Source organism: Anas acuta, chromosome 1 (genome assembly GCF_963932015.1).
Source record: "Anas acuta chromosome 1, bAnaAcu1.1, whole genome shotgun sequence".
Lineage (NCBI taxonomy): Eukaryota > Metazoa > Chordata > Aves > Anseriformes > Anatidae > Anas > Anas acuta.
Window position 1 is genome coordinate 25,804,859 of NC_088979.1, and position 72,089 is coordinate 25,876,947.

General features: G+C 37.9%; 1 long non-coding RNA gene across 1 annotated transcript; it reads left to right on the top strand.

Annotated features, from left to right (window-relative positions):
* The first annotated feature begins 966 nt into the window (after positions 1-966).
* On the top strand, positions 967-49,060 carry LOC137852088 (uncharacterized). The gene is made up of 3 exons (XR_011093646.1): positions 967-1,068; positions 31,014-31,087; positions 48,520-49,060. It is a non-coding gene; the product is annotated as an uncharacterized lncRNA (long non-coding RNA).
* Positions 49,061-72,089: the final 23,029 nt, after the last annotated feature.

Genomic DNA, 72,089 nt, shown 5'->3' on the forward strand with positions numbered 1-72,089 from the left:
TAAGTCTTACATTTACTATAAACTCTTTCTAACACTCATATGACTGGTGAAGATGGTCAGATCAGATGTTGAAGAACAGCAGCTTTCATCCTTCTTTCAGTGAACTTAGCTCTTTTTCCAATTAAATTGTAGATGGTAGCACATCAAATTTCTCCTTCTTGAGAATTGTCTTACTAAGTTTTCACTTCCAGGCAAAGGCCAAGGACTTGCAGGGTTTCTGGGATTGCAGATTCAAAGACACTGTTTTATAAATACAGCCTTAGTTGCTTGCAAGGTTATAGAACAATATAAGGGAAGAGGTTTCACTGGAACTTGGGACTGTCTCCAATCTCTTGCTCAGTCTGTTGATGACCATTGTCTCTTTCCTTGGAGCTACTCATGAATCTTCTCTTTGTTACTCTTTTCTGTATTCTGCCTGGCTGGAAAAAAAAAAAAAATCCCTTGTGAGTTGAACATGAAGCTTTGTTTCATCTGCAACTTTATTTTGTTGTTTTAAACTAAGCTTGTTGGATATGAGTAGACAGGAGGAGGGGGCTGGGTTTATGCTGCAATGACAGAAGAGAATTTTCTGCTTGGTGTTTAGTTTGGCCAAAGTTCTGCTGAACACTGCCAATCCCACAAGTCCTTTCTGACAATCACTCATCCCTAGATATTCCTACTGCTGTTGTAAGATAATTCCAGATTTTCAGCTGTAGACCTGGCATGTTGATCTCTTGGCTCATACTAAATGCAAGTGGCCAGATTTTCCTCTCTAAGGAAGAACTTAAGAAAGGATGGCATTTGGTCTGGCAAAATACATAGGGCTGTAAGTCTGGAATGTCTAATTCTCTTAAAGGAAGTAATAGACTTTTGAGTGTTTCAGTTAGCTGGTTAGCCAGTCAAAGGGAGCTCCTGGGTTTAGCACAGGAAGCAATCTCAGACAAAACACAACTCTAATATTTGCTTGTCTTTTTGTCATTCTCTACCAGAAATATGATTTGCTATGATGGAAGATGGAAAGGTAAACATCCATGAAGAGGTACAATGTTAGCCTGAAACTGCCCTGAAGGCATGAGTTTGGAGATCAAGGTATAGTTCATCATAAAGAGCAACCTAGTGCAAATTTCTGGTCTAGTAAGACTCAACTTCTACATTTTTGTGTGTTCAAATTTGGAATTTTGAGGCTTGATTGCTGCTGTGTTTTAAAAATCATTTGCTACTTAAATGTGTTGACTTTAAAATACAGACTGTAGTAAAAGGGAAAAAAAATCTCAAAAATATTCTCCTGAGAAAAATCTAAAATCTCCAAGATATATTGTTGCTCTTCAGATATATTGTTGCTTTCTGAGTAGTCTGCAATGGAATGGAATGGATCATCTGTTTAGGCTGCATTAACGCTAATGCTTCTCAGCTACTCTCATCCCATCCTTACTGCTGTTCCATAGTTTTCACTTTATAACATTAGTTAGAAGACATTAGAAAAATGAAGAAGGGATATAAGTGATGGGAAAAGTAATCTTAACATTAATATATTCTTCTGCTAAATGTGGAAATGATTTAGGGAACTTTCATATATTTTTGTACAAAATACCTCTGCCTCTTTTCTTGGTAAGGAATTTAAGTCATCCTCTTCATACATGCTTTAAAAGAGGTGAGGGAAAATAACACATTTTATAACTTTTTAATCAGTTCAAAAACAAGAGATTCTTGTAGGTTTCAGTGAACCAGATTGCTTTTTGTTTGCTTGTTAGTTTTTTTCCCTCTCTGTTTTTCTCTTCTCTCACTTAATTCTCAGGATTACAATAGTATTTGTTCTAGATTTTTTTTTTTTTTTTGGCATACTCAACCTAGGTATATAGAGTGCTTGTAGGCCTCTATATTTTGCATCCCCTTAGGTATGTAGGTTTTCAGGTTACTAAATGCCTTCATGAGAAAAATATCAAATTCATAAAAACGCAAAAAATGAAAGCTAATTTCAAGTTAATACAATGTTTCATCTTCCCTGGTATTCTGTCTGTTCTGGTGGCTAGCAGTAAATGCTGGGGGGGGAGGAGGGGGGAGAGAAAGAAGATGAAAGGAAAGAATGAGAGTATGTCATATCTTTCATAGTCTGAAGTTTAGAGGTTTCTTGAATCAGAAATGTGTCCAAAGTTTTCACTGTGATGATCATCTTCAAATTAATAATGTTAAATGAAAATAAATGTGTAGAGGCAAACATAGTTCATAGGTTTTATTGGACCAGTACCTCCATGAGTGGAGAACATGTTTCTTGCCAAAAGACATGGTAGCAGTGATGGAGCTGTACTATTTTCACACTAAACTGGAGTTTCATCTGGAGATGATGCTTTCATCTGGAGACAGAAATTACAGCTGAAGACATCTGGTGCCCTTGTTTTACCACAAGGAGCAAATGTCCTCAGGCTTCTTGTGGTACTTGCATGTCTTGTATTCCAACTACATTTCGATAGGAAAGTATGATTAGTAAAGAGAAAACTATTACTAATCTCAAGTAATGAAAGGATGCACTGCATACAGCAGTAGCAATCATCTATTATTCAGACCTACATTGTCCAAAAGCAGAAACCTCTGAACTTCCAAATAAGAGCAAGGATAAGACATGCAGCCCTGTATGAAATGTTGCTGCAAGTAGGAATTCTGAGGAAATTACCGCATAAATTAGACACAGACTCCACAATTCAAACATAGGTCTGCATGTTTTAGAGCTTTTTAAGGCATTGCTTTGATCATTCGATCTATTTCTCAGACATTTGAAGTTTCTCTGTAAGGCTGAATAACTCTGGCTGAAATATGTCTGTGTTTGCCACGAAGCTCATGCTGACTATGCCTGAGGTGGCTGGGATATAATTATTTGTGCTGGTTTACATAGTTCTTGTCTTGTGCAAGACAGACGTGAAACATGAGGATAGATCAGTTCTAAACTTAGAACAATGAGGTAAAGTCTTCACAGCAGATCTGCACTTTGAAAAGTAAATTTGCAGCATACATACATGTAATGAATCTAGGACCTATTGGAATGACTGTTAGCACACAGATTATGTGCATAGGCCATGGAAAGTAGGCCTGATGCATCCTGCATGTGTAGAAATCACTGCTTATTTGTAATAGAGGTTGTTTTAAGATATTTGTTGAATTCTTGACTGAGAGTTTTGGCTGCTGGATGAAAAAGAGAAATAATCAGAGAATCCAGGTTTTTGCTAGTCCCAAACTGCACACCCGTACTGCCTTTTCATCAACAACTAGTTAATTTGGAGATAACTCCACTGGCCTTACCTGCTACTGCCTGCCTTATAGAAACATACATGTGTGTCTTAGGACAAGTTTCAAGGAGAGAAGGTGCAATCTTACCCTATTAGACCTTGAGCTGTTTGATCTTATACACAACTGGCTAGCTTTCCTGGCTCTGCTAGAAGATGAAGAAGAGCTAACAAAGAGCTAACAGTTCATTTTGTTCCAGCTCATAGGAAACATTTAACATTTTTTATTTCTGTCTTATGCCTGACTGGTTACAGTAAGGAGAATTAGTATTCTGGATCCCACAGATACCTTGGGATTTTTGCTCTACAAAATACCCATGGAGCTTTTCCATCTCTCCTGCATATGCCCATCCTTCCTTTCCTCACACTCCAATTTAACACCTGTGTATTATGAGTTTGAACAGCTCACATGACCTGCTTAATTTCTGGGAAAATGAACAGAGAGCTTGGCCTTTCAACCTATTGCCTCTGTATAGCCTAGCTATATGCATTACAAACAGGATTGTAGTGCTGATGGTACTAGATAATGATCCAATACATCACTTCCAGCACCCTGGGCTGTCACTTTTGATTGTCCTACTTGGCCTTTGGCTGCCCTTGTGTAAATATTCTACACAATTTGAACTGAGTAACTATGTAACCTCATATCAAAGATGTGATGTATTTCTGACATTTGTTCACTCAGAGGGCAGTGAGGCCCAGGAACAGGTTTCCCAGAGAACCTGTGGATGCCCCATCCCTGGAAGTGTTGAAGATCAGATTGGATAAGGTCCTGGGCAACCTGATCTGATGGCCGGCACCCCTGCCCAGAGCAGGGGCGGTTGGAATTAGGTGGGCTTTAAGGTCCCTTCCAATCTAAGCCATTCTATGATTTGTAGTAAACATTACAGACTTCAAACAGACTTGATGTCTTACCTTATATAACTGCTCCTCCAAACCCATTTGTTTTTGGTAATCCTACACTGTAATTTACAATTAGCAGCATAAATGATTTTTTTTTTTTAATAGTAAATTTTATACGCATTTTTGCTTTTGCTCTCAAGAGCCTCTGCAGAGTTAAATTTGCAATGTTAAGTACGTTGTGTAAACCACCACTTGCCAATTTGCTGTCAAGGGCAGATGATTTGTTAATAATAAATTCTTTTTGTAGTATAATAAATTATTTTCATTGTGTCAATCTGAAAAAAAGTCAAGATTTTGTTTATCTGAGAAAGAAATTTTAATAATGTATTTGATTTATATGCTAATTGAACTCGAGTCTACATATCAGTGGTAATTTTTGCATTATTCTATTTCCAATAGAAAATATTAATTTTCTTCCTAAGACAAATTCTAACCCCACCCTTTCCATCTGAATAACTGGCAGAACCACTAGCTATGTGTGGAATTTTATAAGAGAGAAGGAGTTTACAATATAAACCCCTGAATATTATCACTAGTGAGAAAATGGCTGAAGGAGCCTTAATGTCTCTTAATAAGAGGCAGAAGTTAAAGGACATGTTATTACAGTTTATAGTGAAGATTTTAATTGGATATGCATTGTACATAAGTCCATCAAGGTATGAATCATATAGGACCTGTGTTGGAATACCAGTTCTGTGATGATGAATTGTTTGAAGAATTGGGATGAAAATACATATATTTATTTGATTCTTCATGCCACTGAACTGAAATAAACAGCACTCTCAGGGTCCACTAGTATAACCTTCTCTAATTTTTATAAACTATGGCTATCAATCAACACCCTACAACCCCAGAGTCTGAAGAAAGGTCAAACTGGAATCCAATTTTGCTGGTGAAAAATTAGTTGCTCAGAATTATCACAGAAGGCATATCTACACTTTCATATATTCCCCCTCTTCCTTCACCATTTTGTGGTCCAAACAGTAGAGATACTAGTCTATAGTTGGGATTCTTTCTGCAACGACGTAGATAGTTCCCTCACAAAGCTGCTATTATTCAGGAAAGGGAAAGACTGTGCAGTGTGGGACTGAACTATTTTTTCCAGGGATAAGAAGGTGATGGTGTGATGGCTGCAGATAAGAGGGGTAACCAGCAAAAGCAAATTCAGCAATAAAGCTTAGAATTTCATCTCAGCAATAGCAGATGTATTTAATAATGACCTCTGCCTAGATTTATGTAGCAACAGGATGTGTTTTCAAAAACTTTTATTGAGGGTCTAACTTTTTAATGTTATTTTCTCCAAGTTCTAATTCCTCTTTTAACTCCACCCATTGTCTTACTACAAATTGCATTGTTTTTGTTAGGAAAACTTAATTTCATTTGTAGAAAACATGATGGGCAGTTCATCCATGGTTAATATAGTATTTACTATTTCATTTGTGTGTATGGAAACCATGTAATTACAGAAAGTTGCAAATACAAACACAGACGTTTGTATCACACAAATATATTTTAACTGCTGGAAAATATTTTAACAGGACGCAGACTCTGCATGCTGTTAAAATGAATCAAGCAACATGAGAATCAGTAGAAAATACTGATGTGTTTGTTAAAAAATTAACAAACACATTTCTGGCAACAATAATTCAATCAAGCAGTTGATGAAATTCAGTGTTTGTGGGATAATATTACTTCACTAAGAAATTGAACAACTCACCATTAATCTCAGGACTGTAACATAATGTTTTTAATATAATATTATGAATGGTTTATGCATCATATAAGGAAAAAAATATGTTTTCAGACAATGATGGTTATTCATCAACTTGTCTAAGCTGTAGTCAGATCATGTGTAGAGATGTAACATATTTACTAAAAGCTCACAAATGCTGATAGAAACCATTATGTACAAAATCTGCTGAGGACATTTACAAACATATTGCCCTTGAAATAGGGCCTGAACCATTATCCAAGCCACACAGCACAGCTGGGGAGGAGCTTGCCTGAGTGTGTTTTGGGCCATTGAGTTACTGGGGCTAGTTAGGCTAGGCTGAAGGCTCTTTATTCCAGATACCAAAAGCTAGGCAGGAATGTTGGTTGTATGCAGTCTGCTTGAGCTATTTAATCTATATAATTCCCTTCATTGCAAACTTTCCAAATATTTCTGTTCTGCAAAGTGATAATAGAATTTCTTTAAATTCCTAAACCTAAAAAATCCTTACTGTTATTACTATGATTGAAAGATGTTTAGTGATTGTACAGATGTTTTTACAACAAAGTTAAGCTTACTGACAGTGAATTTGGTTTTCTCTCACACAGTTCGCAAGAGTAACCTAATAACACAAAATCTAGTGAAAAGGTATTCTGATATTAGGTATCTTGATAGACACAGGTTTGATACAGAAACTACTGTATTAAAAATTTGCAATCTATCTTCTGTAAAATTTCAAATTAAATGATTATCACAATCTTAAAAATAATGGTTTCACAAATATACATAAGTCTAGGCAGAACAGTATTGATTCTAAACCAGTTCATCATAACCGTAACCTTTCTGAAAGGTTATAATTAGATAAATACTGATTTAATGCACTTTTATTAGGCAACTAAATAAACACAGTAACTTTCTTTCTGAAGTTAGTATAGATGAACAAAAATAGTTATGTTCCTAAACCTTACTTTAGATCTTTTTCAAATCCTCTTGACTTTTTCTTTCTGTTGACCTGAGAGCCAGTTAACTAATAGAAACAGCACAATATTTAAACTACTGCTGATTAAAACACTGTTTGTATTTAACTGTGTATACATAAAATGACACTGGAAGTTTACAAGTATGTTTAGAATTCAGTTTTGGGTACATACTCTTACACAAAGCAATGGCTTCGAAAATTACAGTAGAATGTATTCTTTCTCTATCTATCCATCTATCTATCTATCTATCTATCTATCTATCTATCTATCTATCTGTCCATCCATCCATCCATCCATCCATCCATCCATCCATCCATCCATCCATCTATCTATCTATTCCCCAGCAGCTGGAGATACATACTTACTCTATATGGTCAGAGATACATTCTTAAACACAGAATGGTTTACCTAGGTCTATTTCAGGAGACCTATTTATTTTTAATGGAAAACAAACCAACAAACATGAATGCAAATGCATTTTGACGTGTACTACCTATCTGTAATTGCAAGAAATATGTCTCTTCACTATCAACATGAATCTTCAGAAAGATCAAGCTATATTATTCTTAGAATATAATAACATGATCAAAACCCTTCACAAGTGATAATATTTGCCAGCATGCATTTAATATATTATTTATATATTATTAAATATATTATATTAAATATATTTTCATATATTTTACTCACTTTATTTAAATGGACACAAGTAAAACTACCAGTCAGTTATCCAGATTCACAGCTTAAGAGTAGGAACTGTATTTTCACCACTCAGCAATGTGCAAATCAAAAGAGTTCTTTAAACAGTACTTTAAAATTAGATCTGTGGAATAGACTTCTGTATTTTTCTCTGGAAGACTCCAGTTTAATGCATGGAGAAATCTGCAAATGAGAGCTTCCTGACAGGAAACTTAAGTCACTTCTCATTTTGTTTATGTTGTAAATCAACCTGTGTTCAGAAGCTGGTGAGTCTTGCTCTTAAAAGAAAATAAAGTGACCATAAATGAAAGTAAAGTAAACTGGAAGGTCTAGGAAAGTGTGTAATAAAGGAGATACAACTTAGCAGAGACTCTGAGATCACAAAGTCCTCAGACAATTCTGATTGTTTTTTTGCTCTGGCTTTGAGTAAGGCATCTGTGCTTAGGAAAGAGTTCTAAAGAGATCTGAAAGGCTGAGGGTGAGGGATAATCTGTTAGGATTCACAGAGAAAATAAACAAGTGAGAATTATTTGGTGCCATGGAGAGTGGATATCCTTCAGAAGTGTCAGTTATCATGTTTCAAGAAAAGGAAATATGTTTCCACAGTGTAGGTAATGTTCTGGTGTTCTCCTGATGACTGACTGCTCTGGTAGCCTCTGGTTTGATACTATCAGGTATCAAACTGCCACTTACCCTGGGTGGTGCTTTTCTACTAGTCTTTGTGTCCCAGTCTGCACCCATGAGGAGGGTATGACCATGGGAGAGGCAATGTGATACAGAGTGGTATGCCTTTGGGCTTACTAAAGGAAAAGAAAAAAAGACAACAAAATAGCACAGATGACTTCTTATAGCTTCCATGAAAAAGATGTATTTTAGTACAAAGTAGCTAACTCCCTCTAATTCAAGGAGCCTGGCTGTCCATTTTTTGATACATTTTAGAGTCTAATTGCATTATGTGGTATTATTTCATAGTACAGGTATATCAAGAAGCATTCACCTTTGGGACTGCCTTTCTTAAGTGGTCATTGTTACTTATCCGTGAGGTCATAGCAGACAAGACAATATATCACACTGATATTTCCCCAGAACAACATGTGGCTTATATAATGTTATTATTTCTGTCATGAACAAACATACTCTTTTCTCTGCTGAGAAAGATATGGATTCAACTGAGGAGCTTCCTGCAGAAGGTAAGATAAAATTGTACACAGTAGAGTTCTTTGATTTATATTATACAAAAATAATCTTTTTTTTTTTTTTTTTTTCTTTTTTTTTTTTCTGATTGTTGAAGGCCTTTGTATCAAATTTCAATGTTAATTTTTGGGGTATTCTGTTCTTTTGTGTGCATCTGTGAAAACCTGAACAAGAGAGTTTCTTATGGGTAACAGCTGAGGTAAAGCTGTAAAATGAATTCAAGATCTATCCCTTTCAAATGAACATTTGGCTCTCCACTTCCTGCAAGTTAAATGACTGAAAGATATATTTAATTCTGAACATATTTAAAAAATCTTTTTATTTTAAATTCTTTTGCTTGCAAAATAAACAAACACAGCCCTCCATCTGTTTGCAATGCCTAAAGGATTTATCATAGCTGAAGGTTTTTAATGGGACTCCATCATGAGGACATTATACAGAAAAAAATGCATCAATCGGGCCAGAAAGTCTCATTCAAGAAGCTGAACAGTGTTGCTAAACATATGCTCTCTGTGTTCCCCCAGTACCTTCTCTCTTGCCTGGGTGTGTTCCTGTTCTCACAGACACCCCAGACGCCCATGTGCGATTCTCCAAGGTTGCAGCAAATTCCCTCTTGGACAAAAATCATCTTGACACACCTAGTAATTAGTGTTTCTTATCCCTCTGTACAATATGTCTCATTAACTCTCTGTCATCCTAAAAAAAAAAAAAAAGCTTATTCTGCCCTTTACCAGAGCTTTTATTTTCCTATTCAGTGCTGCTCATATACTGAGATCTAGAATGAACCACACCTCCCTCCTTCATTGATCTTCTTGAAACAGTACTTCACATTTAATTTTGCCTTTAAACTTTATACTAAACTTTAGTATAACTATTTCACTAATATTTGAATGTCACCATGGGGGAGTTGGAACTAGATGATTTTTAAGGTCTGTTCCAACCAATGATTCTATGATTCTGTTATTATATGTTTCTAGTCAATGAAGAGCTCAGATTAAGTGAAAAAAACACACATAATGATATGACTTTTACTGTACATTCCGTATTGTCCTTGGACTTATCTTAAAACAGAAGTAAATTAATAGATAATGAAATGGACCAAAATGAGGAAGATTCATCTCTATATGAGACTATCTATATGAGACTGGGTGACTCTTACTGTAATACCACAGACATGGTTCACTGAAACCAAAGTAGTGATCACATACAGCATTTTGTAGCAATTAACATCACACAATTAAAATCCTTCCACATTACCTACCAAATGCAATCAAATCCTTGAGCAAAAGTAATCTGACAAATGAATTTGCCCTTGCCCAAGGCACAAACAACCCAGACTGTCTTCCCCAGCATGTTCTTTACATACAGTACAGGGACTTTATCCTCTTCTACAATATGCAACTCTTTTGATTGGACAAGACCAGCATGACTTGGAGACCCCCTAGTGTTGTCTAGTGAGGTGGCTTTTATTTACTAAATGTGTATCTCAATGTTTGAATGTCACAGCACTCATTGCTCTCAGTGAAGTCTCTAAAGGTCCATTGTATCATTCAATTTTCCGAGGGCCTGTATATGATAGAGGATGTGATATATGTACCCAATGTCATGTTCTTTGGCCCAGGTGTCCATGAGGTTGTTATGGAAATGAGTCTCATTGTCTGATTCAGTACTTTCTGGGGTGCCTTGTTGCCATAAGTTTTGCTTTTCAAGGCCCAGGATAACGTTCCAGGTGGTGGCATGGGGCATGGGATATGTTTCCAGCCATCCAGTAGTTTCTTCCACTATTGTAAGCATGCAGTTCTTGCATTGGAGGGTTTATGGGAGTGTAATATACCTGCCAGGCCTCTCCATATTTATATTTCAGTCATCATCCTCTCTAACAGAGTTTTGAACAGCTTGGCTTTGTTGATTTCAGGTTGTGTTTCACACTCATGGATAAGGTGTGCGATGGCATCCACCCCTTGATCATGAGCCCATCTATATGTTGAATTTCTTCCTTGATGGCCTGAGGTATCATTAGCCCACCAAGCTATAAATGATTCACCTGTATGTTGCCAGTCCAGATCCAACTGGACCACTTCAGTCTTATCAGCCTGATCCACCTGCTGGTTGTTTTAATGTTCTTCAGTGGCCTGACTCTTGGATATGTGAGCATCTACAGGGTGTACATGTACAGGGTGTATCCAAAGCAACTATACCAAAAGCCCACTGGTACCCTTTTAGGTCCTTGAAATGTGCACTCCTGATCTAAGCTATGCCAAGGATTCAAGGAGCCTCTGGGCCAGCACTTTTATTCTGTATGTGGAAACTGGAGCAGCAATTTTCCTGAGAGAACCCCTCTTTGCTGTTGTTTTTCCTTGAAGCTCACATGCCTGTGCCTCTGGGTGTGATGCCACCACTACCTTATGAACTCTCTGTGGTCCTGCAGGTGGCACATGGTGTAGGTTCTGCCACAGGGTGGCACATGGTGTATACCCACCATATCCTCTCTTGAGCAGATGAACACTTAACTCTTAAAAGCTGAGATATGGGTCTGTATTGCAGGGGAGTAGGACATATCCTCTTTGAACTGCTGGAACCCCAAGACAGTTTCTCCATTGTCAGTTTTTCCACATCTGCCAAGATGCATAGGAAGGAAGTGACACTTTATATTGCTGGAGTTGGCCAGTCACCAGCAGTAATACATCAGTGTGTTATCAACATTATTCTCATCCTAAATCCAAAATATAGCACCATATTAGCTACTAGGAAGAAAATTAACTCAATCCCAGCTGAAACCAGAATGATTTTGTACTTTTTTTTTTTTTATTTTATTATTTTTTTTTAACACCTGGAGCGATAATATAGTTTTGCAGGTTCTTTATCTGTCTTTGAAAGACCTGTTTTCTAGATGATTGACCATTCCACAGCCAGTTACCACAATGAACAATTAACCTGAGAGGCCATGAATCCAGAGCTATACCTTTGTGCCAAAAGTATAAGGAAACGTCTTGTAATTTTTAGATTTCTTAAGTTTCTTGGCAAACAGATGGAAGGAATACAGAGATCAGAATGCCTGATGGGGAAGAAAAAGACAGACCAAATTAGCATATTCCTTGCTCATCATGATGCTTTCATGGATCATGTTCTTTTTGAGCACTGTGTATGGCTGGGGACTGAGAAAAATCTTTAGGGGTCTATTGATTAGCCAATAGGCAAACACCAGCATCAGAGAAGCATACAGAAGCACCGTGTATGAACTTATAGATCTGATTTCCATAAAAGCCAGGAGTTACTGGAAAATTACATTCTTAGAAAATCGCCTTGGTCAGTTCATCTAACTTGTTTCTGGACATGAAGCAGCTGTGTAACTTTAGGCACCCCATGCCAGAAGAATCTCATATGCCTGCCAGATGGGCAGGGTCTTTTGGACTTGCTTCCTGAGCTTCTGAGTCCAGACTCTCTTTAAACGGCACTTCAGGAATTTCAGTCTGTTTTTGTCTACCACCATTGCAAGATAGAGGTGGGAGATCTCTTTGTGGCAGAGTAGACAAAGCCCCTTTTACTCATATTGAAAGTACTTCATCACCTAACCTATGTGATTTGCTTACCTTCCAACACCTAATGGGAACTATTTTCAGCAAAAGCAGGATTAATCTGCTAGTTTGGCACAGCACATTGAGAGACCCTATTTCTTCAGAAAATGAGAAAAACACAAATGAGACAGTCTTCTCTGTTGACATCAAGGGACAGGATACAAACAGATTGGACAGGATGTAATGTTCCCTGATCTTGTTATGACTTATGAGCTCCAGACCCTAAAAAAGTAGCCAAGACGCTGTGTTTGCTTGCTAGACCATAGGAATACAGCAGAAAAGCATTTTATCTTATCAAGGGTTTCCCTGCTGTGTTCCTCAATATTCTGGAACGATCCATCCATTTTTTCCCTTTTATCAAGTGCTTTTCCTGAAATGCTTGCTTGCTTCTTGAAATTATTTTCCTTTGGTGCTACAGATTCTTCTGCAAAACTTATCTGATCCAGGAAGTGATCTATCTGCAGCACTGATTTCCACAGTGATACAGAGAATGAAACTGCCTATTGTCTCCTCTCCATCAGAATTTCTTTTCTTCATTTTCTTAGGAAGAAACCAGATCACTCAAGAAATATGAACCTGAAAATGAGGAAAAGAAATGGGACAAAAAATGTACATGTTATTTTTCCCCCTTAAGATCTAATATTTAAAAAAAATGTCATGCCATTTTCAAGTTATATAGATATTTTTGATAAAAAAAATATATATATTTTTTTTTAATGAAAAAACATAAAAGTAATTCATGATAAAAATGGGATCTTGTTGAGCTAAGTAGAAGCATACATATATACAAACCCACACTGCATATCCTTGGTGGTTATTTTACTTTTAAGAAATAATCTCCTTAAATCCCCTCCTTCCCCCAGTTCTGGATTTTTTTTTTTCTTTTTTTTTTTTCCCCCTTGTGTAAATCATTTTATTCTTGCCAGAATTGATTCTATGTTCACATTTATATGAGTCAGAGATTGGAAAATATACCAGTAGGTTTGTTGTGTTTCTTGGACAGTGGCCATATGTTACAAAGTGTTTTAATAGGGTAATGTAGCTTGTTTCATTTCAATTTTATTCCAGTCAAAAAACACAACAATCATTTTACAAGTACGCTTAGATAGATGTTCATTTTTCTATCAGCCCAAGTTTAAACAGTTTTCTCACTAGAAATTCTAAAAGTAATTATTTTATTGGCAAATGGTAGTGGCTTTCCTTAGGCAAATATGGACATATGCTATGGACATTCAAGTCTTTTGTCTAGCATAGAAAATAAACATGTTCATATTTAAAATTATTTGTAATTTGTGAGCTTAGTAAATTAAATGGACATTGCATAATAATTGCTCATAGCCAATTTAACACATACGTAGTTGCTCTGGCCATTTCAATATGTCTTAAAACATATCTGTTGATGAAATCATAACTTTGCCAAGAAAAAAAATGAACAGTAGATCATTTGCTTTAGACCCTTGCCTTTTTTTTTTCAGTCAAAACCTTTTCTTGGCCAGAATCAATACATAAAGCTTATAAACTCCATTTAAAATCTTGGTTTTGTGCTTTGATGGACCTAGGATACCACTTATAGTATTGGCTTTCATTTATAATTACATTCTCCTATCTTTCTGAATTTTATTTTCATTTACATTTGTAGTTCAAAGACAGCATAAGAAAAAATAGAGATTTCAAATTTTTCAAAAAAAAAAAAGGAAAAAAAAAGGGAAAAAAAAAGAAGAAACCCAGGAAACACAAAAACAATCCAAAACACCCAGCCAAAACTTGACAACCTTTTCCCTCTAAAGTTAATAACAATATTCCCATTTACTTTGAGTGCTTATTGGCTCAGCTACTAAAATGCATACAATGCCATGGCCAAGTCATTATTTCCATGCAGAGCATTATACTCTAAATGTGAAGGAGTACACTCTACACGAAATAAGCATCAGATAAAGGTTTCTAAGAGTTGAACACTGAAGCAGTGACATTCTGGAACAGTTTTAAAATCAGAGTCTGGGAAAAATACAAACCCAAACCTGACTAGTCTTAAGGTAGAGCTTGATCCACTGTTAAAGAGAAATCAAGTATGTTTCTTTCCTGCATTAGATGCACAGAACCTCATTCATATCTGACTCAGGAAACAACAAACCAAACCAACCTACACCCTCCTTCCCCTCCAAATTCAATAATTTCGGAATGGAGTTGGGACCACAAAGCATATTAAACAACTCTTTGCAGTCCATCGAAGAGACATTTACTTTTTTTTTTTTTTTTCTTTCTTTCAAATAGCAAAACAAACAAAAAACCAAAAAACATCAGAAAAAAAATTATGAGTGCCAAACATAGGACTCATAAAAAATATGGTTGCTAAATTTAGACAGAAATTGGAATTCTTGAGGCTTAGTTTCTGTTTAACTTTGGCACAATAAAATTTTGGACTGTTGCATCTAACTTTGTATTCCTGTAGTCTTCCTGGAAGAAGAATTAGAAATGCTGTCAAGATTGTGTGATCAAAATTGTTTTCATAGTCCAAATTTATAGTTAGCTAGAAACATGTGTTTTGAAATTTATATTTTCTCACAAAAAACAAACAAACAAAACTATATTTACCAAATGTAAACCTGAAAAAAAAAAAAAACAACACAAAAAAACAAACAACCCAAACCCAATTCCTAAAGCTTTTATTAAACTTAAGTAGTTCAAAATTATTAGAGTATTCACCAGTGAATTGGCATGAGCAAACACTTTCCCAGTACATCTCAAAATTCATGTTTCTTACCAGGCATTATTCATATACATATTCACATATATACACAATTTTCTTCAGAATCTGTGAGAAAACATTTGTTCTTCAAGGGAGACCGCAGTAATGACTGCAAAGCCAGTTTAGTTAGTGACTTTTCAAGCTATATGGATTCATTTTGATGCATTGTACAAGTTTTTGACTAGACCATTTATACATGTACATAGCTACTATATTAAGTTCTCTGTATTCCTATGAGGTGTAGCAAGGCAGATTCTACCAAGCACAATCAAATTACAGATTTCATTATAAAAAAATGTTTCCTGTCAAGAAAAATGCTAATGTTATTTGCATAATTACAATACCCATACAAATACTGTGACTGGTTTATATTTGGGTAAAAATATAGAGAAGAAAAATTACTGTGTGCAGCGTCAGCATAAATCACTCTTCTTAGTGTTTTGTTTTGAAACAGGGAGAGTTCCTCATCCAAATATACATATATATATATATATATTTGGTATATACATATATATATTTGGTAATTTAAAATTGCATGCAATTTCTTTCTATGTAATTTGAGAATCTCTCTTCTCAAAATGTTTTTCATGTGTTCTCTCTATCGTGGAGGGAAGAAAATAAATCAAAATTTTTTCAGGATGGAGCATTTTTAGAAGACACTCATGCCATTGGCAGCTACTTATTGATGAAGAGCCTATCTGGAACATCTGATACTAAAGATCAAGTGTGCAAACTCAAAGAAGAGATGATTACACAAGAAAAAGAAGACAGTGAAATTTGGCAACAATTAAGATTTTCTTTCTTTCTTTCTTTCTTTCTTTCTTTCTTTCTTTCTTTCTTTCTTTCTTTCTCTCTCTCTCTCTCTCTCTCTCTCTCTCTCTCTCTCTCTCTCTCTCTCTTTCTCTCTTTCTCTCTTTCTCTCTTTCTCTCTTTCTTCCTTTCTTTCTCCCCCTCCCCCTCCCCCTCCCCCTCCCCCTCCCCCTCCCCCTCCCCCTCCCCCTCCCCCTCCCCCTCCCCCTCCCCCTCCCCCTCCCCCTCCCCCTCCCCCTCCCCCTCCCCCTCCCCCTCCCCCTCCCCCTCCCCCTCCCCCTCCCTCTCCCCCTCCCTCTCCCTCTCCCTCTCCCTCTCCCTCTCCCTCTCCCTCTCCCTCTCCCTCTCCCTCTCCCTCTCCCTCTCCCTCTCCCTCTCCCTCTCCCTCTTCCTTCTCATTGACCCCAATGAAAGGGATCAATGGAAGCCAATTAATATACCTAAAATTGCAATATAAAAATTTTGATCAAATTATCTTTGAGAAAAGTGTCTCAGGGATAGCATGACATGGAAAAGTCTGACACAGAAAAACCCTTTCATTTACAGCAGCTAACCTGCATGTGGGATATACAACAAAATATTCAATTGTTATTTTATGATCTATATAAGATTTGGTAGTGAGTTCAGTCTCTTGTCAGAACCTGTTCAGTCAGTCTCAGATGTAGATGACAGTGTCTGATATCATCTTTGAGATCTTTGTGGCAGTCTGCAGGCACAGACTAGAAGTGTGCCCTAAGTATAACCTCTAGACTACATGAGGAACAGATTTTATTATCTATTATACTAATGGAAATGTGGAGGAACTGCTGAGGTCATTGGGGTGGAAGCTAGACCTGACATAGCTACATTTGTTTGCGTCCATCTACAGCCACACATAAATGTCTGTCAAAAGAAGCTGGCATTTCTGAAGCTACTAGGATGGTCCCTTGGCTTACATAAATTGGTGGCATTTTTGTGATCCAGGCCTGAGGCAATAATCAAGATCTACATTTGATGATTTGTTTTGCATTCCATCTCCAAAGCTGCTAGGAAAAGAAGAAGGTGAATTCTACAAATAGTTGAATTAAAGTGTGATTGAGAGATGTAACGATCCTGAGCATAACATTCAGTTGCTCCTTTGAAGTTTGTTTATAGACCTATCAGGCCAAAATGCAGAAGATATTTTCCAACATTCATGTCTGATCAAGTCAGAGTTTCTCATCTACTAAGCGATTTTTTTTACTTGATTTACTTTCAGCTGGATGTGCCAAATAGTCTCCACCTAGATAGCATGATTCCTCTTTATGATATCAGAAAGCTTTGTGTCTCAAAATATTGAATTTCAAAGATATGTGAGGAAGAAATCTTTTGCACATGATTTCCATTAAAAAAATACTTGGAGATTATTCAACATTCAATGAAACCATGATCATGCATCCGCATTTGCAATCTGTAACCATTCTTAGGCACAAAGGCAAACACGGGAACCATTTTATTAAAGCAAATGTTGCAGACTGTAATGGCAAAATATGGACAAAGGCAAATACATTTGCTTTTTTCTTAGAAATTATATTAATTATATTAATTCATAGCCTTGAGCTTCAGAAATTGTATGAACAAAATGTGAACAATATGAACAATTTTTTGAATTGTAGAAATTGTATGAACAATACAATGTCATGAGAACGATAATTATTAATAAATTAACTATTTATACCCCAAATAAAAACCCTAACAATCCATAATATTTGGTTTATAAAAACAGACATTGGAGTTCATTGTTTCATTAGTTTTCTACCTTACATCCTCCATTCTTTTTGTTTTCCTGCCCTGCAAAGACTTGTCCTCATGCAAAGAATTGGTCAACAGATGTAGACTGTGGAGAAACCAACAAAATGTGTTGTGTGTTGATTTCCTATGCATGATTCCTTGATGTTTTGTCTGTGGGTGATCAAAAGTGTTGGTAAACATGGTAGGACAATTTTATGACATGCAGAAGATATTATGTTAGGAAAAGGCCAACACCAGAAACCCATTTCCTTTGAAGTCTCCAGAGCTGAAAAATGTGAACAGTGTCACTTTGTCAACCTCAAGCTGACATCTGAAACTTTCAGCAGGTGGTCACCACATTGGAGGACTTATTTATTTATTTATTTTTAATGGATCGTAAGTTTGAACTACCTTACAGCTCAATGATGTTTCTAATCTGATTCTTGAATTTGTTGCCTTACCTACATTATTGCCTGTGTGTGGCTCAGAATCCCCTGGAGCCCCTGGAGGTAAGATTTTTTCATGCTTTTAAAATATCCCCAACTGTCTTATTTATTTATTTATTTATTTATTTATTTATTTATTTATTTATTTATTTATACGTAATCTTCCTCTCTTCATGTATCATGTATGAGTTCATCCTGTAGGAGCTACTTAGGCAGTTTCAGCCACTGGAATCATGTGTATTTCATCACACCTGAATCTTTATTCTTAAATCAGTATGCTCAACAAGATTTTGTCTCTGATCAACTTGTTGTACCCCATTATTCATAACAGGATGCAAATGGGGAGCATTACCAGTTGAAGGAAATTTATTGTGCACAGTGTGCACACATTTAGAAGTATGGCAAGAATGAGTAGTGATTGTTATGTCTATCAATTAGAAGATGAAGGTTATTATAATATGAGGAAACACCAAAAGAATTTTATATGCCTGCAGTAGAAGAAGAATAAGAGAAAAGGCATGATTAAAGATTTTTAGTATCTTGAAATTTGTAGTTTACATAATCTTCCTTTACTGGAAAGCTATGTCACTTTGGTCTGAGATACCAGGAAATCATACCTATTTATCCACAGGAGTCTTAGATCTCATTCATTCTATTGTACCATTCATTCAGAGAACTGTCTGAACAGCCTCAGGTGTTTTGACAGTTACTAGAATAGATATAACAAACTGTTCAGACAGTTTTTCTTTCTTTGAGCACCAGACTACTCTTCTACAGCCCTAGAATTCATGATAACGTTAATAAACCTAACTATGAAAATCACCACAGCTGTTAAGAAAATCCCTTTCTTGCCCACTAGCTAAAGCTAGACATGTTTATCTGATAATTTGAAACGCATTGACTTTCCAACCAATTAACCTTTCTTGGGCCTGTCAACGTTTTAAATAACGAGATACTACATGGAATCACAGAATGGTTGAAGTTAGCGAAGTTAGAAGGAACCTCTGGAGATCATCTAGTCCAATCTCCCAGCTCAATAAAGGTCACCTGGAGCATGTTGCACAGTATCATATCCAGGTGGTTTTTGAATGTCTCCAGAAAAGGAGACAATCTTTCTGGACAACATGTTCCAGTGCTCTATCACCCTCAGAGTAAAATTTTTCCTCATATTCAGATGGAGCTTCCTGTGTTTCAGTTTGTGTCCATTGTTATCAGGACATTGCTCTTGTCTTTTTGCTGGGCAGTAATGAGAAGAGTCTGGCCCCATCCTCTTGACACCCGCTCTTGAGATATTTGTATACATTTATAAGATTCCCTCTCAACCTTCTCTTCTCTAGGCAAAACAGACCCAGATTTCTAAGCCTTTCCTTGTGAGATGTTCCAGTCCTGTTATCATCTTCGTAGCCCTCTGCTGGACTCTATCTAGGAGCTCCATATCCCTCTTGTACTGGGGAGCCCAGAACTGGACATAATACTCCAGATGTGGCCTCACCAGGACTGAGTAGAGGGGGAGAATCACCTCCCTTGACATGTTAGCAACACTCTTCTGAATGCAACCACGGATACTATTGGCCTGTTGGCCTTCTTGGCCACAAGGGCACATTGCTGCCTCGTGGTTAACTTGTTGTCATCAGTACTCTCAAGTTCTCTGCAGAGCTGCCTTCCAGCAGGTCAGCCCTCAGCCTGTACTAGTGCATGGGGTTATTCCTGCCGAGGTGCAGGACCCTGATTTTGCCTTTGTTGAATTTGATGAAGTTCCTCTTTGCTCAACTCTCCAGCCTGTCCAGGTCTCTCTGAAGGCACAGCCTTCTGCTCTATCAGCTACTTCTTCCAATTTTGTATTATTGGCAAACTTGCTGAGGCTGTACTCTACCTCTTCATCCAGGCCACTGATGAAGTTGAATCACAGAATCACAGAATTTCTAGGTTGGAAGAGACCTCAAGATCATCGAGTCCAACCTCTGAACAAGACTAGTCTCAGTATGGACCCCTGGGAGACACTGTTAGCTACAGGCCTCCAATTAGACTCAGCACCACTGATCACAGCTCTGAGCTCTGGCATCCAACCTGTTCTCAATCCACCTCACTGTCTGCTCATCTAATCCATACTTCCTGATCTTACCTATAAGGATGCTGTGGAAGATGGTGTCAACAGCTTTGCTGAAATCAAGATAGGCAAAATCCACTGCTCTCTTCATCTACCCAGCCAGTCATTACATCATAGGAGGTTATCAGATTGTTAAGCATGGTTTCCCCTTGGTGAGTCCATGCGAACTACTCCTGATCACCTTATTTTTCCTCCACATGCTTAGAGATGACCTCCAGGATGAGATGCTCCATCAGCTTTCCAGGGGTGGAGGTGAAGTTGAAAGGGCTGTAGTTTCCTTAGTCCTTGACCTTTTGGAAGATTGGAGTGACACTGACTTTCTTTCAATCCTGAGACACCTCCCTTGTTCTCCATGATGATGGAAAGTTGCTTAGTAATAACAGCCATCTCCCTCAGCACTCGTGGGTGCATCCCATTTGGGCCCATGGATTTGTGGGTGTCAGGTTTGCTTAAACGCTTTGTAACCTGATTCTCCTCAACAAAGGGGAAGTCTTCCTTTCTCCAGACATTCTCTCTTGTCTTCAGGGTCAGGGATTCCTGAAGGCTGGCCTTAAAAGTAAAAACTGAAGCAAAGACAGCATTCAGTAGTTCTGCTTTCTCTGTATCCTTTGTCCCCAGCACATCCACCTTATTCAGCAGTAGGCCTATGTTTTCCCTAGTATTCCTCTTGCTACTGAAGTATTTGAAGAAGCCCTTCTGTCCTTGACATCCCTTTGCTTGACTTACTCATGCATATGCAACAATCTTGATTCTAGAGGAAGTGATCCTTTAATATTAGCCATCTCTTTTGGACCCCTCTTCCTTGCAGAGCCCCAATCCATGGGATTCATCCACGTAGCTTCCAATCCTACTTATTGTCCCACTTCTTCCATGCAGGATCCTGAACTTCACCATCTTATGGTCACTGAAGCCAAGGCTGGCACCAACTTGTCTCCAACCAATGATTATCTCTAATGTTATAAATACTGGAGATTATTATAAAATTCCCAAGCAGAATGTTTGTCTTAGAAATAAGATATGAGAGATATGACTGGATCTGAAAAAGGAAGGAAAATTAAATTTGGAAAAAGGTACCAAAACAACTTTTTCAGCATACATGTAATAAATGCCATGTAGAGCTGCCTCTGGAGAGAAAACTGAAGTGATACAAGCTAGGAGAGTGAGAGAAGAGCAAGGGAGAAAAAGGTATAAATTAAGTATTGCATTGGTTTAATTGAATTACATCAGGATTGGATCTATCTTCTGATTAACTCATTGGACCTATCTTCTGGTTAACTCATCAAGTAATGGAAATGCTTTCTCAAAGCCAAAGTTCTTCAAGGGCTACTACAGACACTGCTTTTCTGTGCCACACTTCTGGAGGATTGTAGCTTTTCATTTCTTCCAGATAAAAAGCAGAGCAAAAGCCTCCATCTCTTAAAGTCGTTTTTCCATTACCTTTACTCCTTATAAAGTCTGCTTTACATAACTCTTTTTTTCTTCTCTCATTTGCATGAAGTATTCTTTACTCTGTGGTGTGTGTGTAGGAATGAAAAAAGATGGGATGCAGATTTCTTTCTTTGGATTCATGGTGAGAGATTGAGGCCTCTCAACCGTCTTCATTGCACTTTTTATAAAACTTTCACTTCAACAGAAACTTTTATTTTTAGACTAAAATATACCATAGAGACCTTGTCTATAACTGAAATTGAAGTGGGATGCTGAATGCTGCCAACTTTCCAAAACATAAAGAAAAATCAGGTACATTACTGTTTGGCTAGTCCTGCTCAAATACTTCTTCTCAGTACACTTAAAAAGAATTTTCCTAGCAAAATGTTCTACAGCACTATAAATCTTAATAGATATTAAAAGCCCTACATTGATCACGGAAGTGAGATCGTGCAGACCATGGAGAATGGATTTCTGAGGGTAGGCCAGAGAATAGAATACAGTGTCTGTGATTTTACAGATTTTGTATGTTTTCCAAAGATAGTACTGAAGAATGTATTACAATGTCCTGTAATATACACTTGTTTCCAGAGTTGTTTTGTGCTCTGAAATTATGCATCAGATATATGACCATGCCTTATCTTTTTGCAAATTTTGTTTCCTGAATATTTCTCTGTCTTGCTGTGAATTTATTTCACCATTCTGTTGAAATTCTGGATTTCTGGACAAGGTCTGTTGTAGAGCAGTGTTAGTGCCATAGTTGTACATTTCTCACAAGGGTCATTAAATGTATCTGGAAGACATGCTGGAGACTACAGTCTGGTCTTTGACCCATGTAATTTTGCTTAAGCAATAAGAAGGCAGCAATGGATTACTTGTAGACTTTATAAAAACAGATAAGGTCACATTAAAATGCTTTTATTCATTGCTACAAAAAAAAAAAAAAAAAGATATGAGAGGTTCATCAATTTAAATGGAAATCAATAGAGGGTATTGGCAAGCTGAACTGAATTCAAAGGATTTCCAAATAAATTTTCATTCCAAGTCTTGGCCTGTGGCCATCTAAAATAGTGATCTTTCATGAATAAGTATACCAATAGCTTGCGATGGGCTGTTAGTCCTGATTATGGGAACTAAAATGAACACTCAAATTTTCAAGTGGAGTGAAAATAAGCACTCAAAATTTGATTTGTAAATTCCTTAACAGGTGGTTTATCTTAACCACAGTATCAATAGGACGATTTCTTCTGACATGTAAATTGGGGGTAGCAAAACAGACAATTTCCCAGATACTTGCAGATGTTTGAAGACTAGTGGGTCTCTGACTCCATTAAAGAAAAGCTTCGAAGCTTCTTGAAAAATGTGATGTTTGCATTGGGAACTTGATCTCTCAAACAAAATGGCTGGCCATTGTTTGGCATCAAAAGGAGTCTCAGCGGCAAGAGTCCTTATGATGATATCTTCAGCTGGATCAGCCATGGTCCTAAATGGCTACCTCAGAACACGCATAATTCATTCCTATCAATTAACTTAATTACATATATATGTCTCTTAAATATCCTAACCACATACAAAAGGCTTTCCTGTGTAGCAGTAGTTTCTATTGACTATTTATAAATAACTTATCTGTGCGCTATTTGATCAATTCCATGGTAGGAATTACCTGGGAAAATCTGACACTGCATCCAGGATGTCTGTCAACACATTAAACCATAAAAATCAGACTAACATAACAGGATCTACCTAAGTAATCTATAGAATTGCCCTGAGTTCCCCAAACATCCAACTATGAAGTTAATGTGGACATTAATCAATCACCTAATTTAGGATTGATCTGTTGTCTCAGACTAGGATATTGTCTCATCCATGTAACTGATAAGCTGTGGAGTTTCTGGACTACCTGAAGAATTAGTGGCTTAAGTGCATTGAGTGTATATACATATGGCTACAGTCCTAATACTCAGCTACAAGCAAGTAACAAACTTGAATTTCATACTTACAAGTCACTTGCAAGCTAAGTTCCATACCTATTGATACTTTTGCAAAGTTGGAAATGAATACTGTCAAGTTTGAACTAAATGTATTCTTACAGTCGTGCTTGTTAGGAAACAGGAAGAAAATCATATCAAAAGTTATCAGATATGATAGCATGTATCATACAAATACCCAGTAAATCTTTCTGATCATAAAGGGAAGACTTCAGATTTTAAAACAATACCATGACTGAGGTCTGCATATGTTAGATGAATTTTCCAAGCAAGTTGAAGCTATGCCATGAGTTAAAAACTGTTGGTTGCTTTAGTATTTAATTTGCTTAAGTTGCTTAGCTAAAAGAGAATTGGATGAAGTATAGCAGAAACAAACAAACAAACAAATGATCCGGAGAAGGCAACAAAGTTCCTTGCTAAGATAAGCAGGCATTCTTCCTAGCAGTATCCTAGTGGACTGCAGTAGAAGGGAGCATTGCTGTAGACATGTTGACATCTCTACCTGAAAGAAATTTGTTAATAAATTCTTGTGACAATCATGACTGAATTTATTGCTTGACCTGAAACGTATCCTTTTAGCAGACAAGAAGCTGTGCTAAGAGCAGACACCTCTACTAATCATTCCTCTGATTTGGGATCTGAAAAAGTTATGCAGAGGTTAAAAGATAAATCCTGAAAAATACATCGACAATATTATAAGAGTTTTATAATATATTAAATTCGTGCAGAACCCACAACTGGACAGTCCATGATAAATTCAATCTCACTTTAAGCTGCCTAGCTTTGAAGAAAAGACCCAGAGACAGAGACACAAAGACTAAATATACTCTTCTCCCTTTAGTAGCATACTGAAGAGCAGACAGTGAGCAGTACAGAACTTATCCTGACAATTCTCAGGTTTGAGCATGAACTTGGGATTTCTGTTAGTGCTGTGCATGAACTTATAGCACAGAGACAAATAACAATTCCTATTCTCACAGAATACCTATAATTTAGAATTGAACAAGCTTACCCTTGACTTCAGAAAATTTGAGGAAATCAGTGCACATATTGGAACACTTTCCCAGCATGAAGTTGTATTAGTAGTCTCAAGGTAACTGCAAAACTGTTTTGATATTTCTATGATAAAAATAAGCTCAGAAGACCTCGGGAAGGATCCTGAGGTAAACTGAAAAAAAAAAAAAAAGATCATGGATAGGAGATTCTTGGTCTCAAAATTTGAATCAAAGTTACCTATAAAATACCTGGCATATGAAATCGAAAATATAACTGTGGAAATCGGGCTGGAAGAGCTGTAATGGGAGAGCTGTCCATGTAAAATAAGTTTTTTCATTGTCACTGACTTGTACAAAAATTATACATTTCCTTTTGCAGTTCAGTGATGAAAAAACTCATCTTACAATCCTGATAGTAAATAAAGAAGCAACAAGAAAGCTCATTGCTAACATGTCTTGAAGAAAAGTGTCCTGGTTTCAGTTAGGACAGAGTTAATTTTCCTCCTAGTAGCTGGTAGGGTGTTATGTTTTGGACTAGGATGAGAAGAGTGCTGATAACATGCTGATGTTTTAATTGTTGCAGAGCAGTGCTTACACCAAGACAAGGACTTTTCAGCTTCTCCTCTGTCCTGCCAGCGGGCAGGCTGGAGGTGCAGCAAGAGCTGGGAGGGTACAGATGCAGGACAGCTGACCCAAACTGGCCAAAGGGGTATTCCATACCATCTGATGTCATACTAAACAATATATAGGGGTGGCTAGCTGGGGTGGAGGGGCCGGCTACTCATGGTTAGGCTGGGTATCGCTCAGCGGGTGGTGAGCATTTGCATTGTGCATCACTTGTTTTGTACACATTATTAGTAGTAGTACTATTATCATCATTATTGTTATTATTATTATTGTTATTATTATTTTCCTGTCTTAATAAACTGTCTGTATCTCAACTCACAGGTTTCACTTTCCCATTTCTCTCCCTCATCCCAGAGAAGGCAGGGGGAAGGTGAGCAATCGGCTGTGTGGTGTTTAGCTGCTGGCCGGGTTAAACCACAACAAAAAGAAAGTATGTTAATGATCTGAAAACACTTTGTATATTATGACAGTAGCTTTTTGTCCGTGGTTGGTCATATAAAACACCAGCGTATGTGTAAAAGTTTTTTTTTCTCTTTTTTTTCGCCAGTTCTACTTGTTGAAGTTTTTATTTTATTGCTTTTAAAAATTATTACTATTACTATTATTATTACTACTATTATTATTATTACGATTATTATTATTATTAATTGTTATTATTATTTAATCTTATTGCTTGTTTGTTTATTTGTTTATTTATTTATTTAGATATTTTAATTCTGGAAATTATTAGTAAATGCTGCCAAATATGTTCTATGCATATTCACAAAGATAAAATATTTTCCACCATTGCTCTCTTTAAAAATGCAAGACAAATCTGAATTTTACACACCTCTTCATCTTGGACTAAAATTGCAGATGGATGATTAAGATCCTGTAAAATGACATGTCCACCAAAAGACATTGTCCAGACCCCTCCTGCCATCAGTATGGCAGTATTCTCCATCTCTGCACCACTCCAATGGTGGGATGATCTTTGTGCTGCCACGCAGCAAAAAAACATTTAGAACAATGAGTAATAATAATATTTCATAGTCATTTTTTCAGTTCAGCAAGTTCCCTGACCCAATTCATGAACTAGCTGGAAAAAGACAAGGGCTGACACGAAGACATAAGTAACAGGCAGTTTCACTTTGATTCCTTCTGTGGCAGTACCAGATTCTTAATATATTTGTCACAATACATCTTCAGGGCACTAAACCAGATTCTCAACCAAATATATATTTCCTGAGTATGTGTTAATGGGCCTAGAAAGCCGGGAGGAAAGGATAGTAAAGAAGCAATATAGTTTTGGGAGGAAACGGAAGAAAGGAAACAACCAAATGTTGGGCCACAGATAAAAGACTGATTTGGAAAGTATTGTTAGAAATTGTACTTGCAAAGCTTTGTATGGGCTGCACTGTAAATCAGCAAGTCTGCATAAAGAGATCAGTATTTCTTTCTAACCGCAGGCAACTCTGAAACGTCCTGACATCCAACATCTTAAAAAGTAAAATATATATATATTTTTAACTTGCATTCAATATTAGGAGTTGTTTTATTCTAATCATTATACTGATTGTTTTAGTAATTCAGTGTCTAAGAATTATTAAATTGGTTTCTAATAAGTGAATTGTGAAAGAGTAATTTTCCAATGAATCTTTTTGATCACGCTAGAAACAGAAGCTCCAATTTTATTTCATAACTTCAATTAGCCTGCCTTTATATATTTTGTTTTACAGTTCATTATGGGCTCCCAAGACTGTAGATCTTGCCCAAAAGATTATTGAAATAACATAGAGACCACAAATGATATTAAGTTTTAAGTTTCTGGCACACAAACATTTGATTTCCCAAAGTGGTTATGGAATATCCATCTTGAAAATTGCCTTTTTCATTTTGATGGATGGGATTTAAGTTTTTTTCTCAGATGAATCAATTTTTTTTTTCTTTTTTTTTTACTGAAGTCTAGGCCTTTTAGTTGCATACGATATATGAGTGTGTTAATGCTAGACACAAAGCAAGAAACTGCTTTTTAGAAGATAAAATCCTTCCAGATTAAAATGACTTTTCAAACTTTCTAAGATAAGTAGTAGACCACTTGCAAGTGTGACAGACTACTAACCTATGTTAGTAGTTATGTTTTTAATGCAAGATTTTGTCATATGAAAAGTCATCTTTAGTACTATCTAAGCTACTTAGGATTCTGGCATACCCTGTCCTAATGGTGTTTAAATACAACAAATAAGTACAAAACCAGAAGGAGCTCCTTTGACAAAAAGCAAAGATATATTTCTGGGAGAAAATCCATCTCAGATCTTTGGAATTTCTTTGGTCTGTTTCTAATCTAAATTTTGGTTTGGTATACTGAATACCAAACTGTCTTACCTATATCATTAGCTTAGTTCATTAATTGAGTAGGAGTGATAGGAAAGTATTGTAAGACTGCTAACGAAGTATAGATTTATAAAATAAAATTCAGTGTCTGTTTTAATGTAAAAAATAATTGCATGTCTGGCCGAAAGCATGTGATAAGGAATGTCCCCTGACTGTTATTAATGGAAATCTCTGCTCCTGAAATGAATCTTTTGAAGTTCCACTCTATGGTGGAAGAAGCACAGTCTGCTTTTCCTTGATTCAAAGGGGTTAAAGAGACAAAAGACGTGATACTGTATAAAACAACAGATCTGATGGAGGAAACTAGACTCAGCTCCAGAGCAGACTGGTATGACTGTGTGACCAGCCTGATGGGTTGTCCACATAAAAGGTCAGGTAAGTTAGTCACGTACATACATGTCTTATTGTTTTCATTATTTTTCCCTCAGGTGTTTTTGTTCTTAATAAATAGTAATGTGCTTAAAGAGAGACATCTGGTTGCTGGATAACAACTGCTCCAAGCTGGTCCAGGAACATCAGAAATTAGGTCTGTTATTGTGACACAGAATTAATTGCTGGACTCTGTAGATGATGTAGGGTCTGTTCAGAGCATTGGCTGGGAGAGGAGGCTTCACATCACTTCAGAGTCCTCAGATCTCTGTGAAGTACCCGAGAAGAAGCCTGCAGGAGGCTGGGAGCTTAGTGGATTGGCAGACAAAAAGGTTTAGATCTATAGTTATTAGGTTTAATTAAGGTGAGAAACAGAGCAGAACAGGGCTGTGTTGTGTCAGTGGCAAAACTTGTGACCTTGATCTTAAGCTGTCTGACTTGAAGCCAGGGGAAAGTTCCCATGGAGTCAACGACTTTTTAAAAGTCCTCGCTTTATTGTATAGACACTAAGAGCCAAAGCACCGTGCCTTGTGCTGAGTCCTTGCATGCTACACTGCGGAAAATACTTTGCAAGGTCCAGCATTCATGGCTTCTATACCAGTTGTAAAAGTTTACCCTAAAGTTCTTGTTCTGTCTTTGCTCCCATAAAACTCCTACTGCTTTCAGCTGAATTGTGGGAAGGAGCTATATCTGGTTGGTCTAGAAGGAATAGCAAGTGAAAATGAATGTTTTGGGATCCAGCCACCAGTACAAATGGGAAAGAGCTCTCAGTAGCACATGATCAGGTTCAAAGATATTAAAACACGATTTGAAACTTCTGGTGAAGATATAACAACACTTTTTAAACAATATAGTCCTTCAGAAAACTAAATATGCCAGTCATCATGTTTCTGCCAAGTTTCCCTGTACTCCAAACTCACCAACTTGTCAAACATAAGTACTGCTTCTGTGACATAGTGGGTCCTCTGAGTCACAGGCATGTGGATGAACCATGTGCTTCTGGTTAAATAAATGACTTGATTTCTGCTATCCTGTTGGACCATTTTGGTTAACAAAAGCTGAAGTATGAATCCTCTGCCATAGGAGACCAAACAACGACATGTTTTCCAACTTCTCATAGCCAGTAAGGGGAAAAATAAAACACTGCAATGTTAAATCCTATCCAACTGATTCTAAGCTTATCCAACAGGGCTTCTAGCTTCCAGATTCATACATTATCCTTTCTCCTTTTAGCATCATTTGGCAGAATGCTTGTGCAATCAAGTGGAAGATTTTGGATTCTTTGTATTTCTTTAACAACAGAAATAAGCAGAAAACAAAATCCTATTACTTATGAATACAGCACACATTTAGCTAAGTCAGGAGTTTGAATTGGAATCATAGACAGTCCATATAGGAGCAGATGTTTCAGATTAGAGAAACACTCTTCCAGTGTGAGATTTATGAGTATTTTAGTTAGCGGTTAGTTGTAATGCAACTGCCTTGGAGCGGAGATCTAGCACATGACCCAAGTGCTTGTTAGAAGGCCCATGGCAAATATTGCATCCACAAGGGGATGACCATCTATGTCACCTTAGCACTGAATATCCCTGATCCTTGTGCTGACTCTGCACAAGAAGGATGAATTTCATAAGGAACAGAAATATGAACAAACAGTGCATGAAAACTGGAGGAATTGGCTGCCACTCTGTTAAAAAGTGGCTGTAACTTCTAGATATATTTTTGATTTGAATAAAGCAATGTTTTCATTTTGAGGACCAAAACTGTTTCTTTCCTGATCTCATCATGTTAACAGTTCCACTAATTTGTTATTTCTGCAAATAACTTGTCTATGATTGAAACACTGAAAGAAACCTTCCTTTCAAGAATTCTCACTAGACCTTTGAGCTCAGTAATTATATTTAACAATTTTCTTTAGAAAACCCCACTTCTTTCTTTACAGGTTTGGAAGCTTATTCCATCTTTTGAATATCTTCAGTGCCACAGAACACCTTGACTTAAATAGAGTGGAAGAAATAGAGAACTTGTATTGATTTATTTCACAAGAACTCCAAGGGATACTTGCAAATTTTGATTGAGTTTCCTGATAAATTCTATCTTTCCCTTTTCACTTATTTAATTTCTTCTTTGGTTTCCAGTGTGGGACACCCATTTAGGATCAATCATAATTTACATATTCATATTTACCTTTTGGAAATATTGAAGTTCAGGAGCTCAAGGAAATTTGCACATTTCTTAAGAAATGGAAAACTTTAAAACAAGACTTAGTGACTATAATCTTTATAGGACAAGATCATATGTTGCAATATGATGAGACAGATTATATCTATACACATGGAAAGAAAAACTAAAGGCATTTTTATTCTTTCTAAGAATATTCAAGGAAAAAAAAATCTTGTGTCCATGCTATCCTCCTTATTTCCTTGGTATTGTTCAGTAGCTACATCTTGTTGGAGTCCCCTTTGTGCTGTCTCCATCCCAGGAACTTAATGCTTAAATAAAGCAGCTGCAATCTAAAACCAGATACTGAAAGATCTCCTGCCTTCCCAGCTCTCTCTTTGGCAAATGGGAATAGGGTGTTCACATGTATGAATTTAACTTTGAATCTGATAAATATTAGATGGCTCTTTTCACCCATTTAATTTCTTGTTTGGTTTCTAATATGTGACACTCATATGGGATCATATATTGTTTAAACAGCCTTTTTAAAAAAAAAATAATTAATTTTTGGAAATAAAATTTGGATTTTTTTTTCTGTCCAACTCTATATCAATGTGTTCTCCTTATGCTATAAAAGCTGCCCCTCCTATGAAAAATAAAGTTATTTTACTGAGCTGAGGCTTGTTCAGCCAGCCAAGAGCTAAACAGAGTCACCCAAAGAGTAGTAGAGCGCACCTATCAAAACAGACCTACTGATCTTCCCTCTGCTCAGTAAAGAGGACTGTGGACAGTTCTCTGGTCTTGAGGTTGAGTAATTTAAGCCAGCTGCATTCATCCTATGATGTTTTCTCAGGACACTATGTGAATTGCATATTGATGTTTTGTTCTTTCTTCTTTAGGCTCAAAGTGTTTAAAGCCATGTGATGATGATGTTGCAGCCCACTGCTGTGGTCTTCTTATGGCAGGAAGGAAGGTAAATGTGTATGCTCTTGGTTGTGGTATGAAAGTTCATGGGATTGTGGGACCTGTGCAAAGGGTGCAGAGACTGATGAAGTAGGAGGGAGACAAACTTGTTACAGTCTTGTCAATACAGCTTTGTGGAAATGTTCTGCTTGTGCTTGGGCAGACAAGCACTTGTGTCTTGGAGACAAAAGCAGAATTAGGGATGGAAATGTTGTGTGGGCATACAGGGGTCCAATGCTCGAATTTTTCTGTCCCTGTGTCGTTTTAGCAGGGTATACGTAGAAAAAACAAGTTAGACATAGGTTTGTTTCTTGACAGCTACCCTTGCTCATGCCTGTGCTGAGAAGCAGCTGATGGGTAGCATGATACCTTGCTGTGGAATTTTCAAACTACCTCTCTGAGTTTCTCTCTAAATGTTTGGGGTTGCACAGAGGGGATGTACAAGGAGCTGAAAATGTGGGAACTTTTGTATCTGTTTTGTGAAATCTGACTTGCTGAGTTCAGATTCTGTGATGAAGAAGAGCAGTACCTCTCTGAGGTGCTGAATAGTCTCCTATGATCATGGGTTTGATCTGCCTTGGTCTTTCCTCTAGGACCCACAAAGATAGGTCACTTAATGCCCCCAAAGGAATGTGGACAGCCAAGATATTTCAGTAAATGAGAAGGAGCCAGGTCTGCTTTTCTAATCAAGATACCAGAATATATTAGGGATAACTTTTTGTAGGTTTAGCTAAATAAAACCCAAGTATCTGCAGGATCTTAATTTTTGTATCTGATTTGTCATATCAGAACTCTCTAAAAGAAGATAAATTTAGTGTACTAATTAGGTTTTAAAAAGTCTGTAGAAATGTCTGGTTCTGAACATCTACCTCTAGCAGAGAACTCTGAAATCTATATATATGCTTCTGGTTTATGTCACTTTAAAGATTTTTAAAATGAACTTTTTTTTTTTTTTTTTTACTTTGCCTCTGCCTGCCCACATTTCCATTTCAGTCTTTGTTTTCCAGGAATATGCTGCCTTCCATGTTTTAGTGTGTTGGTTAAGTGATGTCACTGTAGTTTTCTTATCCCACGCAGTGTGAGTTTAACCAGAACTTCCTCGGAATTTGCTGGTATCATTGTCCATGCAGGATGGCTGATAAATTCATTTTCAGAAACGCCAAGCAGGAAAAGAAACCTCTTTGTGATTATGCAATGCTCACATGGGAAAACTGAAGCCTGTCTGTTTGTGTTGCTTCTCAAAGCAATGACAGATCCATCCGCTAAGAGGAGGTAGAAGTCTCAGAAGTCAGCACTTAAACTATTAAAGGGAATATTGTTGAAATATATAAATATATAATGAGCTAGATTTCCTTGGAAGAAAAGTTTTCAGATAATTGTATATGATTTTTCAGGAAACTACTTTTTCTGTCAGAAACAGAAAAGACCCATAACAATTTTACCCATTTTTATTCAAGACTATTCCCTTTTGTTATACCATCTTTCTAACTGGGAACAAAGCATTTTGAAATTCTAGTGAGAAACCCTTTTTCTTACAGGTACTATTAACATGGTCAAAGTATGCAGGACTGAGAACTGTAAATCACTGCTGAATGCAAGAACTCCATAGTCACTCCATCTACCCTGGGCTGGAAAATTTTGCCGGGTGCTGCAGCTGCTGAAGGAGTAGAAGGAGAACACAGGGTTACACTAATACGCCTCATTATCACTTGCCTCCCTTCTGCTCCACCTTAGAGCAGCAAGTACCTGTTCCATCCTCTCCAGGGTGAAATTCCATTTTATTTTTATTTATTTTTTTCCTGAATTCCAAGATGTTTGAATTGGGTTTCTCTTTGTATCTTCATTCAGATATTTCTCAGGCACAACATAAGATTTAGGAGGACAGTGGTGCACTATACTGTTCCACATATGTTGCCATTGCATCATATGGTGCCAAAACAGAACATCAAGATGAGTTTCTCTTCATAACATGCACTGCAAATAGGATGTTTACACACATTTCCAGATCTTCATGCTGGATTAAATAATTACTTATATTAATTTCACTCTTCTCAAGGAGCAATGCTATATAGAGGGTGAACTGAAAAAACAACAGAAATGAAGAAAAAGGACAAACATACACAAGCCTTTATGGGTGTCTCTTTTGTTGCTGCATTTCAGGAGGGGGGAGCTGCAAGTCCTCAAGGGAGATCTGGGTGCAGAAGTGGGAAGGCAGATGAGAGGCTAGATGAGAGGCTAGAAGGAAATAGGGAAAAGGAAAAGAGCGTGGGGCTTGAAAACTTCTGAGGCAGGAAGAAAGTAGTTTGGAGGACATCTAATGGGATATTCTCCAGCTGGCAAAATATCTCACTGTGGTGGTGTATATGGGATATTTTTCTCCAGCTACACTATGATTTAAAGCTGAGGTGCACAAGATTTAGACATGAGAACCATCTAAATCTTTTGCTGGACTTATGCCTCAGGGAAAATTCTGCTTTATTGTGAGGCCCATGCAGCTACATTGTGAATTATCTTCTATGTCTGGAAGCCGATAGTGAGCACGTACTTTGTAAAGTCCCCACTGTAGCAGAGTCAGAAAAGACACAGCTGCACTCATTTCCTTTGAGGGTACTCCAAAAGGAAGTAAAAGTCTATTCAATTCATTGTATACTGTGATGGGTATACAATGTTATATTCTCTGGTTCCAGTAACCACAGTATCTGAAATCTTTCCCACAGTATCTGAAAATGCTAATCTAAGCAAAACTGCATCCCATCACTTGTAGAGAACATCTGTGAAATTAAATTAGTAAGTGAAAATTCTGGAAGGAGATTAATATGCAATGGCAGCTAATGGGTACACAAAAAGATTAGAAGCAGATAAATACAGCATTTAATTTTTAGTTTTTCTTCACAGTGGGGCTATTGCTGCAATATAGTGAATTTAACCATTAAATCTGGTTTACAATCTTACAAACACATCAGAGTCTTTCTCAAAGACTGTTCCCTGAATGCTTTCACGTATAAATACAGCATGAAGAGCAGTGGTGCAATATTATTTTTAAATATAGACCTATTTGTCATATGTAAGAAACAGGGAAACTATACCACAATTTAGGAGTGGTTAAGTGTCTGCTTTTCGCTTGTACTATGCACAGATGACACAGAAAGCTTGACAGCATCTGCTGTTGAAGATTCCTTCACCCAATGAAGCCAACAGGAGGTAAAGGAGCAGTCAAGGTTTAAAGATATTTCATAGTCTGTAGGACTGAGTGAGATGTATTTTTTTTTAATTATTATTTTTTTGTATTTTTTTCACCCCACAGGGAAATAAGTGAAAATTAAGGTGCCTAAAGAATGGAAATTAAGATGCTAAATTGTTTATAATCATTTAGCTGGTGAGGCTTGTGTTGTCACCTTCTCCACTTCCATGTCTACTTCCACATCCACTAAGCACAGCAGAACTTAGGTCAAGCTCACTATATCCTGGAGAGAAGAGTTTTTATTAACACATATTAATGTATGTGTCTTTAAAAATGGTGAGAAAGCAGCATTTTCAGCTGCTGCAAATGTGAACAAAATCCCATTGCTAAGTAGATTACAGGGGAGTTGAATCTGAGCCTCCTGAACTAAATAGACAGCCTCCAGCTGAATAAAATTGACTTTGGGTCAGATCCAGGAAGGCAGTAGGGAACTGTAATCAGACAGTTTAACTTATCATGATTTTGCCTCAGAAATTCTGCTCACAAAAGGCTGTCTCATCTAGACATGGAAAGACTTGGTCTCTGAACTGCTGTCTAGTAATAGATGCACTCATTTTTTGCCAATGTGAATAGCTTTTGCATTCAGTGTGAGCTAGGATCTGTGCTACTACTAAGTGTCTGGAAATTGATTAATAATGAGCATATCTTCAGTGGTATAATATGTCTTGCTTTATATGGCACTTTGCCACTTGCTACAAATTTGGACTGATGAGAGTATAATTAAGTGATAATATAATATATTTCATTTCATGCCTGTTTACCAAAAATTACAGGACAGCAGGGAATCTGAGAAAGATAATTACAAAATAAACATATCTGAATCATCACTAAAGATAGACTAATAATATTGGTTTCATCAAGAATGTTTTGAGAACAATTTCTGCTTTTCCTCATGCATTGGAAATAGGAAAAAAAAAAAGTCTACTACTGATTAAACATATTCTTCAAGGTTTATATTAATGACAGATTGAGCAGGCTAATTTCATTGTCACACTTTAATTGGGCAATGTAATACCTTGTAAAACAATATCAGGGAGGATATTTCCAGTTTTCTTTTTAATTTTACTGCTCGTTTTTCTGAAAAAGTTGTGTATTAAAGGTAAATTTATTGTTTCAGTTCTAATCAGAGTAGTTCTTCCAAAGCTATTAGTGACAGTGAACTCTTCCACAGTTCTGTGAAAAATCAGGTTACTTAATAAAGTTTATAATAAAGAATTAAGTTTCACATAATTAAAAAATAAATCTTTTCTCACCTACATTTTTAATATCCATTCAAAACAAAAAGGACAGAGGTAAGGGAGGAAAAACAGCATATAATAATAATAAAAATATCACAGTTCAAGATACCAATTGTTTATTTTTTTTTAAATAAATAAAAAAAAAGATATTCCATCTGGATTTCATACTTACTGTGACTCATAACTTAACATTATGTTAAGTAACTTTTTCCTTGGAATGTGTAATAGTAAAATAAGAATAGAGGAACAGTGAGATGGAATAAACGCGGTAAGACCAAGATCCAGGTTTAACAGGGCAAAGTTTATGGACATTAAAAGAATTTACAGACACATGGATGTGAGTCTAGATAATAAAATAAAAATACATCAGTGATATATTTTGTCCCAGAGTATCTTCTATTTATATAATGCGTATTAGTGATAAAGACATTGAATACAATTCCACATCAAAAATAACATTTCTGAAAGGATTGCCAGCAGATTTTATCTGTGCCACACTATATAGCACACTGATCATAGAAACATGGAATGGTTTGAGTTGGAAGGGACCTCATTTAGTTCCAACTCTCTTCCATAGGCAGGGACACCTCCCACTAGACCAGGTTGCTCAAAGCCCCGTTCTACCTGGCCTTGAACACTTCCAGGGATGGAGCATCCACAACTTTTGGTGGCAACCTGTTTCAGTGCCTCACCACCCAGTGAGTAAATAATTTCTTCCTTATATATAATCCAGACCTATGATCTTTTAGTTTAAAACCATTACTCCTTGTACTCACTACACTTCGTGACAGAGGGACCCTCCCCAGCTTTCCTCTAGGCCCCGTTAAGTGTTGGCAGACCTATAAGGTCTGCCTGGAGCCTTCTCTTCTCCAGGCTGAACAACCTCAGCTCCCTCAGCCTGTCTTCATAGGAATGTCACAGAAGAATGTCCAAATGTGCTGTAAAAATTCACCACCAACATACACTATAGTGCAGTAATGCTGGATTTATATGGCACGTGTTTCATGTGTAGTTAGGCTTCAGTAGGACGATGGAAGACAAATAAAGATGGATATAAAGTCTTGCTTTAAAAGTCCCAGTGTATGTACAGGGAAACCAGTAAGGTGTTTTTTTTTTTTTTTTTTTTTTTTTTTTTTAATAAATTATTTTTATTTATTATTTTTTTTAATAAATTATTATTATTATTAATTTATTTTTTCCTGATAAACTCTTGTACGTATGCTGGACAACTCAGTCAGCCATGTCTTTTGATAACATTTCCAAAACTGCAATTAGTTAATGCTAGATATATATAAGTCTTCCCTGTTTAGACAAATAGTATAGGTCTTTTTCATCAGACTTACATTCACTATAGCACAGTTTTCAGTTGGCAACACTTGTGAAAGCTTGGTATCTCTGTTTTGATGTCCCTTGCAGAAGGCCGGAGTTTGGTTCATAGATCCTAACTTTGTTTGTACCTTTTATCACATGGTTATCTAGTAGGAGACCTTCTGTTGTAGGTTACAGTCTCTGCTTAAGCTTACCTGTGCACCTTTTCCACAGTGTAATTAATACAAACTTGTTTCTTGACTTTTCCTTTATTTTTATATATATATATATATATGATATATATTGTTGCGTGATTTTTCTGATGTCCACTCAAGTTTTTCCCGCAGTTAAAATATTCATAACTTATCTCTCTCCTTTAGACTCTTCATTGCCTAATAAATGGTGAAGTCATGTTTCTGTTCTCATTAAGTTATAGCAAGATGTCTCTGCTCATGAAATCTGTGTAAATGTTATACCTATGAGAATTTTTTCTCTGTCAAGTTTGATTAATCATGCCAATGTATTCAGAAATTATTTGTGAGGTTATACTTATGTAAAAAGATTAACCTTTTATGTTATAATATTATAATAACTATATATATATATAGTTATTTTTTTTAAATGGTATTTCCCGAGCATTTTCAACATAGTAAAAGAGCAGTAAGGTTTTGTAAGATGATTTAACAATATGTTTCTTTCTTCATATATTTTATAACAGTCACCATTAGATACATACAGGTCACTTCGAGAGGTTTATGGAAGAAAAAAAAAACACAGTTAAAACTTTGCAGATATCTCATTATATTTTCTCCTCCTTCTCCTTCTCCTTCTCCTTCTCCTTCTCCTTCTCCTTCTCCTTCTCCTTCTCCTTCTCCTTCTCCTTCTCCTTCTCCTTCTCCTTCTCCTTCTCCTTCTCCTTCTCCTTCTCCTTCTCCTTCTCCTTCTCCTTCTCCTTCTCCTTCTCCTTCTCCTTCTCCTTCTCCTTCTCCTTCTCCTTCTCCTTCTCCTTCTCCTTCTCCTTCTCCTTCTCCTTCTCCTTCTCCTTCTCCTTCTCCTTCTCCTTCTTCTCCTTCTCCTTCTCCTTCTCCTTCTCCTTCTCCTTCTCCTTCTCCTTCTCCTTCTCCTTCTCCTTCTCCTTCTCCTTCTCCTTCTCCTTCTCCTTCTCCTTCTCCTTCTCCTTCTCCTTCTCCTTCTCCTTCTCCTTCTCCTTCTCCTTCTCCTGAACATCCTGTGCTCTATCTTGTGACTATTACTCCTTGTCCTGTCCCTGCACACCACTGAAAAGAGGTTGGCTAAATCCCTCTGTCTCCCACACCTCAGGTATTTATACACATTGATGAGATCCCCTCTCAGTCTTCTTTTCTCCAGGCTGAACAGACCCAGGTCTCTCAGCCTTTCCTCATAAGGAACATGCTCCAGGCCCCATATGATATTTGTGGCCCTCTGCTGGACTCTTTCCAGGAGATCCATTTTGTTGTTGTTGTTGTTGTTGTTGTTGTTGTTGTTTTTGTTGTGCACTGGGGAGCCCAGAATTGGACATGGTACTCCAGGTGATGCTTGACCACGGCAGAATAGAGGGGGAGGATCACCTCCCTTGACCTGCTGGGCACAGTCCTTTTAATGCATGCCAGGGTCCCATTGGCTCTCTTGGCCACGAGGGCACACTGCAGGCTAAGGATCAACCTGTCGTCCACCAGGACTCCTTCGGCTCAAGTCCCAGGTCCTTCTGCTCAGAACTCCTCTCCAGCAGGTCATCCCCCAGCCTCTACTGATAGATGTGGTTGTTCCTTCCCAGGTGCAGAACCCTACACTTTTTCTTATTAAACCTCATTTGGTTTCTTCCTGCCCATCTCTCCAGCCTGTCCAGGTCTTGCTCAATGACAGTACAGCCTTCTGGCATGTCAGCCACTCCTCCCAGCTTTGTGTCATCAGTGTACTTGCTGAAGGCAGACACTATTCCCTCATCAAGGTAGTCAATGAAGATGTAGAGCAATACCGGACAATACCGGACCCTGTACTGACCCCTGAGGAAAACCACTAGTCACAGGCCTCCAGCCAGACTCTGCGCCACCAATCACCACCCTCTAAGCTTGGCCAGTCAGCCAGTTCTCAAACCACCTTACCGTCCACTCCTCTATCCCACACTTTATCAGCTTTGCTAGCAGGATGTCATGGGAGACAGTATCAAAAGCCTTGCTAAAGTCAAGGTAGATGACATCCACTGCTCTCCCCTCATGTACCCAGCTGGTGATACCATTTATAGAAGGCAATGTGGTTGGTCGAGCATGATTCCCCTTGGTGAATCCATGCTGACTACTCCTCATAACCTTCTTCTCTTCCAACTGCTTTGCCATGGCATCCAGAACAAGCTGTTCCAACACCTTTCCAGGGACAGAGGTGAGACTGACTGGCCTGTAGTTTCCCGGATCCTCCTTCTTGCCCTTCCTGAAGACCAGAGTGACACTGGCTATGCTCCAATCTTCAGGAACCTCTCCTATTCTCCAAGACCTTTCAAAGATGATAGAGAGCGGTTCTGTGATCACCTCTGCCAACTCCCTTAGCACACATGGATGCACCCCATCAGGACCCATGGATTTGTGTGCATTGAGCCCATTCAGACGCTCCCGAACCACTCCCTTGTCAACAAGGGGGAAGAACTCCACTTCCCAGAGTCTTTCTCCTCCCTCCAGGGTTGAGGGGTCCCGGGGGGGAGTCCTTGAAGCAAAGACTGAAGCAAAGAAAGCATTCAGTATTTCTGCCTTCTCAGCATCTCCCGTTACCAGGACACCCCCTCATTCAGCAAGGGATCCACATTATCCCTAGTCTTCCTTTTGCTGTTTACATACTTAAATCACAGAATCACAGAATTTCTAGGTTGGAAGAGACCTCAAGATCATCGAGTCCAACCTCTGACCTAACACGAACAGTCCCCACTAAACCATATCCCTAAGCTCTACATCTAAACGTCTTTTGAAGACTTCCAGGGATGGTGACTCCACCACCTCCCTGGGCAGCCCGTTCCAGTGCCTAACAACCCTTTCAGTAAAGAAATTCTTCCTAACATCTAACCTAAAACTCCCCTGGCGTAACTTTAGCCCATTCCCCCTCGTCCTGTCACCAGGCACATGGGAGAACAGGCCAACCCCCACCTCGCTACAGCCTCCTTTAATGTACTTATACAGAGCAATAAGGTCACCCCTGAGCCTCCTCTTCTCTAGGCTGAACAAGCCCAGCTCCTTCAGCCGCTCCTCATAGCGTAAAAAAAAGCACTTAAAAAAGTGCTTCTTACTATCTTTTATTTCTATTGCAAGACTCATCTCTAGGTGAGCTTTAGCCTTCCTTGTTGCGTCCCTGAAGGCCCTGACAACACTTCTATGCTCCTACCAAGAGGTCCTTTTTCCACATTTCATAAACCTTCTTCTTCCTTTTGCTATTATCAATGAACTCCTTGCTCATCCACGCAGGTTTCCTGCCCCCCTTTCCTACTCTTAGGGATACAACGATCCTGAGCTTGGAAGAAGTGCTGTTTAAACGTAGCCCAGCTCTCACATGCACCCTTGCCTTCTAGCAACCTAGCCTATGAGATATTCCCAATCATGTCCCGGAATAGGTCAAAGCTGGGTCTCTGAAAGTCCAGGGTTGCAATCCTGCTTTGACCTTACTTTTTCCACCAAGTTCCATCTTGAACTCCACCATCTCATGGTCGCCACATCCCAAGCTGCCCCCAGCCTTCACATCCCTAACAAGTCCATTCCTGTTGGTATGGACAAGGTCCAGGAGTACCCCCTGCCTCATCGGCTCCTCCACCACCTGCATCAGAAAATTGTCTTCAGTGCATTGTAGGAACCGTTTGGACTGTGCGTGCCTGGCCGAGTTGATTACCCAACAGAGGTCTGGAAAATTGAAGTCCCCCATGAGAACCAGTATCTGTGATCATGAGGCTACTACCAGCTGCGTGTAGAAGGCCTCTTCGACCTCCTCTTCCTGATCTGGTGACCTGTAGTACACCCCCACAACAGTGTCCCCCATACCAGTCCACCCCTTAATTCTCACCCACAAACTTTCCACTTGTCCATCACCCTCACCCAGGTGGAATTGGGTACACTCTAATTGCTCCCTCGCATAAAGGGCTACCCCAACCCCCCACTTCCCCAGCCTGTCTTTCCTAAAGAGGACATAGCCCTCAATGACAGCGTTCCAGTCATGCGAGCTGTCCCACCATGTCTCTGTGACTGCAATGAGATCATGGCCCTGCGACCAAACACAGATCTCGAGCTCATCCTGTTTATTTCCCCTGCTCTGCGCATTGGTATATAGGCACTTTAGGGAAGCAGCAGGCACAGTTACCCCTGGAGGGATGCAAGAAGGAGACAATTCTGGATGGGGTATCGGGATCATTACCTTCTCTGAGGAGCCCTTGGACGATCCTATGGGACAACTCAGAGGTTTTTCCCTACTATCTTCAACAGTGACAGCAGTGACAACTTCACCCAGCCCTTCTCTGTCACTTTTAGCTCCCCTCTCTTCCCCTGTCAAACCTAGTTTAAAGCCCTGGTAATTAGCCCAGAGAGCTTGCTCCCCAACACATTTGTGCCCCACTTGTTGAGTTGAAGTTTGTCAGCAGCCCTTTGCTTTTTATTAGATGAAAGGGACTTGAAACAGGGACAGGACAAGGAGTAATGTTCACAAGATAGAGCACAGGATGTTCGGCACCAACATGCGAAAGAACTTCTTCACAGTAAGGGTGATGGAGCACTGGAACAGGCTGCCCAGGGAGGTTGTGGAGTCTCCTTCTCTGGAGATATTCAAGGCCCATCTGGACGCCTACCTGGGCAGCCTGCTCTGAGGAACCTGCTTTGGCAGGGGGGTTGAACCCGATGATCTTTTGAGGTCCCTTCCAACCCCTTCAATTCTGTGATTCTGTGAAGGCTGATTTGTACAGTGGATTGTTTTCTCTAAGGTATACATTGGGGCTGAGAGATATTTTATTAGAACCACCATCATTTCCTTCACTGCTGTCACTTGTGATGCCTGTTTTGAAGTGTTGTGACCACTAAACCCAGCAGTGGCTTTCCACTTTCTTCTGACAACATAACTTTTTATTATTATTATTATTATTATTTATTTTTTATTATTTTTTATTTATTTTTATTTTTTATTATTTTTTTTTTTCCCTAAAGAAATGTTCTCTCCATGATGTCACACTAGAATAAAAGGTTTTCTCAAATATTTTCCTTTTTCACCACCTATGACATTTATCAGCCTTATGGTAAATCAAGGAATCATTGTGCTTTTGAGGACATCATTTTTCTCTTCTGATGGTTGAAGACACTTTAGAGACATCTTCACAAAAGTTCACTGTGTCCTACCAGAAATGGGTGAACCTTCGCCCTTAAAGACATTAAGATAAAGAGGGAAACTGTGGAGTGATTTTAGTTATGGGTCTAATCACTGGGTTTAATGAAAGTCAGATAACGAGATGGGCTTTCATTACTCTATACTCCTAAGTGTTTAACTTGTTGACTGTCTGCACTCCACTGTCTAAACATCATCTCAGATTTGCTGAGCAAATCTTTATCACATCGTCTTTATCATCTTTACCACAAAATGAGTATGTTTGAGTATTTGAGCAGATTAATACCAGACTGGTTGTATGAGTGAAAAGTAAAATTAAGTCTTGAAAAGTTTATTAATATTTCAGGAACTAGAAAGCCCAGTCTTAGGATTTATCATAGAATTATAGCATTTCCTGAATTGGAAGGGACTCACAAGCATCATCAAGTCCAACTTCTGGCTCCACATAAGGCAATCTAAGAATTAAACTATATATCTAAGAATTTTGTCCAAACACTTCTTGAACACTAACAGGCTTGGTGCTCTGACCATTTCCCTAGGGAGCCTCTTCTAGTGCTTGACCACTTTCTCAGTGAAGAACCTTTTCATAATATTAAATCCAAGCTTCTCCTGATACGGGTTTAGGCCGTTCCCATGTGTCCTGTCACCTGACATCACATTTCTGAATCCTGTACCTCTTTCTCTACAGGTGAGATCAAAACTCTTGATCCTAGGTGGCTGCAGGGTATACATAAATCACGGTGAGAGTTTACCTTGTAGACAGTACATTTTGAAAAACTTGTAAATTACCTTCTGCAAATACTTAATTAAACCCTTCAATGCTTATTAATCTCTTTAGGAATCACATGCTGAGCTGATAACATCAAAGCTCCTTTGTGGTGTAATGACCACACGGACATCAGGGTTCTTTAAGGATAAATAACTTCAACTCCTTTATTGATGACAATATCTTCAACTCCCTTTTATTGAGGACAGGCTCCTTTTTATACCATTAGATCTACAGCAGTACTTTTCCACTAAATATTCATTGGTTAACAACTTTGCACAGCAACAGCAAACACTTATCAACTTCCATGTTTTAATGGTTGGAGAACAAGTAGTTTGAGACAGCAAGGCATCTCCTGAATCACCCTTCTTTGTTATGGCCTCATCATTAAGAGTCTGATGTTATCACCAACCATGGGGGTTGTTGACCCCCATGGCCACACTCCCTCATTCCCTGTTTAGGGCACATGCAGATCACAGTCAGTGCTTTGCAGAACTTATGGAAAGCAGGGAGAAAAGTTCTTGAACTCTTTATTTTGGCTTGTCTTCCTGTCAAAATGGGACAATTCTGCAAAATTTTAATGTCCAGACAAGCATGCTGAATTGTGGACCTTTTGTCAACTTTTTTTTCTGAATATTTCAGTAGCTCAAAAATATAAATATTTATATTACTTTCATATTAACACTTTGATTCAAGGCTTTGTGCTGGGAGACTCTTGGAAGACAGTGTTTGAGGAGGTCTTGAGTATGCCATGTTAGCTCTGTTGGGTTACTTGCACTTAGGGCCTGACCACCCTATATATCAACATGAGCAGCCATTGCATGGGAACATGTTGGTGTGCATCATGTGCAGGTGGGTGTTGTGACACAGAAAGTACTTCAGCCTGTCAGGAAAAGATGACTGCTTGATGTACAAAATAAAGGTCACCATGGCAATAAGGGAGGAGAAACTTCTCTATGAAGGGGATCTGCACAGCATGAAGTGGGAAAATGCCCCCAAGTCCATCTGACTCTGCATGAATGTGGGGTTCCCAACATCTGAAGGGATGTAAGATTTATTCACCATCTATATTCCTCCTTTTATTTTATGCTATTAAAACAGCTATTATGTTAAGACATTTGTTGTTGGGCCATTCTTACTGAGATCCAAAAATAGCCCTGCACCATATCTCACTCTCTCCTCATTCCCCTGCTCTCTTTTTCTACATATGTGTTTGCTGCCTTTCAGTTTTGCTGAAAGTCCATCTTGATGTTATTTTAAATGCTTGATTAGTATATATATATTATATATATATAAAGCAGAAAAACTGAAGATTTGTTTCCTGTATTTCAGCTATTTTCTGGTTGTCAACCTCTCATTTAGAATTGCTTAGGTTTGGTAAACTCTTTCCTTGCATAACTGATGCAGAATAGGTTTGACAATTCAACACAAAGTCTGACTTTTTTATTATTATTTTTTATTTATTTATTTTTTTATCAGCCCTTGTTGTGTTTGAGTGCATCTGTTCTTCAAATTTTCTTTTCACTAGTTATATTATGTTGTTATAATATACCCACAAAATTCTTCCTGAACAGTTTGGCTCTAATCTAGCAATGTGCTTAGTTTGAAGCATGCAGCTAATCCCAAACACATCTATGTAAGAGAAACAATGAATAGGAATGCATTTGCAGTGCTGTAGATACATTGCTGATTTTCTCAAATTATACGTTAAGTATAGATAACTAAAGTCTAGAGATGAAACTAATCCAACTGGAAGGGGAGTACACTAGTTAATTTACCATATGAGCACTTAAGCACGCATAAGGCAACATACAATTCCACAAGAAAACCCACTAATACCAATGAGCATTTCTAACACAAAATTTCTCTAAGGACAACGTCTCCCGTTGTCTTGCCCTTGAAACAACTGACAGGCATCATCTGAGCATTATCTATCCATGTTTATCAGAGGCATGACTCCCCATATACCTTGTTTAATGAAAACAGACTTCTCTTATAAATCCTTCCTACAAATCTTGTCTTGCATATATATGCTTAGCTCATCACAGCTACACAGAACTGCTTGTGTTCTGACATTTGTTAAAGACTTTTTCATGACTGTGACTCCTCTAATTAAAGGAAAAAAATAAATATTTTAGAGGTATGAAATGTTATATTTATAATTTTTCACTCATAATGTCTAGAAAGAAAATTTGTTTAGTAGCAGTAAAAAATGAATAGGCATTATCTTCTTTATCTCTTGCATCTAAAGATAGTTTGCAGGTCTTATAAACGGCCTAAGAAATTTCTTGTTAATACAAGAATTTTTATGCTATGAGATCATTTTGCTCTCCAGTATCTGTCTGACTAAAGCTGATTCTAATAAACTTCATAGTTGATTCTTGAGAAACAGTCATCATCAGGCAGCAATAAAATCAAATAATGTACTGTTTGATTCAAGTTCTAAATATCTGGATGCAGACTGCTTCCAAATACTTGTCATAAGTAGCACCATCCAAAAGTGCTGATCCCTGCTTCTAGTCACATTCCAAGTGCTTTGGACGCTGTTACAGTGAATAGCCATGACTCATTTCAACATACAGTCATCCATTGGATCTGAAATTTAGACTTCAGGAAAGCATCACACAGACGCCAAAGGCACATATTTATTTGATTTATTTATATTTGAGGGGAGAAGGCTTCTTTGGAACCCCTTTTAGAGCCTGAGGGATACTCTCTTCTGATTCCTCCCCTGCATCCTTGCGGCCCTTGTGGTCCTTTTGGCCATGGAGAACAGGACACACCTTTTTCAGCTGCCAAACATTTATCAGTCTGGGGTAGGGCTCCCTGCCATCTACAGCTAAGCATGAGAAATATGGAAATGTGACCCAGCAGACTTAAGCACCCTTGGGAACTCCCTAAATAAAATATAACAGAATCTCTGTTTCACAAATGTGAGCAATATTTTTTTAAGCTTATGGCCAGCATTTGGTGCATGAACTTATAATGTATTCCTTTCTGCAAGGTACAGGTGGCATCATTTTAATAATTGTGAGGGCAACACATGAGTATATGCCTGGGCGGGGGTGATGATGATGTTGGAGATCTGGATTTTCTGTATGACTCCTTTTATTAGGCTGATGAAATAAGGACATCCCCTTTGCAGTTACTTCATCATTTTGCCTGTGAATGCTGGTGCAATGCATTTGGAAAACTGTTGTTTCACATCACATTGAGACAACCTAGCTGTGAACGGATGAAATCCCATATCCAACGTTACAAGCCATCTGGGTTCTTTCAATTTCCTTTCAAACTGCTGTGAATTAGTATGTTGAGTACATACATGGTAGTTACTTATTAGCGTGCACACACATACAGCTTAGCTGTTGTAGTCTGAAAACAAATTTCAGTAGAAATAATATCTACATATGAGATCTGTAAGGGGACCTATATCATAACAAAATATATACTTAGTTCATTTCTGTCTTAACCTATTATGAGTTCAGTTTAGAGTGAGAAGGATGCTTTTATAGGCTTTGATCTTGACTGCATGTGCTATCAGGCAGGTACATTTTCTCTTGCCTGCTGAGAACCTGACTATGGCAGAAGCCTCACTTCTGATTATGAGTACAGGAACTATAACCGTGGTAAAGAGAATGATCTATGTCTTCTGACCGTGCTCAGAGAAGGGCAAAAATGTGTAGGTTGTTTTTAACTGGGGCAGGCTTGATCATCGAGGGATAGCAGAATATTATTTTGCTATGAGTATTAATTTTGTTTGAATAGTTCTTTTTAGTACAGAGCCAAAGACTTATGTGATACAGACTCTAAAAGTGACACATGGCCCCACATCATTTTGCAAGACCAAAAAAAAGTACATAGGACAATACACATCTTACCTGTACTCAAAAACTCTTTCTTAATTAAGACACAGACTAAGATTGTTCTTTAATTAAATTCCAGGTGTCGTATTAATCTGTGTCTATCATACATATATCTCATGTATGAATTAACTTGAAAACAGAGGGAAATTTGGATACTTGGAATTTCTTAGAATAGTGTTTGGCAGTTTAAATTATTGTAGTGTTGTAATTCAAGGAAGATTAACTACAGGGGAATTTAAGATTTGACTCAGGGAAGATTTAAGGAATATGAGTTTAGCATTTTCTACCTAAAATAGTTCTAATTATATACTAATCAAGCATTTAAAATATATTCCTAGTGAGGCTTTTGAATAATAAATTTTAAATATTTATGCATACATAGAAAATGAATTTGTAATTAATGGATCAGTCAAATATACTTTCAGTTCTTTAATTAAGTAATTCTTCATGATTTCCACAACGATCAGGTGGAATTCGCCCTAATCAGCTTGTAGTAGTTACATCTCTGAAGTTTACTTTAAATGAGGCATTTTAAACTTCCTGCCAAAATAAAGAGAAAAATAACCTCCAGTGAACAATTTAAATAAGCTAAGATGAACTTGTAAAGTGACTCCTTGTCTTGGTTTCTTTTTGAAAGAAGCCTTGGAAATTGTCCTGAACTAAACACCTAACCTTTAGACTACTGAAAACAGGTAAAAAAAAAAATATCCAAAAAAATGATTGTGGATTAGTCATGATGGATTTATATAACTTTAATGGCAATGCATTTATGTATTAGAAGATAATACATTAGAAGATAATAGCACATATTTATTTTCCCTGATGACATAAAGACGTATCATAGGTATTTATATTCTGACTCTTTTAATTATTCGAAAATGACAAATATGATGTAGAACGACTATCTAGGAAAGATTTTAGTCATTTTTTCATTAATAAGAGTGAATGCATAGCATACTTCTGGGTTTCAAGTTTATGTGTATAGCAACTATAAAATGGCAAGAACTTCATCTGGATAATATCTTCTAAAAAAGACATATTATATACTTAATAGAAAATGAAATAATAGAATTAATTAATAAAGCTCTAGAAATACTGATATTTCACAGAAAGTCATGCATTTACCTTCCAGCATAAGAGCTTCTCCTAAAATTGTAATCTTCTTTATTTGTTTTTTATCTATTTTTAAAGAAAAATAAAGTAGAAACATTTTCATGTGTGATCTAAAAACAGTTGCTGAAAGTAAGACCTGAAAATGGGCATAACAGAGTGCTATTTACCTTGAATGAAAACAAAAAGAACACATTTAATGTCTTACTGATTGATCATAGTGGAAACCGAGGCTTCACATGCAATAAGAATTATTTTGCCATTAGCAGCAATAAATATCAAACAGCGATTGAAAGCTTGGAAATATAAGGCAGCGGAAACATTTCCATTGGTTACACGGGCTTTGGAACAAACCTTAGAAATATGAATAGTGAAGAACAATCATTAGCTAGCAGATACCCCTATTACTCAGTGGGACCACGAGACATGAAATTGCTTTTCTAGTGTCTCAATTTTGGGCTTGGAAGAGAGTGTGACGGCTGCAAGGGAAGTAAAAGCTATTGAGCTCATTGTCTTTTTCTGGGCTAACAGATTTTTTCCTTCCACCCTGTCACATTGCAGGAAGGATCAAAAAAGATCATGTTGATCCATGTTCACCTCTCTCAATTGTGGAGAAGAAGCAAATGGGGCTGCCATGCAAGTCAAAGTCATGGGATGCTGTACTCCCCAGGCCCCAAACCTGCCAGAAAGGAAAAGATCTGAACTACAGGTGAAATTTGTCTCACTGAACTGACAGGTAGTCCAAATCAGTTGTATGAACTCATTCGTAGACACTGGAGAAACACAAGCACTTCTAGCAGCTGCTCATCTAGCCACAGAAACTTATTTAAAGCAGATGGGATGAATTGCATTGAGCAGGTGCCCCTTTACCTCTACTGATGATAAAGGGCCCAGACTGAATTTAGAACAGACATCTAACTTTTAGCTGCTTCTTGTAGATAAGGCATATGATACTAGTGTGTGTGGGTTTGCCCCTACCCCGATTGTTTGGAAGTGCAATGTACATTTTCCTGCATGACTGACTTTGGTCTTTGTATTTGAGCTGACATACAATAAAGGGCTTACAACATCATAAATGCTTTTCAGTTGCTGAACCATAAACTTTCCCCATAGCATTTAAAATAGTTAAACTCAAGAGATTAAAAGGATTGACCCAGTATGTCATGCATGTACATAAATTAGAAAAATCTGGGAAAAAGATCAACAGTTATTTATGTTATGTCTAATGTCATGAAACTGCATATATTGCATATCACCAAATATGACAACACATTATAAATCAATGCTATTTATCACGCTTTAAGCTAAACAGATGATGCTATTTTTCTTCAGATGAATTTATTGAGATTCAGAATAGAAATTGTCCATTCAAATTCAGTTTACACAGTTCTTTTGCTTCCAGAGAATTTGGATAAATTGTGACATCAAATTAAAAATAAAAAACAAAGATTGGAACTACTGTAGTAATTTATACCTTTTAAAGTCATTTGACATTGTCAAGAAAAAGCATTATCTGGAGCTTGCCAACTTGTTATTGTTTTCTGCTGCAGGTGATCTAACTAATGAATTCAAATTTCTGTAGAGTTAAAGAAAGAACATTTTCCATGAATTTTGTCCAAAATTTTCTCTTGTACTTTTCTGCACTAATATTGAGAGTGTTAAACAATTTTCCACTGTTACAGAAAGTGAAGATGAGATTAATAAATATATATATAAGAACAAGATACCTGAAAAACACTTATATATATAAGTATTTATATATAATATATATATAACACTAATATATATGTATACGTGTTTTTCAGGTATCTTATTCTTGACAGGGAGTATTTTTCTATGATTAAGAAGGGCAAGGAAGATCCTGGCAATTACAGGCCTGTCAGTGCCTGGTAAATGGTGCCTGGCCTTCAATGCCTGGTAAAATTATGGAGAAGATTATTCTGGGAGTTAATGAAAAACACCTAAAGTAAAATGGTCATAGGTTCACTAGGGGAAGGTCATATCTAAGAAACTTAAATTCCTTCTATGACAAGATCACACAGCTAGTTGAACAAAGGAAGCCAGTCAATGTAATCTTTCTGGATTTCAGTAAATCTGTTGATACTGTTTCTCACAGTATCCTTCTGGATAAAATGACCAGAATAAAGTTATATAAAAGTATAATAAGATGGGTGAACAATTACCTATTCTTACGAGAATTATGCATTTATCTATGGAAAATGTGATAGTTTAAATTCATTCTCATTATATGAGGAATATACCATGGTTACTTATATGAATAGAGAAAAATCAATTTCTTTGATGTGCCTACATCCCCTGATTGGTATTTTTCTTCTCTTTTTTGGGGGAAGGCTAATCAGGAGGATTGAGCTGAAGACGTCATTATTCTTATGTGAAACAAATAGAAACATACAATAATTTGTAATTTCTCAAGCCTGAACAAAAAATGTTCATAAAGCTTCATGTCTAAACTTGCTCCTCTTAATGAGCTACTTAGACTATTATAGTCCCTTCTGCGAAAGTTGGCAGCATTTCCAAGCTTTTGTGAGAAAACAAGCAGGGAGCAACTAAATCATTAGCGTGACTGGAGGTTGCTATTTATATTTTCCTGGAAATCAAAAATAAAAATATATTCCTCATTCATAAAAAAATAATATGCAAATGATTTACTGATAGATTTTATTTTCTTCAAAATGAGGCAGTAGTTGTGAGGGATTATTAACATCTCAGATGAGGCAGGTGAGAGACTGCTTACACCTCTGTGACATAGTGAAAAATTCTGAAGCTGAATGCTCAAGTACACAAAGACAACATATAGACCTTGTAAATCCCATGTTCAGTATGTAGCTGTGGATCATGTAATAGTGTCTACTGAATTCCAGCTGCAACCACTTAACAGAGAAAACTCGGGTTAAAAGCTTCTTTTAGGCCATGAAATCAATATGTTGTTATCTAAAAAAAAGCCCTTAGACATCAGGGAAAATCAAAGCCAGATCTTATATAACCCTTCAAGGTTCAAAAAATCCTCTCCTTTTCTCATGTGAATATCTCATGTTGTCAGTAAAATGTCCCTGTTGTTAGCAGTTCCTCTCCCACTTGCAGCTACTATGGAATCTAGAACCGCTTGCATCTAGAAGGACCTGGATCCATCCAAAGAGACTCAGATAAGCTTGAGAGGTAGAGGAAAGTGAATATCATTTATATCTTTGGGAAGGGCAAGAAGGAGGACGTAGGTAGCTCCAGAACTGTCAGCTTTACCTCTGTCCCTGGGAAAGTGGTGGAAGTGGTAACCCTGGGAACCATTTTCAGACACAAGGAGGACAAGAAAGTGATCAGGATTAGTCAGCATGGATTCACCAAGAAGTCATACTTTACATACTTGAAAAGTTTCTACAATGTAATGACTGCCATGGTAGATGTGGGACAAACTGTCAGTATCATCTACATGGACTTCAGTAGGAATTCTGACACCTTCTCCCACAAGATTATCACGGAGAAGCTGATGAACTATGAATTGGATGAATAAACAGTGAGGTGGATTGAGAACTGGCTGAATAGCTGGGCCAAGAGTGTGTTGATCTTTGGCATGAAGTCTAGCTGGAGACCAATGAGTACTGACAGGGGTCAGTACTGGTTCTAGTCCTAACATCTTCATTAATGATCTGGATGATGGGGCCCTCACTGTAATATCTTGCAACCTGTCCGTGGAGTCTTCATAAACTAACCTGTTACAGAGCGTTTGGGTGCTTTCCTATAAACTGCTAACTACTGTGCCTCAATGCATTTGGGGAAAAGGTTATACAAAAAATAAATAACACCTCAGGATGGGCAGAACTCCTTCTGGCTATTTTTTATGACTGGGAGAGGAGTAGAGAGGAGAAAAGAGAAGGCTCTGGCTGTATAACTAAGTGTACATAGCTAAGTGCTGAGGGCCATAGATCAAAAACTGTCATAAACATTGCCTTCTTGGTGAGCTGGCATTGAAGGAGCATTATCTTGTGAAAATACATCACCTTCAATTTCTAAAATTGGCACCTGATATATTTGGAGTTCATCTACCTTTTCCCTATGGTGTTGCTCTCACGACATTTTCTGGAAATAGAGCTATCAGCTGAGGAATAGTTCTCCTGCTCCTGGAACTGCTTAGGGTGTTGCATGTGCTCCACTGAACTGGATAAATATATCCAGATGCAAGCATTAGCTGTGAACAGAGGTTCCAGTCTAACTCTGGACAAGTAGACAGCGTATATATCTCACCTGCCATGTCTACAAGCTCTAGAGATTATCAGCCATCCAAAACAAGGAACTCTTCCAATGCTCTTCTAAGCATGGACTTTCCACAAGATAGTTTTGACCACCTGTTCCAGTTTATTTATATATTGGCAAAAGTTTGTAATGAAAAAGACAATTTTATGAGAGATGTAAGAAATATCAAGAAGAGTTTTTCAGGAAATCTAGGCCATTTTTTTTTTTTTATATCAGTTTATTTAACCATTTATTTTCTCTCTTTTTTTTTTTTTTTTCTTAAATGACATTGTATATACAAATTTCTATGCTTAAAGAGAGAGAGAGAAAGAGAGAAAGGACTCACAGTATAATATTATTTTTTAGCATTTTGCACTTCCAAGAGGTCATATGATGAATTTAGAACTCTAGACTTCTAGTCTGATTGCAAATTCAGAACAAGAAAGTTAGGAAAGAAAAACTTTGCTCCAGTATGAACAGAAACACACCCCCCTACTGAAATCCCATTCTTACTGACATCTGCAAATTGGGATTTTATGAAGTATTACATTAAAAAAAACCAACATGTATCTGATGAAAACAGTCTTCCAAAATGAGGAAAAAACTTTTGAAAACAAAAAATAAAGCCCTAATATTGTAATTTAAACAAAATTAGTTTGGAGGAAATATATTAATCACTTTGCCTGTTTTGAAAATGTGTTTTTCAACTTCTTTAGTGTTGGTATTCTCAAAGAATAGAGGATGCTTATCAGATTATAGTTCTGTTGGCAGAAAAGTTAAGAAGACAAAAAAAATCAGACTTGGCTTGAACAATGGTACCATATTTTCCAGCCTTGAAATGATAGATTAACTGTCTTTTCAGAAGGTGCTAATACCAGGAAAGCAAAATCTGACTCATATTTGTGTATGAAACACTGAGTGCAGTTTCCATCAAGGAAACTATATATTTTCATGCAGTCCTAGAGGTGGACATGATTCTTGACTGGACTGTATGTTATAGAGGTGTAAAAAGGTAAGGAAAGAGATACTCTCTATTGTTTTTATAAGCTACATGGAAGCTAAATGTTTTCCTGTGTCCCTTTAGCCTTAAATTACAACATTGAAAGGATGAGTTTACCAGAGGTTGAATGACAGGTCTCCATATGTGGGGGGGAGGGGGGGGGGTGGTTATATTGTAGTCTCTTCAGGAGGTTGTGTGCTGCTTTGGTGTGTTTGGAAATCCTAGGAAGCTCTGGCTATTCCTACTCCCAGGAGTGAAACATGAACAAGAAGCCACAGCTCCTGTACTCTGGATATTCTCTTGCCTACTGGATAGGGTCTACACTGAGCTGGCAAGAACAGGGCTGCTCCTGTACTGGATCTATACACTTTACATGAATAGCCATCTGACCTTGAGCTAAGGTGCCGGACCAGGATGTTCCCCACTGAGGGACCTATGTTTGGGCTGGAGGTGACTCAGTGTAGACTGAGATTACAATGCGGACAGTGAAAAAATGCAGTGTGAGAAAAAGACAGCATCACTGCCTCAATAGTTGCAGGGTTCCCTCTGGGACAGCACAGCTTCACAACAATTTTTATTTGAGGTTACAACAAACTGTTACATTTCCAGAAAGCACAGACAAACATATTGCTGTTTTTTGAATTGACTTCAGCAGTGCTTTTCGCTTAGGTTGGAGAGAATGGGGTTGCAGTTATTTTTCTTACGAAGATTAACAGCAAATCATCAAATAATGACATAAATTAAATTTAGATTGATGTTTCATAGGTGGGACTCCATTACATTATTAATTCATTCTATTAACCATTTGAACATATTTTTGTACCTTTTAAATTGTACTTGACCTAATGAAGTCTGTCCAAAACACTGGATGTTCACTCTGAAGAACTGTTCTCATTGTATCTGTTCACTTTGAATTATTGTCTACAGTAAAGATCTACTTATTTTAATCTGCTGATTGAGTAATCTGATTAATTGTGTTTATCTTATAAAGTTTGAGTTTTGGTTAGAAATGTGTGGCTTTCTATGACAGAAATAGGATGGTTTTCTCAGGTACAAAATAAACACATTAAGGAGGAACAGAGAAAGTAAATTAATGGTTAAATCAAAATCTCATGTTAAATACATGTACCTGCTCAGTTTTAAATAACTGACTGCATGGTGTAAAGCAGGACATCTCCTGTTGGAGTTACTCTTTTATACAAATCACAAATGTTCTTCAGATTAGAGAAGTAATTTAGAGCCGTAGCGTCGAATTAACCTTCCTAAATGAATGATGTCTGTCCTGATCACTAAGATCCTGCTTATTTTGAGGTGGTACTCTAAAAGTATAATCAGTACAGCTTAAGGGTCTTGGTGTTTCTGTGATATGGAATCAAACAATGCAACCAAACCCAAAATGTTCATGCCCAACCTAACAAAAAACAAAGCATTTTCTTATTTCAGTGCAAGAATTCCTTATTTACTACCATGTAACTAGTACACTAGACTCTAGAACAAAAATATCAGAAGACTAGAAGATCTGATTACCCCCTTCCTGTGGGAAAACCGAGTAACCCAGTGGTGATCACATAGGCATGCACAAATTGAGCTGGGTCCAAATTCCTGCACTTTACATTTCATGTAAAAAGCCTTTGCTGAAACTACACAATGTGGAAAATATGCATTATTTAGGTACATACTGACATATGTGACTGATTATAGTTGTTAGCATATGCACACATTTGCAAGGAAAAAGGAGCTTGGCTCAAATGGTAGATGTCTTATGAGAGTTTTATCTTGTAAGTATACTTTGATGCTTTCCCCTCTCCCCCACAATTATTTATCAATGATGAATGAACACCAGTTAATCAGTTTAAACATTAATCCCACCATGACACAGATGATTGATTCTTATAAGAGAGAATTTTTCATGGGAACTGGATTAGGCTGTGAGTCTTCCGGTACTTAAATACAGCTATCCAATCTTATAGTCAATATTTTCATAATCGATATATTCTTTCCCAGACTGTCTTATGACTAACACATGGAGGTGAGAGGGACTTCACTACAAGCTTTTTTATGTTTCAAATTTATGAAAAAATTACACTTAGGCTGATAAATTTGAAGATTTAGAGCCATAACTAATCTCTTCAGCTTTTTGTCAGGAATAACTAGCATTTACTAGCTAATCATTACCTTTACTATTTGTCACCTATGGAAGATAGTGCAGACCAGACTCATAAAAATCAAATGAGAAATGTCTGCTTAAAAATATGTAAAATATGTAAAAATATACACTGCCTCTATTACTGCAGCTATCTACTATTATTATCTTTCTAATGGATAAAAACATCCATTCTAAGCTAATTATTTTGTCTTTGTTGAATGCAGGAAGACAGAATTCCTCAAAGGCAATTCATCCCAACTGTTTTAGACAGCTGTGAGGAGATATATCACCCTGTAGAAGGATCTGCTCTTCTCTGCTGACATGTGAGACTCTGTAATGCTAGGCTGGACAAGACACCTTAGCTTTTCCAAAACAAATGAAGTAGAATTCTACTTTTGAGAGGAAATTAAAAGACTTTAATTAGCCTAGTAATTCTAATGCCTTGATCACAGGATGGAATTGACCAGGTGTAGGGCAAAGCCCATATTTGCCAAATTCAGATTTACTGCACTAATTTTCTACAAGATAAGCACCTTGGGATTGGAACAGAGGTAATAGGTAATATTTCTAAATTAGGCTAGATTTGCTTGTATTAAAATGGTTGCTTCAGGTGGTGATGTCTCTGTAACAATTTTTCCCCACCTTTGAAACATATATATATATATACATTTTTTTTTCCTCTTGCTAGTTTGTTTATGTGTTTATGGTTAGGGAAAGTGTACAGGTGTATGCCTAGATGTGTGGCACCAAGACTATGTGTGGTAGCAAGTTATTGGTACCATGGAATTTGACATCCCAGGATTCATCAACATTTATGCTTTTGGCTTCAGTGTGGCTACTACTGAAATCATTAGAGGATGTTTTAATCTTTGACTTTGACATGTATATTTATTCATCTCTCTCTCTCTCTTAAAAAAAATAAATAAATAAGTGTTTGAGGACCCTAGGCTTAAGAAAATCCTGCGTCCATGGAAAAAATCCTACCTTTACCTGTCTTGCCAAGTCTAACACTTGGAAGAAGACTCTGAAAAGCAGAAAGCAGCTTGAGGTGGATATGCCAATCCACAGATAGGTAATAAAGAAGACGCTACTCTTTATTTGCCCACAGATACCTTTGCTTTTTGTTCCCCGTGATTTCCTCATGAAAATTTGTTTCTAAAAAGCCTAAACATTTTGAGGGGTAGATTTATGGCAGGAAGAGCAAATTGATCCCTGAACTTTCCCATCCCATGCTATCATGTGCAGGGATGGCACAAGTCTTCCCAATCACTTGACTCAATGGCTGATGGAAATGGCATCATTTCCCACTTCACCCCATCATATACATATCACTTCATCTCATCATATACAGATTGCTTTCTGTGCTTATGGCTGGATGGACAGAAGAAGGCAATTTCTTAGATATTACAACACTTTTACTCTCTTCCCTGTTCAAAGCACATGGTCCTGAGCTATTTTGGCATAATGTTACTCCCATATCAACCTGCAGATTTCTTCTATTTAAAATGTAACTGAACTGACTGCATGAGTGGAAAAAGCATATTTGGTAAACTTAATTTCATCTTTACAAACAGGGCCAAACCAGGTATTTTTCTTAGTACCGGATAATTTTTATTTTCAAGCTGTCGATCATTACATGTTTATCATATTGTTTTACAAGAGCTCTACCTTATGTTCAGTTTTGATTTTCATGTTTTTGAAGAACATGAATAAGGGTGGTGAAACGATATGCCATTTCCTAAGTCTAGCCAGAATAAGCTGATAAGACTGTTATTAGCACCATGTTTTATAGCTCTCATACTGGCAGGTCCATGGGGTAGTTCTAAAGGTACAGCTCTATCAGAAATAGTAAAAAACCAATTGCATGCAACCTTGCATGCTCAGTGCACTGAAAGTCATGTTTCAGAGCTGTGTCCTCTGTGTTGTGTGATGAGACCTGTTGCTCTGCCAGGAGAAAATTCCTATGTGTGAAGGTAGTGCTAGAAGCAGAGGTCCAGCCCTGAGCCAGCTGCTTTTGCATAAACTTCTTATACAGCTCTGTTGCTGCTTTTCCTAGAGTGTTACCTTAAGTATATCACATGTTAAAATGTAATTTGTAGAATTATTTTCATTCTGAATTAATTGATGCCTTTCCAGTGACACTGCTGGTTCAGGAACACCCTTGTTCCAGGTATATTACCTTTATGTTGACTATGAAGAATACTGCTGTTCAGCCCCTTCATTGCCTCAATGAGTTAAGAGCTCAAATAAAATTAAAAGAAATGAAGGCCTGAAGGTGTTGCTGATATGAAAAGAAAATAGTCTGAAGAATTCTAGCCCTCAGTAACAACCCAATCCTGTCACAGAATTTTCCTACCACTTTGTATGTCAACAGTTTGGTTCAACACAACAGCAAAGGACTGGTTTCCTAACACTCTTGTGAAATCTTCAGTATTTCAGATTTGCTTGCTATTTTAGACATTTTGATAATCATGAACTTTCAAATAGTAAAGCAACCACAATCAAACAAAACAGAACAAAGCAAACAAACAAACAGAAACACAACAAAAACCAACTTTCAAGGCATGCTATTTTGGTAATGCTGCTATTTTGGTAAAATTATTTATTATTCTGTATGAGCATGAATTTAATAACACAACAAAATTTTGAGAAAATTATTAATTGAGGATAATGACAAAATGTTAACTGAAAAATTCATAGTTTTTCAAAGTTTGCAAAATGAAACACTGCTAGAAATGTATTATTTCAATCCACTGTTGTTACAAATCTAAGCAAGCAGTTATTGTGTCCATTCCTTAAAGTCATAGTAAGTAAAAAATTTGTCAGCTTTGTTTTTGCTAAAAGACCTATTTTTCCTTAGAATTTTCTCCTGCTCCAAATTTCAATTATTGTATTTCTCTCCATGTCTGGAAATAAAACTTCCATCAAATTCTCCCTCCATCATTGGCTTGAATTCTACACTCCGTACTCCTAATTGTAATATAGATGAGAAAGTTACCTTTCTGTAGTGAAATTAATCAAATAACGTAATAGCTGTGTAGCTTTTCTAGTGTATTACCTATTTGAAATAGAAAGTATCTCTGATGGTCAGATTGATTTTTTCCATTTACCAGTAATAATTGCTAACATAACATTTTCTGTGAATGCTTATAAATGTACAGAACTTTTGGTAGATGAGTAGCTCTAGTGAGTTCAGAGAAAATATGTAGATACAGAGAGGTAAGGAACCTACACCTGTTTACAAATCAGAACCGTGGGGAGGAATTTGATTCTAGGTAGACTATTGATTAAATATATATATTATTATTATTTTTATTTTGTAAGACAACTTTTTCTCCCTTTCTCTATTAAAATCACATATGAACAATGTTCCAGAAATTTCACTGTGGATTCCTCTTTAGCTAAAATGTAAATATAAAAGCTCTTTTTTTTTTTTTTTTACATAGCCTGACCCTTGAACTTGAACAAGTTAGGAGAGATGAAAAAGATTCAGTTATAGTGATAATACAATCTAAGTTCATACATCTAATAATACACTCAAGCTAAGAGAAACTACCAAATCAAATTCAAAAACAATTCAGCCAACATAACTTAATCTTAGAAACTATACAAGGATGACAAATCAACAGACTAAGAAAGTCAGAGCAATTAAGTGTCATTACTCCTAAAATTATAGCAGACCATAACCAGAAATATTACAAGAGCTCCTTAAAATCATCCTTTTTTTCCTCATTTTAACATTTTATTTAGCTATAGTAAGTACTAAACAAAGTTAAAATCATGTTGTTTCAGAGGGCAATTAAGTCATATGTGGCTGAAAAAGAAATAAGACAAACATCATTATAGTTAATACATCTTTCAAACTGTTTAAATTAATAGTCCAAGACTTCTTTTTTGTGTAGTATACAAGTTTGTCTATATAACACAGCCCTCTGGACTCACTATAATACTAGTTTAAGTCTCAGTGCAATATATGGTAACATTTAATGGTTTTATAATTTATTTCTCTTCCAGTCCCAAAGCACACATCTCTAATTATATCTGTAAATCCACACCCCATAATTGTAAGATCATCAAAATTCCTGAGTTAGGCAAAAACTTGTCAGAGAACAATGCCATGAAAGAAACAAATGCATTGAGGGAAATAAGTGGGTGAGCCTCCTGTTATGCAATTTGGCACCTTTTATTTCAGATTAAAAAAAAAAAAAAAAAAAATCAGTTGCTGGGTTTTGTTTTAAACTTGATAATTTAGTAAAAGAATGAAATTTCCAGATTCAGATATCATTTCAATTGATGTAAGAGTTTAACAGACTTTGGTTTTGCTCCACAGACAGTAGTAATCTGCAATCTAATTTATGGACTTCTAATATTTCAATACTAACGCAGTAACACTTCAATAGCTAACTATATTCCCTGCATTGAGTCAGGCATTTGTAGTTTGGTCACATGTACAGAACTCATGAAGTCCATGCAGAAAAAATCCTTTGATCACTGCCTGAAGTTAGGCAGCAATGACAGTTTATTATAATAAAGATGGGAACCTTGCTATCTGCTATGACCCAAAATGTACAGAACAGCAGAATAATGAAACAATTGTGGTTGGCAGACACCTTTGGGGATCAGCTAATCAAATCCTGCTGTTGAGAGCAGTTTCAGCTATAGCATATTACTCAGCGGTTTGCCCATCTGGGTTCTGATTATCTCATCCTGGAACAGGCAACCTGCTGTGTTTGACCATCCTCACACTGAAGCTCTTTTTCTTATATTGAAATGAAATTTCCCGTATTTCAGTTTTTGCCCATTGCCTTTTGTCCTGTCCCGGTGCATCACTGACAGGACATCTCTGGTTCTGATGTCTTTAGTTCCTCTCCTTCAAGTATTTATACACATTATGTAAAGGTCTATGAATCTCTCCCTATGCCTTCTTTTTTTTCCAGGCTGAACAGTTCCAGTTCTCTCAGCTTCTGTTCATATGAAAGAACCTCCAAACAGCTAATAATCCTAGTGGCCTTTCACTGGACACACTCCAAAAAATCCATGTCTCTTTTGCTAGGGAGCCCCAAACTGGACCCAGTACTCCAGCTGTGGCCTCAGGAGCTCTGAGGGGAAAGATCACCACCTGTCAACGTTCCTCCTAATGTAGCTGAGGATACCTTTGGAAAGGTATCTGGACAGGTAGTCCAGAGATGTTGTGGATGCCCCATCCATGGAGGTGTTCAAGGCCAGGCTGGATGGGGCTTTGAGCAACCTGGTCTTGTGGGAGATGTCCCTGCCCAAGGCAAGGAGGTTGGAACAACATGATCTTTAAGTTCCTGTCCAACATAAGCCATTCTATGATTTTTATCCTTCCTTAGCACAAGTACACATTACTTTATCATGTTCAGCTTGGAGTACTGCAGGACCCTCAGGTCCTCTGCCCAGCTATTTTACAGCTGCTCTGTCCCCAGCATGTACTACTAGTGCATGGAGTTGTTCCTCCTCAAATGCAGGACTTTGTATTTCCCTTTGTTGATCTTCAGCCCATTTTTCCAGCATGTTGAGGTCCCTCTGAATTGTAGAACAACTCTCTGGCATATTAGCCACTTGTCCCACTTTTGTATCATCTGAAAATTTGCTGAGGGTGCAGTCTTTGATCCAGGTCATTAGTGAGAATATTACACAGGATTGGCCTGATGTACACAGCACTTGACTTACTTCCAACTGAACTTTATACCACTCATCACTGTTCTTTCAGACAGTTTTAATCCACCCAGCCATTTCAACAAGTTTTCAACCTACCTAGCTGTCCACTTACCTGGTTTTGTCTATAAGAACGTTATGTAAGATAGTGTAGAAGGCCTTGCAAAAACCAGGATATCTGCAATCAGAAATCTGGTGTTCTCCGAGTCTCCACCAAGTTGGTCATTTGATCACAGAAGTTGATCAGGTTGGATGGGTATGATTTCCCCTTCATAGATTCATGCTGACAACTACCTTCTGGTCCTTTTTAATTTAGAAATTGATTCTAGGACTATTTTCATTATCACTTTCCAAAAGATCAAAGTGAGGTTGACTGGCTTGTAGTTCTTGGATTCTCTTTACCCTTCTTAAGATAAAAATATTTCTTCTCTTACAGAAGCTCATATACTGAGAGATTGAAAACTGTGGAGTTGCTAGTCATATGTGCTGAAGCTGACTGAGGAATGCTTGTTATTAAAAAAAAGAAAAATCATGATAAAATAATGAATTTTAATATCTATTAATAATAATAATAATATCATAATTATCGATATCATTATCATTATTATCATTATTATCATTATCATCATCATTTTAATTCACCATTCCACATACTTTTTTCATTCATGGTACAGGAGCAGTAACTGGTGTCACTACACATGGGACTACACATTTGGCTTTGACATTGGCCAGTGTAACTTGCAGGGAGGAGAAACAGCCCACATGGTGTTTCGCTGTACCCATCAGTATTACCTGCTTCAATAATGTGCTGCAATTTGTTTTCTTTTATGCCTCTTACTTGTAAGCCAGATTTTCACAAAGATGTGAAACTTTGTCCACTCTGCCTGAGAGCTACAGACATAAGGACAGGACATATGCAGATGAATGTCCAGGGTGGTGAAATATGCTCTCCACGCTCCAAAAGAGATGCTTGGAAAATAGTATTTATGGTCTTATTTTTTGAGAAGGTGTGAAAAGATCCTTAGGTATGAAAAATTTGAAGAAAGACTGCAATATGCATAATAACACAGTCAAAATTTCCTGGCAATGACCCTCCACCTCATGAAAAAGTTGCTCTGTGGAAATCAAAGCATAAAGAAACTGCATTACCCTAAAGGAGGAGTTTGTCAGTCATCAAATTTATTCCTCTATTTTTATTAATTTGATATACTGCAGAAATAATCAGATCTTCCTGTAGAGGAGTTGATTCCTCCATCACAAAGGTGATCAGAGGGCTGGTGCACCATTCCTAAGAAGAAAGCCTGAAAGAGTTCGGGTTGTTCAGCCTGGAGAACAGAAGGCTCCAGGAAGACCTTACAGCAGCTTTCCAGTAACAAATTGGGGCCTAGAGGAAAGATGAAGAGGGACTTTTTACAAGAACATGTAAAAGAGGTAATAAAAGGTTTTAAACTAAAAGATGGAAGGTTCAGATTAGGTATTAGGAAGAAATTCTTCACTATGATGGTGGTGGGGCCCAGAGAAACTGTGGATGCCCCATCCCTGGAAGTGTTCAAGACCAGGTGGATGGGGCTTTGAGCAAGCAACCTGGTCTGGTGGTAGGTGTCCCTGCCCATGGCAGGGGATTGGAACTGGGTGGTCTTTAAGATCCCTTCCAACCCAAACCATTCTGTTATTCTATGATTCTGCCCAGTAATCACTGGAGCTTTTATGAATTTACTAATAATGTTAATAAGAAAAGTTCTTGGAAACAATTCATTACTGTTTTGTAGAGATCTGAAGTAACTTTTGGGGAAAAAAAAAAACCTTTTCCTTCAAAAAACAAAACAAAATGAAACAACTTTGAAACATATTTTTTTTAAAGAAAAAAGTTGTGAAAAACAACAACAAGAAACACACACAAAAAAAAAAAACACACTAGAATTCAAATTTTGAAATATATTGTGTATCATTTTATTTCTTTCCAAGGTTAAAATATATTCTATTTAATTTACAAAACTTGTTCCCTCCCCCCTTTTTTTAAAAAAAAAAAAAAAAAAGTCAAAACACTTCTATTTTCTGAAAAACAAAAATCCATAATTTTGACATGCTTTAGTCACCATAGAAGAGATCCTAACCGTGGGTTTATTTTTCCTTTAGCTATATCTGGCTTTCTCAGTAGGCAAAGGAGAGTAATAAGCATTGTCCATTTTACATTTGATTTCACACCTACCTGACAGTACAGAGAGGATATAAACCATTTTGCACTACTGTTTCATGATATAGCTCAGGCAGTCTAACATTTCAGCAGTGTATTCTCTACTCCCTCTAATAATCCTTGTTGCATATTCCCACTTCTCCTGCTCCATGAGTATTTTTCTGACCTTACAGTGATCTGCTTCTGGAAGTGAACCTTTTCTCCCCACCAAGAGAGTGTTTCTCTTGTTGTATCTCTGTAAACTGTCTCACTGAAGGTCAGATGCTTATTAATGCAAATAATGAAAAAAAAAAAAGAAAACAACAACAACAACAAAAAAAAGTGTTTGCCTGGTGGCAAGGATTGGCCATTGCTGCTGTTGGCAGCAACTTGCTGTTAAATAGACTTCACTTACTGTAGTGGGTTTACGTGGCAAGGTTTTGGTAGCGGGGGCCATAGGGGTGGTTTCTGTGAGAAGGATCTAGAAGCTGCCCCATGTTTGGTAAGGGCCCCATTGTTTTCCAGATCTGAGCCAATAAGCGATGTTGTTTTGTGCCTCTGTGAGAGCATGTTTAAGACAGGGAAAAAACGCTGCACCGCACAGCAGCTGGGAGAGTGAAAGGAGTGAGGAACAGCCTTGCAGGTACCAAGGTCAGTGCAGAAGGAGGGGGAGAGGTGCTCCAGGCGCTGGAGCAGAAGTCCCCTGCGGCCTGTGGTGAGGACCATGGTGAAGCATGATGTCGCCCTCCAGCCCATGGAGTACCATGGTGGAGCAGGGTTCCACGCTGCAGCCTGTGGAGGAGACCACGGTGGAGCAGGTGGCCCTGCACCGATGGAGGCTGCCGCCTGTGGAAGACCCCTGCCAGAGCGGATTCCGGGCCGGACCTGTAGCCCGTGGAGAGGAGACCACGCAGGAGCAGGTGACCTGGCAGGAGCTGCTGCCTGTGGGGGAGCCAGGTTGGAGCAGTTTTCTCCTGAGGGATGGACCCCGTGGTACGGACCCATATCTGGAGCAGTTCTGGAAGAGCTGCTGCCTGTGGGAAGCCCACGCCGGATCAGTTCATCAAGGACTGTATCCTGTGGGTGGGACCCCACGGCACAGGGGACGAGAGTGACCGAGAAGGAGCGGCAGAGAAGAAGCGCTGTAGACTGACCATAACCCCCATTCTCCCATTCCCCTGTGCAGCTTGGGGAGAGGAGGTGGAAGAGGGTGGTTGGGGGGGAAGGTGCTTTTGGTTTCTTTCCTTTGTTTCTCACTTCTCTAGCTTGTTTGTAATAAGCAATAAATCTTACTATTTCCCTATGCAGAGTCTGTTTTGCCCATTACAATAATTACTGCGTGATCTTCTTGTCCTTATCTCAACCTTATAGCCCTTTTCATCGTATTTTCTCCCTGTTCCTCTTTGAGGAGGGGGAGTGAGAGAGCGGCTGTGGTGGAGCTCGTCTGCCTACTTGAGCGGACTATACCTTTAAGCTTCACCTCAGAAGACAATAATTGCCCTTTGGGTTACTGGTTCCTTCCAGTACAGACAGAGTAAGAGTAAGCCAGGATAAGATTAACTTATTATATTTATGTAGTCCTAGAGATGTTACCATTAAAAAAAAAATAGTTTTTCCCAACCATCTTCCTTGGACTGAGTGGTGATTTGGTAGGTTTGGAAAACAGCAGAGCTGAAGCAGGACAAACATTTCTGTCTGAAAAAGTGACTACAACAAAACTGGCAAGTACAACTCTAAAACCGTTTTCTTCAGGCTGAATATTAGCATTTTATGTATCCTCAGAAACCTGAAACAAAGAGGTATCTTTTTCAGCTAGGCCATGAAGTACCAAAAATCAAACAAAGTATTGCACTTTAATGCTCATGTTGTCCTCCAGTTAAGCCCTTTGAATGGTGTTTATTGCAGATGTGTGTTTACATCAGATGCTATGAGAAATGTTCTCTTTTCTTCCAAGGATTGGTTATGTTACATATTTTACCATTCAATGTACCATTCTGCTTTTGGGAAATAACAAAGCAGAGATATACAGGCATTTCTGGCTTTATATAAGGAATAGCTGAATTTTCCAGCAAATGAAGAGCACATTGGAAAAAAACAGTATTAGTTTTCAATGGATAAGCAGCAAGCTGTTTCCAAAATTATAGCTTAAGTTCACAAAATGTCTTTAAGTTTGTAATGTGGCTGCTTGCCCATAGCCATGTTGAGGCAATGCCAAATGCCAGAGTAGTTATATGCTTTGAAATAAAGCCCACGTTCAACAGACTGCTTCTCTTTCTTTTCCATATTTACACCCAGTTCAAGCTAACAGGCAGGTGGTCTAAAATTAGGCTCAGGAATTTGAACACATCTGAAAAATTATTAGTAGATTTCATTGATCATATTTTGGATATCACCTCATGGTTAGGTGGAAAACTTGAGCAGCAATGTTTTATTATGTGAAGAACATGCTATAATTGAGTATATCATTTAATAACATTGTTCAAGAGTCTTTGGTGCTTATGTCCTTGCCAGACTGGCCTTGAAAGCCAACAAAGAATATGACCAATCGTATTGAGTTCATGTGGCAAGGTTTTGGTAGAGGGGGGCTTGGAGGGTGATCTCTGCTGGAAGAGTCCAGAAGCTGCCCCATGTTAGATCAGAGCCAGCTCCATCTGGCTCCAAAAGGAACCCGCTGCTGGCCAGACTTGAGCCGTGAGAGACGTTAGTTGTGCTTCTTGGACAGCTGATTGAAGAAAGGGGAAAAAACAAAACAAAACAAAACAAAACAAAACAAAACAAAACTGCTGTGCAACAGCAGCTAGGAGAGAGGAGTGAGAACAAGCCCAGCAGCCCCCTGGTCAGTGCACCAGGAGGACAGGAGTTGCTCCAGGCACGCAGCAGCAGTTCCCCTGTGGCCTGTGGAGAGGCCCCTGGTGGAGCAGGCTGTCCCCCTGCAGCCCATGAGTCCCACATGGAGCAGATCTCCACGCTGCAGCCCGTGGAGGAGCCCCCAGTGGAGCAGGTGGATGTGGCCTGGAGGAGGCTGTGGCTCATGCAGAGCCCCTGCAGGAGCAGGCCCCAAGCTGGAATTGCAGCCCGTGGAGAGGAGCCCACACAGCAGCAGGGGGTCTGAGGGGAGCTGCCGCCCACCCGTGGGGGACCTGTGCTGGAGCAGTTTGCTCCTGGGGGATGGGCCCCGTGGTACAGAGCCATGTGGGAGCAGTTCTTGAAGAGCTGCTGCCTGTGGGCAGCCCCTGCAGGATCAGTTTGGGAAGGACGGCATCCCGTGGGAGGGACCCCACGTGGAACAGGGGTAGAGAGGGACTGTGAAGGAGCAGCGGAGATAAAGTGCTATGGACTGACCACAGTCCCCATTCCCCGTTTCCCTGTGGAAGGGATGTAGAAGAGGATAGATGTAGAAGAGGATAGATGGGGCGGGGGGATGAGGGGTGGGGGGAGCTGAAGGTGTTTTTAGTTAGCTATTATTTTCTCATATTTCTAGCTCGTTATTAATTGCATGTAATAAATTACATTGGTCTCCCTATGCTGTGTCTGTTTTGCTCGTGACAATAATTTTTTAGTGATCTCCCTGTCCTTATCTCAACCCTTGAGCCCTTTCGATCATATTTTCTCCCCCTTTCCCTTTGAGGAGGGGGAGTGAGAGAGCAGTAATGGTAGAGCTTGGCTGTCCAGCTGAGTAAAACCACTACACCAATATGTGTGGAAGTGAGTAGGAACAGTCTCATTGATTTCACTGTTTCCAACCAGACCATAAAGTTGGAGAGGAGCTGGTTGACTTCACCAACATATTATTCAGTACATGCTGACTTCTGTTTTCTGACTTTTCTTGCCATATGCTTTAAACTTTATCTTTCTTGTATAGCAGGCAAACTAGAAATGAGTATTGAAAGAGGGTGGTGAGCTGGGAACAGAAATGAGTCATTCCGTTCCTAGTACTCGTGATTGAGCAGAGTGGAATATTTTAAATGAATGACTATACCTATGGAAAAGCAACACAGTGCGTCTTTTTAACCACTTTGGAAAGGTTTATAAAACAAACTACTTTTTTTTTTTTTTTTTTTTTTTTGACAATTCAGTAGTATTTCAGCATAAGCTTCATTCCCAGTTTCCTCTGTAGTGAATGGAGAGACTGGAAATAATTTTTCACATTGACAGAAATTAAATATGTGGATGTTTGTATAAAGATAGGGTGGGGGAAAAAAAAAAAAAAAAAAAAAAAGGAAGTTAGAGAGTAATTTAATACCTTATGAAAATCTATCCGCCTACCTGTGCCTGACCTGCCTAATCTATCTACCTGTGATCACTTGTCGTTTACCCAGTAAAGACTGCCAACAAATTCTCCAGTAATCACACTTTCAATAGCCATGCCTTGTAAAAGAGAAGAATTGCACAGTACTGTACCATGAGCAAGGCTTCAACACAGGCTGTGGAAAAACAAGAGGTTTTCTGTTCTTAGTAAGGGCCTGGCTGCAAATGGGAATGGAAATGCCTTGAGAAGCTGAAAGGGTCTGAACAAAGGCAGTTGTTGCAGTAAGTGTACTTGGAAATAGTATGGCATATCCATTCCATAACTAGAAAGGCAGTTGCTCTATACTTTATGGTACAACAAGACAGATCACCATGGTAAACACAATAAATTCACTAACACCATGAATTAATTTTCAAAAAATAAAAATTTTCAAAATTTTCAAAAAATAAAAATGTCATTTTGCATATGGATACTAGAAAAGTCTTAAACGGTCAGCACAAAGGGACTTCCATCAAAGGAAGTGTTATGTAATGTTAATTGCCTTTCCAATTTTAGAAGGGAAATTGCCTAAATATCTGTGATTTATCTATCTATGGAGTGTGAATTGTGTAGAACCAAATGCAGTTTTCTCCACCTTTAAAGCAGGCTTCAAAGGACTCTTTGTATGGAGTTAATCAAAATGTTTGATTAACATCTATAATATAACAGGCAATTTTAATTTGCATAATTACTCTGCTGGAAAGATAGTCCAGATAGATTTTTTTTTTTTTTTTGAACCTACTGAGATAAAACAAAACAAAACCCACAATTCTTTGTTAGAAGTAAAGGGGGATGGGCCTGCTTCTTTGTAACTTCTCATACAGAAATTAGACTTCTTTTTAAGTGTGACCTGTTAACAGTCTTTGATGTTATGATTCATTAAACATCTAATCCAGAGCCTCTTGAAGGTAAAATTTAGTAGCCCATTATTTAAACTTTGGATGTTGATGAACAAGTTCTAGCTATGAAATAACTGAAATTGTAAAGTTTCTTTGTATATAACCTTTCAGACAGCATTGTAATGTTGAGCTTATTATTTTTTTCTCTGTACATATAAACAAATTTGTGATGTTTTCACATAGCTATTGGTGATGTAGCATAGCTATTGGTGATGTAGCACAAAAATTCATCCTTATTTGTCCGAATTCAATTTTTATATTTATCAAATGTAATAGATATAATTTCATTCAAATTAAAGCAGAGAGGATCACATTTTTGTTCCTAAATTCTTGAAATGACCAATTTTGTTTTGTAAACTGGATGTTTTCAGCCTTAAACTGAGAGTCCAGATTTTGAATAATAGCGCGTGGTTGCTGTCTCCTTGCTTTGCAAGTGCTTTTGCAAGTGCTTTTTGTGTGTGTATAGATATAAAATAACCAATAGCCAGGATAAAATCTGGTAGGGTCATTTCCAGACAGAAATAAGATGTGAAAAAAGAAAAAAAGGCAAAACCTCTGCCTTAAAATATATACCTGTCCCACCCCTTTTGCATCTCATGTATATAAAAATAAAAAGGTATCACTTTTCCACATGCTTGTTTTTCAAAATCAAATCCAATGTAACAACAGAAATCAGATTAGGAGAATCTGGCTAATCCAACTTGTTTTTATTTATTTATTTATTTTATTATAAAATAAATCAGAGCACAAAATAATTGTCTAAACGAGAAAACTAAAGAATTGGAAGCTCAAGGACTGTGAGGAAGTGTTTTTTGTATTTATTTATTTATTTAAATGGATCAGAAGACTGAGCTAAAATGCAGCCTTGCTCTCATAAAGAGTAAGAATATTTTCCAGTGAGGTGACCTGATCTGAAGAATGCAAAAAATATGTGAAGTAACTTCAATTTTTGGCTCTATTCCAGTAAACTAGAGAGGTGGGTTCTTAATGTATGTGTTGACACCCCTCCTTCCTAAGTTCCCCTCCCCAAAGCATCACCATCTACATAGGGACTTAAAGTTCCTTATTTACATTCCAAATTCAGCTGCCTCTGCCTGGACATCATGAATATGGCTGAAGTATTGTCTCACTAACCTAAGTGATAGAGTTTTTGTCAAATAACAGAAAACTGGATTCTTCACTCTTGGCTTCAAACTTTGAAGGTTCACTCTGGTCATGGGCGCTATGGGTGACTGAAGTTACAACTAACCATAGGTTTGCTTTTCCAGTCTTACTGAGAAACTGTCTTCCAAGAAATGTTACAGCTTTCCTTCCAACACACTAGCTCTAAAATGTGTTTTTTATGCATCTGATTCTCTTTCTTACTGTCCTTTATGTGTTTCTGTATATCACCTCAGCTGGGCTTGCACAGACCATTAATGAATTTCTCCGTTCTTCCGTCATAAGCAGCCCTGACAGATGCTTGACATACATTGATGAAACTAGTATATTTCTTTAAAAAGATCTGAATTTCCTTTCACTGTATTTGACAAAGCCATTGTTTAAGAGGGATATTATTTGTATTCCTTCCCTGTCTCACAGATCCTGTTTTATTTTCTAGTTTACTGGAACATGCTCTTGGATGCTACAGAGTGTGCTGTGGACATAAATTATAGCAGCACATGGGAAAGCCAACATGAAATACAAAAGGAGACATAGTTGATTTGTCACTGATTAATACAATTTTTCATCAGAACTTGATATCTGTATAATATAGTGCTTTGTAATCTGAGAAGATTTTTCTGACCTATTTATACAGCTCAAATATCTGATGTAGACCTTCCACTGAAAATCAGATTAAAAAAACCAAGCCTGTTAATGAAAGTTAAAGAAAGTTAATGAGTAATTTTTGATTAATGTTAATTTGTATTCCACTTATTTTTTCTCATCTGTTTTCTATTATTTTAAGGTGAATATTAGCTCTCTTTACCTCAGCAGCTGATAAAGATAGTCATGTTGAAAATCCATAGAGGTAGGAATATTTGTTTTCTTAAATACTAAAAGGAGATAGGTAGGTTGGTAGGTATCAGGTCTGAGAGCAACAGTGGAAATTGCTGCTAAGAAAGCCTTTGTAAATAGGCAGTTGTGTGCTTTATCTTGTATCTATATCTCTGTGTTTCACTCATGATTTTGACTAATCAATTTCTCTGTGGTAGTAAGAGGAAGCAAGTCCCTTTAGTAGAGAGATCATTGGGAAAAATCCATATTGTACACATAGTCAGTGCAACACTTTTTTTGTTTGTTTGTTTTGTTTTACAATGCATGCTACTGCTGAGTATTGTTCTGGTAGCAGTCCAACACGGAGTTCTGGCAGTAGACAAATAGAGACACTTGGGGAAATAAAATGCAATCTCTCCAGGAGACAAAGCCTTGTTGGTGTCAGGTGTGTAAAATAATTTAGGTTGGAAGGTACCTCTAGAGGTCATCTGGTCCAACCACTCCTCAAAGACAGCTTAACTTTGAAGTTAGGTCAGCTGCTCGTTAGTCCCAAGGCCATAAAAGCTAGGTGTTGACCCCAAGGATACATACATACATATAAATAGGCATCTGTTCTTATCCGGGCCCTTATCTGTGGTTGGTGTATTGGGTGTTTGTGGCAAGGTTTTGGTTAGTGGGGAATTTCAGAAGCTCTGAGGAGAGCCCAGGGACTGGCCAGCTGATTTCAGACAGATCCAATAGACCCACCACAGGCCACAGCTGAGCCCAGCAGCAATACTGATGGTGCCTCTAGGAAACTGCATTTAAGGTTAAAAACCTGCGCACCAGCTGGAAGAGAGGAATGCGAAAATGTGAGAAACAGTCCTGCAGACACCAAGGCCAGATGGGAGGGAGCCTGTTCCGCCAAGAAGGAGGGCAGGAGGTGCTCCAAGTGCTAGAGCAGAAACTCCCCTGCGGTCTGTGGAGCGGCCCCTGCAGCCCATGGGTCCCACGGCAGAGCAGATCTCCATGCTGCGGCCCATGGAGGAGCCCCCAGTGAAGCAGGGGAACAAAGAAGTGAAGCTGAGCCTGGGAAGAAGGGGATAGGGAGAAGGTGTTTTAGTCTTTGTTTCTCATCTTTCTTTGTTTTTAATTGCATTTTTTTTTTTCTAACCAGAGTCAGTGTTGCCCATGATGGTAATTGCCAAGTGGTCTTCCTGTTTTCATATCGACCTATAAACTTTTCCTTCTTATTTTCTCACAATGCCCTATTGAGAAGGAGGAGTAAGGGTGGCTCACTGGCCATTTGCCAGCCAGACAAAGTCAACCTGCCACAGCAGGCAAGAACCTCACCTCTGCTCCCATGCCCTTCTATTCAGCCCCCAGGGCTTCTAATCACTGTGTATATGGTCAACCTCACTCTGGCAGTATCAGCAGTGCCCTCACTGAAGATCAGAAAAAGATCATCCAAGGGCCAGATGAGTCTCTGCTCTTGCTGCAACACCCTACATCTGGGATGCTGGCAAGAAATTCATCTCTAGGACAGTAGGTCTGGCCTGGTGCCTCTGTTCCCTGTAGCAGTGAGTCCACAGCCACACAAAATAAAGCATTCTGATGTAGCTAGCACAGACTTATTTCTTAAGTGAAGCTCCAAGGCATAAGATGATTTAATATTAGAATGAGATTTTCCACAGTATTTGTTAATTTTCTATCCTGTTTCCTGAGCATACACTATATGGCATGCT